Source organism: Uranotaenia lowii, chromosome 3, assembly GCF_029784155.1.
Source record: "Uranotaenia lowii strain MFRU-FL chromosome 3, ASM2978415v1, whole genome shotgun sequence".
Taxonomy (NCBI): domain Eukaryota; kingdom Metazoa; phylum Arthropoda; class Insecta; order Diptera; family Culicidae; genus Uranotaenia; species Uranotaenia lowii.
The window spans coordinates 317143786-317215874 of NC_073693.1; the positions used below are offsets into that span (position 1 = coordinate 317143786).

The 72089-nt window shown below is 31.2% G+C and overlaps 1 protein-coding gene across 1 annotated transcript; it reads left to right on the plus strand.

The window, feature by feature from the left end:
• Positions 1-18823: 18823 nt before the first annotated feature.
• LOC129756872 (gustatory and pheromone receptor 32a-like) lies at positions 18824-51709 on the plus strand. The gene is made up of 7 exons (XM_055753920.1): positions 18824-19039; positions 26930-27110; positions 27807-27913; positions 39220-39305; positions 39550-40030; positions 51428-51517; positions 51581-51709. The coding sequence occupies exons 1-7, from the start codon at positions 18824-18826 to the stop codon at positions 51707-51709; spliced, it is 1290 nt and encodes a 429-aa protein (XP_055609895.1).
• The last annotated feature ends 20380 nt before the right edge of the window (positions 51710-72089 follow it).

The following is a 72089-nucleotide window of genomic DNA, read 5'->3' on the forward strand; positions in this document are numbered from 1 at the left end:
ACTAAATTATTCAAAACAAAACAAAAATATTCAAAAATAATTTAAAATAAAACAAAATTATTTAAAATTATTCAAAAGGATTAATAATAATTTTAAATTTTTCAAAATTATTCAAAATGATTCAACAGGATTAAAAATCTTTTTAAAAAACCAAAAATCATTGAGAATTGTTCAAATTTATTATAAAATATTCAAAGTTATTCAAAGTTACTGAAAATATTCAGATTTTTTTTAAATTATTCAAAATAATTCAAAATAATTCAAAATTATTCAAAATTATTCTAAATTATTCAAAATAATCAAAATTATCCAAAATTATTCAAAATTACTTAAATTATTCAAAACTATTCAAAATTATTCAAAATGATTCAAAATTATTCAAAATTATTCAAAATTATTCAAAATTTTTCAAAATTATTCAAAATTATTCAAAATGATTCAAAATGATTCAAAATGATTCAAAATGATTCAAAATGATTCAAAATGATTCAAATTGATTCAAAATAATTCAAAATGATTCAAAATGATTCAAAATGATTCAAAATGATTCAAAATGATTCAAAATGATTCAAAATGACTCAAAGGGATTCAAAAGAATTAAAAATTATTTAAAATGATTCAAAATGATTCAAAATTAATCAAAATTATTTAAAATTATTCATAATTTTTCAAATTATTAATTGCAATACAACTTTTTTTAATATAACTCCAAGCGATTCAAAATGATTCAAAATGATTGAAAATTATTCAAATTTATATTCAAATCTTTAAATTATTCAAAGTTATCTAAAATTATTCAAAATTATTCAAAATTATTCAAATATATTCAAAATTATTAAAAATTATTAAAAATTATATTTAATTTTACAAAATAATTAAAAATGTTTCTAAATGATTCAAATTGATTCAAAATGATTCAAAATGAGATCAAAATGATTCCAAATGATTCAAAATGAATCAAAATTATTCAAAATGATTCAAAATGATTAGAAATTATTCAAAAAGATTCAAAATGAATTAAAATGATTAAAAATGATTCAAAATGATTCAGAATAATTCAAAATGATTCTTTATTCTTCAAAGTGATTCAAAACTATTTAAAATATTTTAAATTGACTCAAAATGAATTAAAATGATTAAAAAACAAATTAAAAAATTTGAATCACTTTAAATCATTTTGAATCAATTTGAATCATTTTGAATCATTTTAAATCATTTTGAATAATTTTGAATCATTTTAAATCTTTTTGAATCATTTTGAATTATTTTGAATCATTTTGAAACATTTTGAATCATTTTGAATCATTTTGAATCCTTTTGAATAATTTTTTTAAATTTTGAATCATTTTGAATCATTTTGAATCATTTTTAATCATTTTGAATCATTTCGAATCATTTTGAATCATTTTGAAACATTTTGAAACATTTTGAATCATTTTGAACCATTTTGAATTATTTTGAATCATTTTGAATCATTTTGAATCATTTTGAATAATTTTGAATCATTTCGAATCATTATGAACCATTTTGAATCGTTTGGAATCATTTTGAATCATTTTGAATCATTTTAAATCATTTTGAATTATTTCGAATCATTATGAACCATTTTGAATCGTTTGGAATCATTTTGAATCATTTTAAATCATTTTGAATCATTTTGAATAATTTTGAACATTTTGAATCATTTTGAATCATTTTGAATCATTTTGAATCATTTTGAATCATTTTGAATCATTTTGAATCATTTTGAATCATTTTAAATCATTTTGAATCATTTAGAATCGTTGTTAATCGTTTTGAAAAATTTTGAATCAAAAACATGAAGTGATTCAAAATTATTCCAAATGATTCCAAATTTTTTGCTATCCCGAAAAACTCCAAATTCTTGAAAGTTATTTAAAATAATTTAAAATAAATCGTTTTGTTCATCTGAAATTTGAATAAAATCAACACGCCCTTAATTCATTTGCAAAATTAAAATTGCCGCATTTCGATTCCATTTGCGAGGAATGTTTGCGTTCGGGCCCAATGAAGGTAGTAAGGAAGGTAAAATGTAATTTCGTTTCTCTGTTTTCCCCGAAAGCTTTCTAATACAGATTTTTATTTTACGACCACAAGGATTGCGAGGAGGCTGATTCGTTTAGGCCTCAATTTGATCCCCACTTCGGATCAAGAATTCGGATAGCAATCGAATGTCACAAAGTCAATTTGGGCTGTTTGCATTTGCGATTTGCTGATGGGATGATTTTTACTTTTCTTTGCTGTTGTTAAAAATTGCAAGAAATTTCGACAGGAATGTTGGATAATTTCAATTAATGTTGCATTCATGTTTGAGTTTGCTTTAAAGAAAAAATTGGTGTCATTGCCAGTTTTAGTATTTTCAAACGATTTGAAAGGCATTTCTTCGTTTGACAACATTCTCTTAAGAATTTCAAAACAAATTTTAATTTTATTTTTTTATGAAAAGAGTTGATTTAAGCTTCCAAAAGAAAAAAAAAGCTAATAAGAGATGTGAAAATGCAAACCGATTTAATAAAAAAAAACCTGATTTCCACAACGTAAAGTGAATATCCACAAAAAAGGCAGATCAACATTACCATATTTACATATCACATGTTCCATGTAAATAAATGCAGACTCGGAGCGACACAATTGCATTCGTCATGCCGATGATTGTTTCTAATTTTTTCTACAAATTGTTTTTTGCTCCGCCTCCGGGAGCCAATATAAAAAGTAACAACAACATTCGATTCCTATAAATTGCATTTGAATGGCTAACGCCGATTCGTGGCTCTGACCTTTCCCTCATCAAACGACATGGAAATGGTGTTTGCCAACAAGCAAATCATGTTTGTTTGTAATTTTCCCGAGCCACCTTTTCACATGCAGGACGAATTCCAAACCCCTACATACATTCAGGGGTAAACACAAAAACCGGAGGAAAAAAAGGAAATTCAAACTCATACACACACGGATACATACAAACATAAACCAATTAAACCGTTCGCCTTTCTGATCGGAATTTGCTGATTGTTAAAGCAAGTACAGTGGATTGTCTGGGTGTGGAAACCCGGGAGCAAGATTTCCTTTGCTCGGCAGGTGCCATTTTTGTGTTTGAGCAACCACACACACAAAAGAAAAGGGGGTTGAGGAAGGTGAAAATGGAATTTATTTCATAGTCAATACTAAAACCGGAGCGAAGTAAAAAGTGTTGGACTATAAATGGCACACGGTGTTATTGCTAAGCTGAGTCGAGTTGTTTATCAATTCAAAATAAACGAAAATACCAAACATGAAAAAAATTACTCAAAAATATTTGAAGAGCTAGACACTACTTTTGCTTCTGTCATGCATTCCTTTTTAAGTTTTTATAAAATTATAGATAAAAAATATGCTAGTTAAAACGCCTTTTTTTCCAAAAGTTCTACCCACCTTAACGATTTAGCTTAGTAGGTAGTTTGTTGCTGTTGGAAGCAAAGAGCATCGATGAAAGTGTAATGCATGAATGTGTTTTTTTTTTCTTCCTGCAACTTCATAGCATCACACAAATATGAAACCATTACCGATCCAATGAAAGCATGTAATCAACTGCTTACAATTGCTATGATTTATGAGCTGAAACATCAACACCGAACAACGAACCCCATCCGTTCTCAGGTTAACTCTACTTTAAAAAAAAACTACAGAAAAAAAGGGGTTACATGTACAAATGATTTAGGGATAAATGGTTCTAACTGTAACAAAAAAGAAACTCGTGATTGGAACGTACAAATTTGTTTACGTGCACTGAATGTAATCGTTTTTTCCTGATTTTAATTAGAACCGAAAATATTGTCGGTTTGATTGAAAAATATGAGTGTGGAAATGAGTTTAGCTGACTAATAATACTGTTGTTCATACCGCTTTTCATGCATTCAACCGTTCGCGTTGTGCTGAATTATTGGGTTCTGTAACATCAAATTTTGTGTGCAATTGTCCTCAGATATATTTAAATTTTTTATCAATTTGAACACTTTTCCAGAAGAAGATGAAATCATACATTATTTTTTAAATTTATGAAAAATGTTCAAAAGCATTCAGAAATTTTGTTTCAACACAAAATGCAATTGTCATCTTCTTCAATAAATTCGAAATATTTTGCCGATAAAACAAAAAAAAAATCTATACTTTGATGAACAAAATCGATTGTTCCTTCTAATAGGGCAATCTCATTTACTTCTAACGTTTTCCCGAGGTATTGGTTACCTCAGAAATACAGCTCAAGGTAATCGGATTTGCTTGCTTCGTATCATGGACGAAGACATCATCAGCAATCGTGATGTCTTTGCATACAATGATATATACTAACGTATTTGTTGCTTCTACCAAGGTGTACTTTCATGGGGCAATTTGTCTTAATAATCATCAAAACCCATTAGCATACGAACAAATCGGTTTCGTTCAAATTTCGACTTGAACATGATGCAGGGATGGGAGACATTGACTGTTAAAAAATTTACCAACTTTTAAAATGAAAAACAAAATTTTTTGCACAAACGTTGTCGTGAAAAAAGTTCATCATTTTATTTGACATTTTTGAAAAATAGCACATTTTTCACACATTCCACTAAGAATAGAAAAAAAAATCAGTACAAATATGTGTATAGTTTTGAGCAAAGAAGTCATCTTCAATATTTGTTGACAAAATTTCTTTTTCAAGCGAAGAAACGAACCCGTAAAAACGGTTTTTTTTTCAAGTGATAACGGAAATAATATGAGGTTTAAAATGTCTTTTAGCTTTTTCGACAGACTCATACCAAGTTTTGCCTTCACCATAAAACTTGGTATCATTTTTGCCGAATAAAGTTGGTTCAATGCAAAAATTTGATACAACATTCAATGATGTCTCGTTTCAACACCGTTTCTAAAAGTGTTTTGAGGGCACAATAATGCCACATTTTGGCTTCGAATGTATCCAAAATATCGAATTATTGTGCTATCAAAATTTCTTCCGAAAGGCAGCCCAAATGAGGTAGAATTAAGCATTAATTGAAATAAAAATTTGACTGGAGTATTTATGTAGTCCGCATTTTTGGTACCGTTTCATTTGACTACGGGAACACGAACGGAAGTAACGAAATTGCAAACAGGGCATGATAGCAAATTTGCTACAGGTTTAAAAGAATGATAACATGAATTTTGGTTTTTGTTTCGATAATAGTCGTTTTACCATTTTTATGGCATTCCCGACTTTAGATCTACGTTTTCGTTGACGGACAGTTTCTGAAAAACTTTACCGGTGCAACTGTGTTCGATGTTTACTTTTGGGCTCGAGCTCGCAGACTTCGGCTCATCAGAAAACTGACTAGCCAACTGAGCAATATCATATCGTGATACCTTGATGAACTTTGTTTCGATATTGCTGAAAAATCTAAAACTTATAAATGCCCGCACTATGCTGGTAACTACCAAAATAACGTTTTTTTTTCGAATCGATCAACCTTTTAATTCTTTCCTTAACTTGTTTCTAATCGCAGAAAATGAAACATCAAATCATGATATCATTTTCATCCCATTTTTTTACTCGATGGAAATGATGAAACATGATGATGCCTTGCTTTGTTATCTTTAAAAATTCAAAATCCAAATTTTTTAATTTCCTTATTTAGAAAGTGGTTTTGCATAATCTGTCAATATATTGATGCTTAAATAAAATCTAATATTGCCATCAGATAAAACTTGTAGCATAGCTAAATTATGCTATCATTTTTACATAGATAGCTCATTTTGATAACTGTTTGCTATCGATTCTGGCATCAAAGTCTGTTAGGGCTCCAAATTCTCCACTGAGTACGACACATGTAATAATTTTAAGCTAACTCAGAAGTGACAGCGTCCCTTATTGATGCTTAAGAGAATGACTTAAAAAACAGATTAGATAATATTGAGAAGTTTGAATATGTGCATACTAGTTCCTGATAGTACTATAGACATACGTAGGGTCAAGTTGGGTAATTATGAACAAGTGCCATACGCGCGGGTATGGGGGATGAACGAACACAAAAAGTTCCAAAAGTTGTAGTTTAACATCCAATTGATAGCTGTAAGCTGTGTTCGATCTGTTTTCAAATCCCAAAGATATCATTTCAGATGATTTACAAAACCATTACCCCGTGGAACGGAAATCGTTTTGGACAGTGTTCAATGTTTTGATTATCTGATCATAGGAAATCCAGCTAGAATTTTGTTTTCAACTGTTTTACATCCAGTTTATGATGCTTTGTCTGGATTTTGAAGAAATTTTGAAAAATTTTATTCGCTCTGATTCACAGATGACTGTTCATATTTACCCCATAGTTATCGTCCTATGGGGTAATTATGAACACACATTTCCTGACATTTCTTTGGCTTTTTATGGTCAAATGTTTTATTCAGAAACTTAGAGGGTCATTCACTTATTACCCAAGCATTTCCAGACCCCCTTCCCCCTTCTCCTCTTGTAAGAAATTTTCCACAAAACCACCCCACCTCCCCCTCCTTCTGTAAGATCTTAACACATTAAAGACCGTGAAAAAATCTTAGCCAGGAAACATCAACACTCGGCATTCTATATCCCAGGATCTTACTGGACCAAATTTAATAAATTTCATAATTAAATTAGGTGTGTTAAGTTTTGAATTTTTGAGAAATTGATTTTTTTTCTTCTAAAAATGAGATTCGGATTTAGAAAAAAAGCTATGCAGGTTCTTTTAAGTCTTTGAAAAAAGTTTTGATCACAATTTTATCAAAACTGAATAAAACTTTAAGAGTGAAAAAAGTTTATTAAACAGAAATTTTGAAAAAAAACTGAATCCACATTTAAACGAGTCTTAATTTTGTTTAAAAAAATAGTGATAAAAAATTGTTTTTGTTGATAGAAAAAAAGCAGTTAATTTTTTTCTTAGTGAGTGGATAGTTTTACCGGTAATACCGAAACCGAAAACCTGAAAATCCGAACACGAATCGAAAACCGAATAGTTTTCTAACACCAATTAAAGGTTTTACGTACTTCCAAAAGCAGTTTTTTGGTACTGATAAATAACAAGGTTATAAACTAGAATTGAAGAAATTTTTAATATTACTAAAAATAGAATTCATCATTTTTAACAAAAGGTTTGCTGCTCGAGCTTTTATTCATTACAGTGAGAACCCTAAGGACCCTCAATCTCTGTGGTCAACAGTAAAATATTTTTTTTTTTTTAAATATATGAAAAACCATTATAAATGAAATTAGTGAATAAGTTCGTAAAAGAAAGGTCTAAAAGATAAATTTTCCTGTATGTTTGGACAACGTGCTGCTATTCAGAGCATAAAAATTACAGCAAAGAATAATTGTTTATGAGTTACATTCGGATAACAAAGATCCAAAATCTATTTTCTTGCAGTCTTATTTTTATTCTTAGTTACTTTTTTCAATATTCATTTTTTCGAATGCATTTTTTTAAATTTAGTACAAAATGGAAATCTGTTAGTTGAAGATTTCCTCTTTCAGTTTGGTGAGGAAAACTTCAGCGGAAATATTTTTTTTTTGAGAAAATAGAGCTACTAATGTGAAATTTCGTACAAGTGATAAAAAAAATAATTAGTATAAATATTTTTCAAAACAGTCGGTCATAAGAACTGTCAAGCCTTGCTATAAATGACTGTTCACTGATCCAAAAAGATTTTAATGGGTGGTTTTGTAAAACAACCATCTTAAAAAAAATAGAATTTTCTGTACATGTATAGGTTTCAATGATATCTCGCACGTACGTGAAAAGCCAAGCACACGAAATTTAGGTGAAGACTTGATGTTTGCTGCACAGAACATTTTAAACGGATGTAAAAATTATCGAGTAGCCTAACTCGCCTAAAATTTCACACGTATGGAGAGGCCCTATCAAATAAAAATGATCTTCAACGACATAAAGAAACGAAAGAAAAAGAAACCAACCAAAGCGTAAAAGATGCAACAAAAAACTGTATTACCGAAACAAAAGATAGACAAAATCAATAAAAAAGAACGCTAGATAGCAAATTTTTTCTGTTGCTCTACCTCTAAATTTTGATAATATTTATTTATTTTATAAGTTTTATACATGAATTGAATTGAGTTTTTATAAAACAACCCATTTTCATATTAGATACTGCTAATTATTTTTATTCTTTGGTGTTGAATTGAGATTTTCTGGCACAGTATAAATCAGGTATGTCAAACTGGGGGTTCGCGGGCGCGGTTTTGATCAATGCGGCCCGCGTAGCCCCGTCTTAAATTATCACAAAATTCCCTACTACACAGAAGTAAGCTGACTTTCCTGCCACAAAATATTAAAAAGTTTTTTTTTTTTGCTACGAGAGGAAATAATATTATTTTTGGAAATAAAATATTTTTAATGCGGCCCGCACACTTAAACGAGTTTGACATGCCTGATATAAATCATATTGGACAAGTCTCGGGGTAAATATGAACAGCGTTCGGGGTAATTATGAACAGGTTTTGGGGTAATTATGAACATATTTTTTTCAGTAAAAAATCACCATACACTGCTTACTATCGGTAAATGTAACGTATAAAAATTGTTACTTTTTAAAATTTTTAAACAAAGTCCGTAATCCGTGTTCATAATTACCCCCTAGAGAGGGGGGTAAATATGAACAGACGGGGTAATTATGAACAGACGTCTCAAGGACGTGGGTTGCGATCAAAAAAAAAAGTTGCTCTACAGAATGATGAAGAGCACGATAATTTTCATTTTTGACAGCTTTTCAGAATTTATGTTCAGAAATAATCATATGGTGGCTGTAAGTGTGCCAAATGAAGAAATTTTGTTTATAATTACCCCACCTAGCCTTACATCAGAATGACAGAATGAAAAAAATCATGGTGGAGTTTTAAAAGCCGAACATATAAAAAAAATTTGTAAACTAACCCCAAAAAAACAGATCTGTGCAAAATACAGCTTAATCGGACTTGATTTCGGGGAGCTTCAATGTTTTCAAAGTTTCGATTTTTTGACCCAATTTCCACGTTTAAATATATCTGGGCAAATAAAGCTTGGCTCATACGTAGTGAATCTTTATCATGGTCGCCATAAACAGTAGTTATACTTAAGTTACTTAAGTACACCAACTGTTTGAAGTCCCTGAAATAGTTCAAGTAATAAATTGCTGTTTAAAAAACATAGAACGGATAATATATGCGCTCTTCACTCACAAGCAATATAGATGAAGCCAGCTGGAATTTTTAACATGGCTTACGGTTCATGCTCATTTCAATAATCTCAAAAAAATTCATTCGGTTTGCATAATACAAACTTTTTATCTGTAAGAAGGTAAGATGAAAAAGATTCAAAGTAAAATTGAAAAACAGATTAAGATTCCAATTTAAATCAGATCATTTAACCGTAAATTACATCGAAAAAAGAAATTTTTAATAGAAATATTTAAAAAAAAAAATGTATAGATATCTATCTTTATAAAAGGTTTGTTATGTCTGTATGTCCTCAATGGACGCAGAAACTACTGAAAAGATTGGCGTGAAAAAAGGCGGGGAGAAATTTTTAAAGCAGGAAATGCTTCCTACGAAGTTTGATGGCTCTCTTCATCCTGGAAACGGGGGCCACCATTCAAACTAGAGTAAAATAAAGTAAAACTTGGATTTTTGTGGGGGAAGTTTTACAAATTTAGTATGCATATATGCTTTGTGGAGAGGGGAAGCATTTTTGTTAAGTGAGCTATGTGGTTTCATTTTTATCAGAAGCATCATTGATGAAAAACTGTCGAAATTATAATAATTCATTATCATTTGCTGATGTAGGTATCATTAGGTGGGGATTTTTCCTCTAGGCAAGACTAGAGTTTAAATAATTATTCTAAGCTCCCTAGGGCGTATGTATGCAGCATGAGAGACCAGTTCAGTATGAATTCACGTTGAGCCCATGCTTAAAGGTCCATTTAAAAAAAAAATTCAATTATATTGATACATTCAGGGGCAAATATATTGCGTTATAGTTATCCGAGGTAAACTAGTATATTTGTTTAACACTTTGTTGTACCAATTTATGAATCTTATTAATCGAAAAATATGAATTAATGTGTCTTTATTTTAATCGACTGTGAACTCTTATTCGAACTGTTAAGTAAATGAACAAGAATGAGAAATTTCAGATCCAGTTGATTATTCTTTTCATTTTAGGTTTCCCATTCGAACCACAAAAGATTCACATTCCAGGGTCAAAAATTGAACGAAATCCTTGTTTAGGTTCAGTTGAAGCCCAATGATAACATTAAGAATCCTTGATATCACATAAAAAAATAACATAAAGAATCCTTGAAAGCACTTCACAGTTAATTATTAAAACAAAATTTCGATTTTTTGTTTGTTTTGATAATGGTCATTTTTCCACAATTATTAATGCATTCGCGATTTTATATCATAAATGGGCTATGAAGGCTACTGAAGTGCCAACTGAGCTTAATTTCAAGCCATTTTTCGAAACTAAAATTGAACAAAACTTTATAGTTTAATTTAAAATCAAACTGTTTTAAAATATAACATCAAATTGAAGTGCTTTGGAATGGATGTGTAAATAAATAAAAAAATATGTATTATGAATGAATTCCAATGGAAAACAGAGCAAAAATTATGCATATAACATCGCAGAATACACTAAAGATTTAAACAATTAAATATTATACACTAAAAGGAAATCATGAATGGTGGATTGGAAAATATCACGCTGAAAATTGTATTGATAAGAAATATTTTCCGGAAAACAGCCTTTGGGTTAAAAATTTACTTGAAATGAAATATAAAATCATGAAAGTTACGAAGTAAATTTAAAACTTTGATATAGAAATATAGAATACATTGAAAGTTATATAGAAGGTACATAGTTCATTTCCCATGCTACTGAATAAAAAACCATATTTTAAATTTTGAAACTTATCTGAAGCTTGAACCTTCAAATTTTGTTTAGCATATTTGAGCTTTTATGAATTTCTTTCAAATAATGAAGAACATAAAATGATTATATTCAATAAAAATGACAGTAATGTTTCAACTTTTTTACTGAAAAGTTCATTTCTTTTCATGTTAAGGTTTTATAATTTCCCAGCTTTTTAAATTTTTTTTAATTTAGTTGCACTTAAAAATAACACAAGGCGAAAAAAATGCGTAGTCATCCAGAAATATGACAGTTATAAATTTACTTTTGAAACATTAAATCCATACATTAGATTCTGAAGATTTTTAAAATGGATATGAAGATAATGTTATGATAATCCACGAAAAAGTAAGAAAAAAATATAACACGCTTTTTCATAACTTTACAACAATATTTCGTGCAATCAAAATATTTAGTGACCTACACCATCTGTTATCTATTTCCACCCCTTTATTTCCCAATACTTTTCGACTGAGAAAAATTTGGAGCACTCAGCTGCTTCGAAACTGGACTTGTTTATTCTTGTGCCACTGATATACGTTTTCCCTGAGAAGTCAGCTGTCAATTCGCAATTCGCAGTAAATTCGCTTTGTAAAAGCTTAGTTCTTTGAGAAATGGGACAGTCACGATCGCATGTATCTCGAATGCATTCGTATGATCGAAATACTTTCTATGATGAAAATGAGGGTAATCTTATGATAGTTCATGAGAAAATCATGAAAAATCATCGATTTTTGTAAGTTTTTTTTTAATGTATCCTAAGAACCTCCTGTCAACCGGCGCTCTTTTTATCATGCTGATACTTCGTCTTATCTGTATTTTCAGTGGCTGCCTTCTCCTTCTTCCCTTTTTTTTTGCTTTTGATCCAATACTTCTCTTAAAAAAAAACTCAGGGCAATTTAGTGGAAACAGCTGTTTAAAAATTAACAATACTTAGTTATTTTTGAGCCCCTTTAAAGCGTTTTAAATAGAATTCATGCTGGCATGAGATTGAATTTAAAATATATTTGGTTAGGATAGATCGTAGGTTGCGAATGGTACATACAAGATTACTATATTTTGGCTTTTAAATACAGTGAAAACCAAAGTTTTCGATTTGAATTTTTTTCCACTGAAGCGGATTCTTAGCAAATCATCATTTTTTCACACAAAACAACCAGCAAATACATACAGTTATATGCTAGGGACTTTTCCACGAGTAGACATGGTATAGGGTTTAAACGCTGTAATTTTTTTGAAATAGGGTTTTTATAAGTTTTGTCGTTCATCAGAAATCATCTGCCACATAGCCTCGATTCAGGCTTAACAGTTTACAAGCCCTGGAACAAGCAGTAATTTTTCGTTTGAAGTAGGTTTGAATAACTTGGAGAAGCAAGCGTTGGTGGCAACGCACGCGTTTTTTTTTTCGCTCGTGAAAATTTCATTTTCTTAATCAGTGGTGAAATTGTCGATTATTTTTTACAAAAAGAAGTTATCGGATAGTTTGAGAAGAATCGTACCGGTTGGGGAATAAAAAAAAAAGGCCAGGTCTTTTAAATCTGTTTTGTTCGGATCCATCTGTGAAAGCTTGAACGGTTGTTGGAACTGTTGTGGAGTTATTTTAAAGGATGCAGAAACTGTTTAAATCAATCAATGGAAATGTAACATTTAGTACCGAATTTATAAGCGACTATCTGAGGTTTGAGATTTGAAGAAGTTTCTGGTTTAGTTCTTAGTGAAAATACTTTTACAATTTTGAAGAAAGTTCAGTTTGTGTGCCAATTGGGTGGAAAAGTATTTGAGAAATTGTGACCTTTCTGTTACAGGAATAATAAGTTTTTATCGACATGGGTAGAAATTTTGATGTATTGCTATGATTGCTACGATTAATGGAAAAAGTATTCCAGCAGCAAAAAAAAGTCAAGGTGTTTAAAATGTTATTTAGAACAAAATTGTGATTTTCATTGAAACGTGATGGCGAAGGAAGCTTTCACTTGTTGGGGATACGAGTCCTCTTCAGACCCTTATCTAGAACATACAAATAATCAAGGTTGCTGCGATGTGTGTCGGGCAGAATGGCCGCTGAAGTTCCGCATTCGGTGTGTTATCGAGATGACGGAAGTGAAGTATTCCAGAAAATAGAATATTTTGAAAAATTTCGGAAGAAGATAACCAACGATCATCAGGAGCCATCCGGAAAATAATCTTATTAGAAGTCAAGAAATCGAAGATGAACAAACTTTAACCTTTGTTGGCGCGGCTCTCATGCTGTTGAATTTGGTGAGCACGTTCCTTATTTTTCGTATTGTTTTGAGATTTTTATATTACCATTCTTTTCTGAATTTCAAACTTCCTTATTTCAATAGAAAATAGCTTAACTCCATTTTTGGGGTTTAGTGGGGGGTAGGACAGGGCATCAAACGAACGGAAAACTGATATACAATGGATTGTGGGTTCAAGCCAGCCGGAGTATCTCGGCAAATTTGGAATCTCGAGTAAGTTACTCAGGTACCCTTGCAGGATTCCTTATTTGTTTCGAACAGTTTGAAGGTAGAGAGATGAGTCAAACCTGTCCCAAGCCAGTGGTAACGGACCCCTTGGTAGTGCTGCAATTATTGTTAATGAGTTAAGGATGAACAATATTTGAATGCGCGATCGAGACTTCCCGTACCGACTCGGGTCGAAAGACCTACCAGCCACTGGTGGGTCAAACATACATACATGAAGTAGGTTTGAATAACTCATAACTAGTTGACACTTTTAGTTTATCGTAGAAATTTTTTCCGCTTATTCAAAATTAAACAAGCTGGTATTAGGCTTGACTTCCCTGATGACCCTTAACCGAATTTGCCGATCATGTGCTCCACTGTAATGCTTGATTTGAACTTTGTGGACAATTTTGACAGTGTTTGAATACTTTTCCACCACTCAAACGGTGAAATTCTTTGAATATTCACCGGTTATGTCAGCTATCAATTTGATAATGACGGATTTTGAAGGAAACTGTGCAAAATAATTGTTTGCTTTTTCTCTTACATCGTGAATATCTCAAAAACGTGTAAATTTTATATTTTGAAAATAAAAAATAGGTATAAAAGTGCTTTCCACAGGCAGCCAAATGCTGTCAAAATTTTCAATTGCCGATTACTAGTCAATGAGCTATTAGCAAATGAAAGTGTCCCATTTCTAAAAGAACTAAGCTTTAAGACTACAGAAAACAACTGAGAGTACCTTCCAGTTTTAGGCTTTCGAAACCAGTGAACACGAGAATTTTTGTCACAAAAACTCTAACTTAACGATCAAATAAGCATATTTCTGCCAATAAAATACAAAATTTATATTGACATTTTCAACAGTAACTCCATACTTTTTCAGCACTTTTTTACTATGGCAATTTATTTTGTGTTTTATATCTGACACCATTAATATTTCGAGAACGCGTTAGTTAGAAATTGGGAAAAAACGGATGAAATATTCTCAATTGAACAAACCCATCTCTGCCAATACTGTGCATGTTCGATCATAATTGCAACAAAAGATAAAGTTTCATTTCTAAATGTTTTGTGTTTTTTTTTTGTAAGAAATAACTAATTGAAAAACTGTATCTCAGACGATATGTTTGAATAAAATATCGTATTGAAAAGTATGGAAAATCTTTGAAAATAATAAAAGAAAAAATGTGTTTGCAAAAATTTTAAATAAAAAATAAACAAATGAGTAACTAAAGATAAGAGTGAGGAGACAAAATCTCGTAACTTAAATCCCTAGAAAATATCTTATTTGCATTCGCATTTGAAGGAACATAATTACTACTTTTTTCCTTTTGAGATTGTGTTACACTTCCTGACTAATTATTCCAAAAGAAGCTAGATCTTTAAATCCGTTGCCTTGAGTAGAATATCCAATTTCTTAAAATGGAAAACCAACCCCCACAGAATGCTGAAGGTGCCCTAACCGAACCCTGTGGACTGTGTGAAGTAGAGAGGAAGGTATGTTAGTCTCTAGAAAAAATCTGATATTCGAGAAATATGTAAAAATCTATAGATTTAGAGTTATTGAACTTATGATAAAAATTTAACAATGAGTGGAAGTGGGTAGATCTTCTGTCAACATTTTAAAATGTTTCCAAAATAATTTTTTTTTTCAAAAATATTTATTCCAATATGGAAATCTATGGAATAATATATGGGACTTCATAATGTCATAATTTCAGTGCAATTGTTAATTCATGATTTTTTTTAGAAAAAAAATTTCTTAAATATTTCCTTTGAGTTCAATTGGTCATTTGAGTTTTAAAAGACATGTTTTCCAACTAATGAATCGAAATCGCAAGTCAGCATGATAAAACTATTTATCTGAAAATTAATATTCAACCAATTGAAAAGATTGATTTTTTCTGAAACCATAAATTTTCGCCTGTAAATATGCTACGCCTTCGGGGATGTTGAAAATCTTGAATTGCATGCTTTTATTATCTGTGGAAGACGGCAAGTTGTAAAATTTTTCAAAACAGATATGATGGAATCAAGAAAACAGGAACAAATCTTTCCATTCTCTGGAATGTGGAAATAAATCTGCTTATTTGAGTGTTCCAGTTGAAGTCGATATCATACCGGAATTAATTCGTGTGCTGATAAAGTAATTCCGTTGACTTTAAATACATAATGCTTAACGAATTTCAATAATTAAGGATAATTCGACAAAAAAGTGTATGCTACATTAGAGCTTATTCAAATAATTCTAAATATCTTTTGAAAATCAATTTTCAAGGAAGTCAATCGAAAATTATCGAAATATCCATTTCATCATGCACCGTTTCTCGCAGTCTTAAAGCCAATCAATATAATAAAGACCCGAGTCAAACAGTCCATCAAATCACAGTTTCTTACACTTCCAAAAATAAATTTACCCGAAAATTGGTTTCACCTCAATTGAACAGTCCTCTTAGTTGGGTCATCATCATCATCAACAACCAATCAATTGTCCATTCAACCAACGCAAAGCAAAGTCCCCAAATTACCCAACAAACACATCAGGTTGATGCAATTTATTAGACCGGGGTAGCCTAACGATAGCAATCGAATTCTAAACAGCCATCCCTGCCGAAAGCTGCCAGTCTTTGGCTAGTTTTTGTACCGGGACGACGATTTGCTACGGTTTCAGCTATTGCTGGTTCACAAAATTTTCAGGCCACAAAGTGACATCCCCCCAAAAGAGCACTGCTGGTGCGGTTTTGTTTAAAATTCCCCCCAAAAGTTTGGCACTCTCTGGAGCCCCCGACAAGTGTCTCTCTGGAGCCACCAGCCACTTCTCTATTGAGGTCACCAAGTTCGAGCGTGCTTTTGCTTCTCTAAAAGAAAAAGATAACTATACTTGTTAACAAAACAAAAACAGAACATCAACGAATCGGAACGAGCAGCGCTCCCCCATTGAGTGAATTGTGTCTGGTTTTCAATTAAACTTGAAAACCTGAACGCGTTCGAATAAGGTGCCGGTGCTGATAGGTAGGACTCATCCCCTCCGTTCGTTCGTTGTTATTTCGAGGCTAAGAGCAATAAAAATAGGGAAAAAACCGGGCAGCCTAGTGAAGTGAAAAGTTTTCTAACACTCTCCATCCTTACTCACTCAGAACTTTTCCGACAGGAAACAGTAGCAAAGTGCCGAGGGTGGTGCCGAAAAAAAAGTTTCCAAACTGAACATTTTTTGAGGAGAAGTGACCGGAACTTTTTTGTAACTAGCCATTGAAGAAATTGTGAAAGATTGTAGGGTGTTACTGGTATAATCAATGTTTATTCAAAACAAATTGATAATAAAATTACAAGAAAAATTTAAAAATATTGACAAAAATGACAAAAATGACAAAAATGCCAAAAATGCCAAAAATGACAAAAATGACAAAAATGACAAAAATGACAAAAATGGCAAAAATGACAAAAATGACAAAAATGACAAAAATGACAAAAATGACAAAAATGACAAAAATGACAAAAATGACAAAAATGATGACAAAAATGACAAAAATGACAAAAATGACAAAAATGACAAAAATGACAAAAATGACAAAAATGACAAAAATGACAAAAATGACAAAAATGACAAAAATGACAAAAATGACAAAAATGACAAAAATGACAAAAATGACAAAAATGACAAAAATGACAAAAATGACAAAAATGACAAAAATGACAAAAATGACAAAAATGACAAAAATGACAAAAATGACAAAAATGACAAAAATTACAAAAATGACAAAAATAACATAAATTACAAAAATTACAAAAATTACAAAAATTACAAAAATTACAAAAATTACAAAAATTACGAAAGTTACAAAAATTTCAAAAATAACAAAAATTACAAAAATAACAAAAATGATGACAAAAATGACAAAAATGACAAAAATGACAAAAATGACAAAAATGACAAAAATGACAAAAATGACAAAAATGACAAAAATGACAAAAATGACAAAAATGACAAAAATGACAAAAATGACAAAAATGACAAAAATGACAAAAATGACAAAAATGACAAAAATGACAAAAATGACAAAAATGACAAAAATGACAAAAATGACAAAAATGACAAAAATGACAAAAATGACAAAAATGACAAAAATGACAAAAATGACAAAAATGACAAAAATGACAAAAATGACAAAAATGACAAAAATGACAAAAATGACAAAAATGACAAAAATGACAAAAATGACAAAAATGACAAAAATGACAAAAATGACAAAAATGACAAAAATGACAAAAATGACAAAAATGACAAAAATGACAAAAATAACAAAAATGACAAAAATGACAAAAATGACAAAAATGACAAAAATGACAAAAATGACAAAAATGACAAAAATGACAAAAATGACAAAAATGACAAAAATGACAAAAATGACAAAATTGACAAAAATGACAAAAATGACAAAAATGGCAAAAATGACAAAAATGACAAAAATGACAAAAATGACAAAAATGACAAAAATGACAAAAATGACAAAAATGACAAAAATGACAAAAATGACAAAAATGACAAAAATGACAAAAATGACAAAAATGACAAAAATGACAAAAATGACAAAAATGACAAAAATGACAAAAATGACAAAAATGACAAAAATGACAAAAATGACAAAAATGACAAAAATGACAAAAATGACAAAAATGACAAAAATGACAAAAATGACAAAAATGACAAAAATGACAAAAATGACAAAAATGACAAAAATGACAAAAATGACAAAAATGACAAAAATGACAAAATGACAAAAATGACAAAAATGACAAAAATGACAAAAATGACAAAAATGAGAAAAATGATAAAAATGACAAAAATGACAAATATGACAAAAATGACTAAATTTACTAAAATGACAAAAATGACAACAATTACAGAAAAATGGTGAAAATCACAAAAATAAAAAAAAATTATAAAATTCAATGAAATGGCATTACTGAAAAACATTAAAAAAGGCAGTCAAAATTTTTTTTTCTTGAATTACAGCATAAGTTTTGTATTTTATATTTTTTTATATTTATTTAAAAAAAGGAAACACCCTACAACTCAAACGAACCAAAACTTTTTGGAAACAAGTTTAAACGTTTTTTTTTCCCGGCAGAATCCAAATCAGCTGTATCGATTGCTCTCGCCCAATTCGATAACCGCAAACCCGCAACCACAGTTCAATCGGATGAAAACTTGCCGGAAGCCAGTTAGAGTTTTCTCCACTCACTAGCCAAAGCAACTGCTCCTATAAAACGCCCTTTTCCCTCGATTTTCCACCCTGCCCATTTCCGGTCGTTAAAGTGTGTGTGTGTTTTTCAGATTGAAATTCAAACCAAAAACCCCAAAAGAGAGAACCTTCGTCGACGAAAAAAGCCGGAGCTTTCAATTCCAAAATGCAGCCCATAAAATCGTTTTACTATTTTGCGAAACTGTTCGGCCTTTGTCCGTACCCTCTGGATGGGACAATTCCGGTCGGGTCTCGGTTCCACTACATCCGGTATCTGCTGCCGACCTATGTGGCCATGCTGTTCTACACCTTCTGTCTGGTGAGCATCTTCTGGCAGAGTGGCAACACCTCGGACATTTCGAATGCCGCCAATTGGATTCAGGTAAGCTGGCGACCGACGATTGGGAGATTTTTCGGAATTACTACTCAGACACTGAAAAGTTGGTAATTTTTTCGAATGCTACGAACAGCATCTGTGAATGGTTGAACTAATGGATCAGACATTAGAAAGGAAATGTTTGTTTATCCATAAGTATATTTGAACTGAAATTTCATAGAATATTAAAGAAAAAATAATTCACTCCATTTGAACTCTAAAGCTTTACAGCTAGAAACGATAAGTTTAGTTAATTTTGCCAATCTAATTTAACTATGAAAAACCTATGAAGGATAAGGATTAGATGTGGCCCTTTTAAATTTCGAATATTTCTAAGTACTTCAAAGGCAATTTTCTATCCATTGAACATTATCAGATTTCTGAATGGACATTAATGTAAATTTTTTTCAAAGGTTGAGGAAGGTTGGATTAATCAATATTTATGAGCTTTCTCTAAAAAAAATACATAAGGTAAAAATGCTATGTGAATCAAGATAAGAGGAAAAGGACAATTGAATGACAAAAACAATTATATGTAAATTTAAAAAAAGAACTTACTAGTCCAATTATCCTCATGGCTCAATTTCCTTAACTTTCACCCTTTTTAAAACAAATTTATCCATTTGTAATTTTCAGTACCATCATTAACCCTTTTGAACTTAGCATTTTTATTAAACAATACCAATTGAAATTATATTTTTGTGACGGTGTGTGTATAATATTAATATCAACAGAAATGTTACACTGTTATCAACGAATTTGAATGCTTAAGTTTAAATGTGAATTATTTAAATAGATGATTTTATTTGTACATAAAATTGAAAAAAACAAAAATTTGAAAACTGCTCCATATTAGATCATTTTATTTCTCAAGTTCTTAATATTTAAAGTTTCCTTTTAGTGTTGTGGGAAAAAGATTCCATTTTTTTAAATAATATGAAAATAAACCTAACAGTATTTGCTTTTTAAATTCGGTAGATTATTTTCTCAGACCTTCGGATTTTTTTAATCAAATATTATAAAATTTTCTTAGTTAAATTTAAAAAAGAGCTTTTTTTAAAAAAAAAATCACATTCTGAAATGATAGGTGTGGATTCAAAAAATGTTTTATGAAAAATGTTCATGAAAATTTTATGTAAATGATTTGAAATCCTATAAACCTCACAATATGGATCGTAGGTGAAAAGGCTTAGCTAAGAGAAATCAAATTTCGTTTAATCTTAAAATCTAAGAAGGAAGTTTTCACGCAAGTTTAAAATACTGTCAATCACTGAAGATCGCACGAAATACCAATACAATATTGGTATTGGGTGAAAAAGCTACATTAAAAAAATTGAATCTCGCTATCTGACGCCATCTTCAAATCCAAGATGGTTGCTTTACATCGGTAGATAGCCTAAAATCGGACAATCGACCGTAGTGCAAATAGTCAAAAAATCCGGCTAGACCGCACGTAATGATACAATATCTTCATTTCAAAAGTCTTTTACATTTCATACGATTTTCAGTGACTTACAGCATTTTCAAGTATAGTGGAAACCGCCATTTTAGATCTCAAGATGGCTTCACATTGCGAAATTCGACTTCTACTCGTTAAGACCTTCCACCCAATACCCATATTGTGAGGGTTTCAAGCGATTTTTAGTTATTTACAGCATTTGAAGTTGAGCAGAAGCCACCATCTTGGATTTCAAGATGGCATCAGGTACCAAAATTTGACTTCGTTCAGTTCAGCCTTTTTAATTTTAAGAGTCTCAAGCGATTACACTAGTTAACAAAATTTAAAAAAAATTGAGCGACCTATATTTTTAATGCGAAATCGGGCGCTGAATCCTAAAATGAAATTCAAAAAAATTCTCAGGAGAACGGTTTTTGAGTTATGCTCCAAATATGAAAATATGGAAAAATAAAAAAAGTACTTTTACTTAGATTAAAATATCTCGAGCTGCATAAAATTAATTTGAAATCTCTTTTTTTGCATATTTAAGGTTAATTAATTTGCTATAAATCATCTGAACTTTATTTTTGCGTAGAATCAACAGTACTGTTGATATTCGTGACTTTATGGTAGAAAAAATTATAAAAAACGCCTTTTTATAGAGAAAATTTTGTATAAGTGAAAGTTTTAGACTTGTTGTATTTTGTATGAAAATTACTTACTTAAAATAAATGCTTTAAGGTGCCTGGAACCACTTTCATTGTATTTTAAGGACTTTAAAATAGATATTGATAGTGAAAAGAGTATGGGGAAATGCGGGGATTTTTTTTGCAAGGCTTTAAAGTTTTTGACTTTTGAAAAAAAAAATTATTTACTCATTTTTATCATAGATCAATTTAGTGTGTAAAAATTTTGAATGGTTCAAATGATAGCTTTTAATGTAAGCTGTCATATGGTGTACTTTGAATTTAAGAAAAAAATATTTTCCATAGAAATATTTGTGATTTAAATTTTTTTCTTCATCATATAATTGTTTTTAATTTTTCACAGTCTGATGTCTGTGGTGCGGTCCGTATTCAAGATAATGAGTTGAAACTGGGAATATCTTAGTTAAATATTAAATTATTAACTTGTAAAAATTAAAAAGCGATCCGATAAAGTTCAGTTTTTGACTTTTTGCCGCCTCAAACCCCATAGTGCCATGGGGAGGGGATGCTTGAGTCTCAAACGTGAATTTCTTTAAAAGGTATTATGCTCGGAAGGAACAAAAAATACTGGTTTTTCATTAATAACTTTTTTCTTTACATGCCGATTGTTTTTATGATTACTTTTATTAAAGCCTATGTTAAGATAAATATTTCACCCGAAGACTGCAATATGATTGGACGGATGACCTTAAGCAGCTTACTTAGTTAAAAAAATGCTGTAAACTAGTGTTATAAGTAAAATACAGCTTTGAAATGAAAAGTGGAACCCGTTAGATTAATAGTGGCCTCATGCAACAATTTTTTTTCTACCAGTTAGGCCCTTTCACTCGATACTCATAAATATTGCAGAGATATTCAAAGCACTTCCGGTGATTTGAAGTATTAAAAAAATTTTGTTTTTATTTAACTCAAAAATAACACACATGCCTTATCAAAAATGTGTAAACTTGGAAATCCCAATTCAAATGTGAAAAATCTAGCCTGTGCGTGTCCTGATTTGACATCTTGATTGAGAACTGTCACCTAATTTTATTGTGGTTTTAAAATCAAACAGTGCATACCTTTTTTAAACATACAAAAAAAGCTGGGAACAAACTTTTTAGTTTATATTTTATTGGAGTAAAAAAGCGCTCAGAACTAAACAGTATATTTTAGTGAATGTTTTACTAGCGTCTTCACCTCTAACTGTAAACAAATGGTTATATAAAACAATCTAAGTATTTTCCAAGGCCACAGTAAAATAGTTATAAAACAGTTTCATATAAAATGCCATTATAAAACCATAATAAATCTTTGCAGTGCTAGTTGGCATCATCTGTGTTCTTGGGATTTAAACAGTCTCTATTAAAAGCAAATTTTTGGGCTTGTGATATAGCTCAGTTGGCAAGTCTGTTGTCTTCTGAGCCGATGTCCACGAGTTCGAGCCCAAGAGTAAACATCGAACACAGTTGTACCGGATAAGTTTTTCAATAACGATCCGCCAACTGTAACGTTGATAAAGTCGCGAATGCCATAAAGATGGTAAAACGACTTTAATCGAAACAAAAAAAAATTAAAAGTGAATGTCTGAATGCGGGTGGAACCGTTTTAACAGGAAGATCTGACATTGAAATTGCCAAGTTCGAAATTGAAAATCCTTTGATTTTTTGATAGTTCACTTCATTTCACACGAATTTGAAAATACCAATTAAATGTCTCTGCACATTTTCTACTTACACAGGCATATGAAATGTTGTTCATAAGTGGCATACCTGAGGAGAGAAAAAAAAATTTGATTAGTTAAATTCAATTCATGAGAATATTAATGTAAAAAAAGGTGATATATGTAAATTGAAATTGCTCCGAATATCTCGAGAGGTTTCCTAGCAAAAGGTAGTCTCAATTTTAAGGTTGCTAGATTGCGCGGTTTTATGCGAGTTCACCAGGATACTTAAAACAAAATTTGAGAACAGTCCAGCCCGGATTAAATTGAAAAATGCCCGGATTTATTCACTTTTTTGGCAAATCAAAAAAAAAAAAAAAATTGTGCATTAAAATTGTTCCATGTTTGCCCAACAAACGTAGTTTTTTCAGCTAGTTTCATAAAAATAATTATGAATGGCTTTTTTGAAGCCTTAAATAAGATTTTGACGAAATTTTTTTTTCTTGACTCACACAAAGTTTGGGATCACCTACTAAAAACATGCAAATTTTGATCGTTTATATCTCAGCCGTCTTAGCGCATATTGCAAATTTCCTGATCTTAATTGAAAGATAATGAGCAATAGCTATTTTGGAGGTATTTTGTCTAGAAATAATGTTTTAGTTTTGCGCCTTAAACTTAACCTAACGTTAAAACATTTTCAAAAGATCTCAGTCAATTTTCAAAGACGATCATCTCGGGATAGGGTGGACCAAATTTCAAAATTTGTGTTGCATTAGAATCCTAATTCTTTACTTCTCAACATACAATAAAAACATTATGTGCCAAAATTTAAGAATGTACTTTTAATTAATAAAATAGACACCGGAGGATCGGCGCGGGATCATTAAATAAAATAAAAAAACACTTAAGTAATGGTCCAAAAGTTTGGGATCACCACTTAGTATGGTGTATCGGTCAGAAGTTTGGGACCATTCTTTCAAAAACATGCAAACTTTTCTCTTTCATATCTTTCTCATCTTACATCGTATTGCAGATCAGAAGGGTTCATTTGGAAGCTTAGGAATTGTTGTTTTTTAATAAATTCATTCAAAAATTATATTTCAAAGTGATAACCATAAAAAATTCAGAATCATAAGTGTGAACATTCAAAAAACAATTAATTTTAGGTGTATTTTTATGGTTATCACTTTGAAATATAATTTTTGAATGAATTTATGAAAACCAACAAGTTCTAAGCTTCCAAATGATCCCTCCCGATCTGCAATACGATTTAAGATGAGAAAAATATGAATGAAATAAGTTGCCCGGTTTTAGGTCGTCAATTTTGAAATCAAATGGCTTGATTATGCGAGATTTTCATATCAAATTGCTTGGATTAATCCGGCCCGGATACGAACTGAAAAAAAACTGTAAACCTTACTCTACGTTCTGTTGAGAGGATTCGTTTTAATATATTAATTTCTCACGAGAGGTTTCGAAAGCAGCGTTAATACAACTAACCTGTTTTGACAAGTTTAAAAATCTTTTTAGCTGAAGAAAATGATTTTTAAAAATCTTCAAACAACTAAATCCGATTGAAAATACAGTAGTTTCTCGATTTTATCACTATTCGATTTTATCAATACTCGCCAAATTCACGCTCGATTTTATCACGGTTATTGTTTCGAATTTATCGCGATTTTTAAGAAATCATTCAGAAACCATTACCAGGTCCTTAATTTTCATTCAAAAGCATAGAGCGTCTTTGTTTATGATATTTTTTATGGTTTATGTTGAAGTATATAGGTATCCAATAATATGAAAATGCCATTGAACTGCATATTTTATTTGTATAGTGTTTAAAATCGTCATTTGGATTTTAAAAACGCTTGTAATAATCGACACAAGTATTTTAACGTCACGCTGATGCAAGTGTTATTACTTGAGTTGGTTAGTCGCTTTAAAAAATTTAATTTTTTTTTTCGAATCATATAAAAATGGGGGTTATGCGAATCATATAAAAATGGGGGTGAATTTAAGCGTTTTTGAAAAGAGATAAGTGTCTCAGATTTCTTTGTTGAACTTGTTTATTTTAAAGGGTGGCGTGCGTAATCCTTATTGGATAGCCTTTAGTATTGTCTGAATGGATAATTTTGGAAGAATAAAATGAAATTCTGCTAGCTTTGTCTGAAAATATGACTAAGATTTCTGTTTTTCTACATATAAAGACAAAAGATTATCTGCCCATAAAGCAAATTTCGAGAAACACACTGGAAAAGTCTAAGTTGAGCAAATTTTAAAATATTTTTCGAATAAATATACCTTTTTAGTTCATCAAAGATGTTAAGATTAAAATATTAAAATTTGAAATAAGCAGAAACAAATTTTTTGATGCTAATTTTTTTGAACTTTTTTTCAAAATCGAAATAAGAGATTACGATTGTTAAATTTCCATCAAAACAAAATAATTCACTTTAATTAGATGTAGACTATCAAATGGATATACAACATGGTTTTATTTCAAGAAAAAGCCTAAAAATTTGCTTTAGAGAAGAAAAATTAGATCTGAAAACGATCCTTTTTGTTTTGTAATCTTTGATAATTACGCCTTATAATCGAAATTTATTGATACAAAACGTTTCCACTATTGAAAATATTATAAATTTTTGATTAAAGACAGTAAAAATACTTTTTTCTACTTTAATTTTTAGTTTCGCCAAATTCACGGTTTCGCCATATTCACGGTGAAATTTTTTTTGACCGTGATAAAATCGAAAAACTACTGTAGCGTGGAAAAGAGAATCCAGCCACGCCTGTAAGAGGAACTATTAATTTTAACTCCAACTGAAAGCTGTCATAATCCTTCGTTAAGCATTATTTTGGTTCAATTTTCTGATGAAATTATTTCCAAGCCTATAAAGTGTCCCATGCTGTCTAAACACTATCATGATTCAACCCAGCTCGTTCCGGGAGACGTTCAAACAGCTAATTTCCATTATGTGTTATTGTTTACAGTTGAAATTTAAAGTCGATGTATAGTAAGCTCCTGTTTTCAAAATTTTTTGCTTAAATTAGAAGCATTTCCCCGGAAAAGCGAAAACATATCGTGAACAAATGATTTTTCTCCACAACATTTCGCTGAGTCAGATAGCGAAAATAGAAGAAGTAAGCAATGCAGCGGTTCGAAATGCGATATGAAAGTAAAGAAAATAATTTGGGCAAAAACCGGACAAAACTTTAGACCGGAAAGTAATGCGTGCTAACGCCAGTAAGAAGACTGCCTCAGTTAAGGATGTGATCAAAAAGTGGGACCTCCTATCAAGACCGTCCATCGTGCCAAGGTGAAATTGGATCAAGAGATATGTAAAAGGCAGAAGAAGCCGAAGCAGAGTCAAAATCAAGCTGCTTCCGTCAAACAAAGAGATCGTATCAATTGCTGTGTACAAAATCGGTTTGCGTAGCCATTGACTACGAAACCTATTGCAAGTTTGATTTCAACACACTTCCGGGTGACCAGTATAACACTGTTAGGGATGGTCTCAGTGTTCACGAGACAAAACATCAATTTTTACCGAAAAAATCGGTGAAAAGGCCATGGTTATTAAGCCAAGCCAAATGTAAGTCAAGTCATTGTCCTCAAGAAAGATCGATTGAAACTTTTTGAACCCTTACCAAATCTTATTTGAATTTGCCCCTAAATTGTGACCAAACTGTTCATTTTAAATGGTGGTTAGACACAATGGAACACCTTTTACCACTTTTGCTAAGCAATCGCAGATAAATATTTGTTTAAAAACGAAATACACTGGATTTTATAAAGAAAGTACATAAATTTTAATTATAAAAGTTGTGAAGAAATAACTGCACTTTGATTTGTGTACCAGAAATATTTTACAAAAAATTCGGCAAAACTAAGATGACTTTGTCTAAACATGCAAATTATCTGTCTCACAGTAAACGATTTAAAAAATTTTCACAATAAGAAAAATGGTGATTGTAATTGGCAACGATATAACTTTAAGGTTTACGTAATCTCGAATCATATGTATTGGAATAAGGATATGAATATTCTCTTGAAACTGTTAAACACATTCAAAACATCAAATTCAATTTTATTTCCATTTCAGTTTGTACCAAATTCGTTCGCCTATTTGTTTGCCCTGGTGTTCGCCATCCGGAACCGTACAACCTCCAGCGAAATACTAGCAACACTGACGATGTGCGACGAAAAACTACGCACTCTATTTGGGATATCGTACACGATGCCAAACATCAAGATGAAACGTGTCTCCATATTGGTTTGCATTGGTAAGATGTTATGCATACGGTAAGATAGTTGGTGTAAACATTTTCTAATCATTCGAGCTAAAAGAAACTTGATGACACGTGCAGAGCTAGCCAATTGAAGTCAAATTGTGATAATTTTCTGCTGTTATCTGCTTCCGAAGAAATCCTGAATGGCGAACCGGTTTCATCTCTATCGATGTATAAAATAATACAATCCACCGTACCATTTTGTCCATGCGATCAATTTTAATATTCAGTAAGACCAATAGAGAGCAGAAGAGGAAAAAAAGTGAATCGAAATCCCCCTTCCAAACCATTTGACAGAGTGATTTATGATAGTGTTTTTCCGGTCGATTTCGAAGCAGCCACAGCACACGGGTATCATTTTCTCGATTGGGAATTTCAATTTGCTGCTCTCTCTCGAAACGAGATACCGGATAAACGGTGTGCTGCAAATTGAAATGCTTTTTAACCACTAACAAACCACCATAATAATAGGAGCAGCAACAGCAGCACATCGATTGCAACATCGCCACTCAATAATTTTCTTCCGAATTTTCCATTTTCCTATTTTGCCTCTCCGGACCATCTCTCTTCTTCGTTGGCATCGACTGAACAATGGCTGCTTTCGATTTGAAATTGGAATTTTCACCATCATCAACATCGGCACCACCACGATTGGCATCCAAAAACAACAAAAAATACCATCGTCAATAGTCACCATCACCTGTGGAGGAGCAATGAGTGGCTTGAATTATATGATTGGCGTTAATTTGAGTCGCATTTGGACGCTCTTTTATTGGCTGTCGTTCTGCATGCCCAAGGTAGGTGGGAGTTTTCAGTGCTTTTGATTAAACACCTAAATTTATACTTTTATTTTAAACCTAATGGGTGCTTTTGAATGGTTCTTTGCTTTACTACAAGAAACCCACAAAAAAAAACAGTAAAAAACTCTAAAAGCAAATATAACTATGATATTTTTAAAGGCATCAAATTAATATACAGTGAGCGAAATAAGAATAGCACCACTATGTGTTTTGCTTGTTAAAATATGAATGATTGAAAATTACGAAAATTTTCTTCCACAGATTGTTCTGAATTGCTTAACGGATAAATCAAGCATAAGTTTACTTTTTTTGGACGTAGCAATTGGCGTTGAGGACCAAAAATGTGGAAAAGGGGTGCGAAATAAGAATAGAACCACTTGAGTTTTTCTAACAAAAACAAGATTATTTTTAAAAATTTACTGTGTGAAAGTGAATAATAATGCTTCAACGAGTTATTTGAATAGATAACTGCATTTTAGGAGTTTTCCAGAATTCCAAAGGATTTCAAAGGTTTTAAAATGGGGGTTTTAAGAGATGCTCCTCTAGCGTTAAGGAATTAGATATAAAGCTTTATCAAACTGCATGATTTCTTCATTAAAATTCATAAGTATGATGCAAAATGATGAAACATAGATTTGAGGCTGAGTTTGAATCCAAAAAGCAGGTTGGAATTCAAAAATACTAATGTTATTTAATAATCAAACACTATTTCTCTAGTTTTAAGTCATAGATGGCAGCACTATCTTGCCATTAAACCAAATTCAAGCCCATTTTCGAATATCTGGGATTAATTAGGGAGTGCTGGACGATTTTGGTCAAGAAATAAATACATGTACCGTGTGAACGCTTTGGAACTTCTAAGATCATTAAATCCAAAACAAAAATATAATTGCATCAAGGTCACTAAAAGTGAATTTTTTGGACCGATTATTAGAATAAAGTAATACTTTGGGATGCAGCTTGATGGACCAGACGACTAGCAGTATTATTGGTATGATTTGCAATTGAATTGGAAGTTTAGATGAGCAGGAATTTTGGCGGTTGTACATTTTTGTGCTGGTGATTCTTTTGCAAATCCGGGAAAGCTTTCTGCAGCGTGAACTTCCACGAAACTGTAATGGGAAAATACCTCAAAATGATGAATGTGAGCCTAAATAAACCTGAAAAATCAATATTGAGACAAAATTTGGTGTTAACAGCAAGATAGTGCTGCCATCTACGACTTGAAACTGGAAAAAAGTGTGGTTTACTGAACAAAATCAAAGTTTTTGATTTCAAACCTATTTTTTCTGATTTAAAATTAATCCCGAATGATTGTTTCATCATTTCACGTCATTTTAATGAAGAAAGTAAGTAATTTGATAAAGAATTACAGCTCAAATATTTAATTCGGTACGCTAGAGGAGCATCTCTTAAAACCCCCATTTTAAAACCTTTGAAATCCTTTGGAATTCTGGAAAACTCCTAAAATGCAGTTATCTATTCAAATAACTCGTAGAAGCATTATTATTCACTTTCACACAGTAAATTTTTAAAAATAATCTTGTTTTTGTTAGAAAAACTCAAGTGGTTCTATTCTTATTTCGCACCCCTTTTCCACATTTTTGGTCCTCAACGCCAATTGCTACGTCCAAAAAAAGTAAACTTATGCTTGATTTATCCGTTAAGCAATTCAGAACAATCTGTGGAAGAAAATTTTCGTAATTTTCAATCATTCATATTTTAACAAGCAAAACACATGGTGGTGCTATTCTTATTTCGCTCACTGTATATCAAATAAATTGCAAAAGACTCTTTTAACAAGGTCGGTAATGCGTTGGCCTAGAAAGCCGAAAATTGTGGTTTTAAATCCTATACAGTGCCATCAGTAATTTTTTTTTCGACATTTTTTAAATAAACCTTTTCCTTTTCATTTTCTTCATATTTTCTGTCAATCTAACCTACCTGATGAACTCATTTCAAATTTAAAAAAATCAGGAGATAAGGGCATAATAGGCATCTTAACCATACAAATGCTAACCTTCCAGAACTGAGATTTTTTAGAGACTTAGTATCTTCAATGAAAATCATAAGGAAATCTAAAAAAAAAACCCTATTTTGGTTTTGGAAACCGGTTCATGGAAAATGCGATACAGCGAAGTAAAGCAAATATTGAATGTCTTTTTAAAAATAGGATTTTTCTCTACCGAAAGATCTGTGATAGCGGTAAAAACTTTCATTGGACTCCAAAATATTTTAACATTTTTAAAAAAATTGTTGAAAATAATGTATTCTTGATCTAAAAAATCATCAAAACACTTGAATATAACAATTCTGTCAGAAGTTATTCAATTTTATAATTAAAAATGGAATTTTTGGACTTTTTTCATTCAGAACCGATTTCTTATAAAATGACAAAACATATCGACTTCATTTTGCAATACAGACCCCGTTTGATTTTGGCAACACGCCCGTACATTTTGTGTTGCCAAAATCGAATGTTGCTAAAATCGAACGGTTTTTTTTTTCTCAACATTTTTTCAGTTATTTTTACAAAACAACTGTTATTATTATAAAACACGTTATTTTTGATTAATTTTCGACCATTTGAAGTATTTTTTTAATTTTTTTCATCATGTTTTTGAAGCATTTTAAACTTTTCTTGTTTTGTTTATAATGAAGTTTTGAAAAAAAAAATTAATTTCAAAAAATAAAAATTATAACCGAGATTTAAAATTTTTCTTTTTGAAAATTGAATTTCATACAAAAGAATTTAATTTCAAACAATTTTACAGAATAAAATGAAATTTAATAAGGATGCGTCGTTTTGAAAAAAAAAATGTCAATTTTCCGATGTCTGTTTTTACTTTCAAATTTGTGGATTTAAATTTTTAATGAATGGCACGAATTCATAAAGCACTTTCGAAACAATTTTTCAAATAATTCAAATCAAAGCATCATCACGATTGTGTAGAACGTTCTTATTAACGTGTACTCAATTTTAACAAATTTAACATAACACATTATAGAAAATAACACTGATAATATGCCTGAAAATAAATCAGCTCATAGGAAAAAAAAATGATAACATAAAAAACAAACTTTGATTTTTTAAATTCCAATGAAAGCATAAATAATTCCTATGTGGTAATTTAAGTTGCATTACTTTTTGATGAAGAATTTCAATCAATTATCAATAATTTTTAATTGGATTTAGATTTCTTTTTTTTTTCAAACATGTTACAAAGTCATGCGTCCTACTTATTGCCTTTCTTTTGATTAAAAGATGTCCTTCTTTTTGCTTATTTTTCATACCAAAAGTCCTACTTTAATAAAATTTATTCTGGTAAGCCTAGCTGTAAGCAATAAGGTGGTTCAATAATAAGCTTGTAAGATTACCTGGTTTAATCTGGGTTCACCTGGAAATATTATTCAAAATTCGGGAAAAATCCGGACTGGCCCGGATACTCGGATTTCATTATAAAAAAGCCCGGATTTTATCCGGATTTATTCACCTTATTTGCTGAATCGGACAAAACCCAGTCGAAAAAAATAACCAATCGGACAAAAACCAACCAATAATCATGAAAGGTTTAACAATCGATAATCTAAAGAAAAATTTTGATGAAAAATAAATTGTTTCAAGTTAGATTTTTGTTGAATATTTCCTTGTTTCGACCAAATTTACCTGGATTAATCTTTTATAATTTTTTTTTATATTTTAAGTATTTCTATGTTTATTTTTTTGTTGTAAAGAATTGATTTAATTAAAAAAAAATCCAATACGAATCTTCATAAAACGATGAATCTAAGTTTAATTTAAGATTCCATGGAAGCTGAATTTTGGCGTCTTATGATCGGATTATCTTATAACAAAATTTTTCAGGCTTCATTGTCAAGATGGTTATTTTATCTTCAAAATCTCCAAACTTATTAACAATAACGTATTTACAAGTGAATGAAAGCTGAAAATTGGAAACTGATAATGCTTATTAAAAAAAAATAAAAAAATCCCTTCACCAATCATTTGTGTAAAAAAAATAATAATAATTTAAATCCAAAAAGGAAGACCCTGACATACTTTTGAAAATACTTCATTTTTCTTTCAGGAAAAAATGTGGGAAATTTGACACAAATTAAACGACAATTTAAAAAACAAATGCCATTACATTTTAAAAGTTCGATGAATAATGGAGAAGAAATGAATGCATAAAAAGTTTTTTTATTGAATATAATTTCTACATGAATTGTTTTAAAGAAAACTTTTAAACATTAAAACACTTTCCAATCGTTTAGCTCTGTGAAATAAAATTTATTGTTAGTTGAAGCTAAACATTCTGAGAGCGTTTTTTCGTAATCCAAATTTAGCTTAGAATTTTAATAATACCAAAAATAAGCAATAAATAAGGAAATTGATTTCCTACATATATTTTTTTTCATCAAGAATCGTCACACAAACTCAAAAAAAAATGTCAAAATGATGTTTCTTATTCAGGACTAGAAATTTGCTTCAAAATAATTTTGAAACAGTCTGTTTTTCAAATGTGAAATAAATATTTAAAAAAACAAATTTAGAAAAAAAAAAATTAAATTCTTACATAAATGTCAGATTGGGTTAGAAAACTAACCAAGGATTGATTGAAATATTCCGCTATAGTGTTTTTAATTGACAAAAAAAATTTCGCGATTGGAAATGCGAATTTTTATTAAGAAAAAAATTCAAGATATAAGTTTGAGAGCACCAACAATTTAGAATTTAAAAACATAGATAAACCTATCAAAAATATATTAAAATAAAATATAAACATTGGAAAGACAAGTTTCCTATAATTTTAGAAGTATTTTTTTTCTCAATAAACAGGTCTTTTCATTTTAAAAGTATTTTTTTTGAATTTAAAAATCAACTCAATGAGAAGCGTTTTGGTGCATATGCTGGTGTTAAATGCTCTTTTTTTTTAAATATGTCTTTATTTGTATCAATTCATCATCACATTTATATTACATTATTACATTCTATCAGGTGTTCAGTTCAATAATGAACTGTCCAGAGCCCTATAGTGAACTAGATAATAAAAATTTATTTATAAGATTTAAATTTGCTGAGCGCAATCAAGTATTTAATGTAGGAGAACATCCTGTAATGGCAAAAATTTTTTTTTTAAACTTAAAACTAAACACTATACTAAAATAAAACTAATTATAAAGAGAACGAATCTCTGCGATGGAAGACTGCATCGATTTGCCTCTGAAGTTGGAGATGATGTTGTTGGCCATCTCTTCGATAGATTCAATGCTCGCAATCCGATGAAGATCTTCGGTGCTGTGCCAAGGTGGAAGCCGCAAAATCATTTTCAGAACCTTGTTCTGAATCCTCTGGATGGCTTTCTTCCTCGTCGCGCAGCAACTAGACCAAATCGGAACTGCATACATTATCGCTGGTCGGAACACCTGTTTGAAGATTAGCATCTTATTTCTCTGGTTCAGTCGGGATTTCCTGTTGATGAGAGAATAAAGAGATTTAGTGTATTTATTACATTTAGATTGAATATCTTCAATGTGATTTTTAAAAGTAAGATTCCGATCAAGTGTAAGTCCCAAGTACTTCACGTGATCAGACCATTCTAATGAAACCCCATTAAAAGTTATGGAATGATTTTCATTAGGTTTTAAAAATTGAGCTCTTGGCTTATGGGGAAATGAAATAAGTTGAGTTTTGGAAGCGTTAGGAGAAATTTTCCACATTTTCAAGTAATTCAAAAAGGAATTTAAATTTTGTTGCAATCTACTGCGTACCACCCGTAAATTTCGACCTTTGGCTGAAAGCAAAGTATCATCAGCAAATAATCTTCTACCTTTTCCTTCTGGCACATCAGGAAGATCAGAAGTAAAAATATTGTATAAAATTGGCCCAAGTATACTACCCTGAGGGACCCCAGCTCTAATGGGTGTCCTTTCAGAGCATGAATTTTGATAGCTAACTTGTAAGGTTCGGCTAGTCAAATAATTTTGAATAATTTTGGTGAGATATTCAGGAAAATCAAATCGAGCTAACTTAGCTACTAAACCTTTGTGCCAAACACTGTCAAAAGCTTTTTCAATATCAAGAAGAGCAACACCAGTTGAATAACCTTCAGATTTGCTAGCGTTAATCATATTAGTTACACTCAAAAGTTGATGTGTAGTAGAATGTCCATGACGAAAATCAAATTGTTCATCAGGGAAAATAGAATTCTGATTAATGTGGATTCAAAATAACTCTCTCAAATAGTTTACTTAAAGAAGGAAGCAAACTAATTGGTCGATAACTTGAAGGCTCTGAAGCACTTTTTCCAGGTTTCAAAATTGGAGTTACTTTGGCATTTTTCCATTTATTTGGAAAATAAGCCAAGTGAAACCATTTATTGAAGATTTTAACTAAAAAAATTAAAGTGCTTTCAGGCAACTTTTTAATAAGAATATAGAAAATCCCATCTTTCCCCGGAGCTTTCATATTTTTAAATTTTTTGCAAATCAATTTAAGTTCATCAATATTTGTCTCACAAGAACTTTCAAATACATTTTGTTTAGAAAGAATATCATCAAATTCAAGGGAAATTAGAGCATCAATTGGACTTACAACGTTTAAATTAAAATCATGAGCAGACTCAAATTGTTGGGCTAATTTTTGAGCTTTTTCTGAATTAGTTAAAAGAAGTTTATCCCCATCTTTCAAAGTAGGAATTGGCTTCTGAGGCTTTTTCAGAATTTTAGTTAATTTCCAAAATGGCTTTGAGTAGGGTTTTATGTCCTCTACTGCTTTAGCAAAATTTTCATTACGGATGAAATTTAAACGACGTTTGATCTCTTTTTGAAGGTCGCAATAAATTAATTTCAAATAAGGATCCCTAGTTCGTTGAAATTGGCGTCGACGAATGTTTTTCAGTCGTATCAAAAACTGAAGATCATCATCAATTAAAGGTTGATTAAGTTTATGTTTAACTTTGGGTATTGAAGCGGCTTTAGCATTGACTATTGAAGTTGTCAAATTTTCTACAGCCAAATCAATATCTTCTATTGAATTAAGTGGAACGTTTACATCCAAATTACGTTCAATAAAATTCCTATATCGCTCCCAGTCAGCTTTTTGAAAGTTAAAATTTGATTTTCAAGGGTTTTCAATGGGACTTTGGGATAAAGAAAAAGTTACTGGAAGGTGGTCTGAATCGAGGTCCGCATGAGTAACTAATTGACTACAATGCTCGCCTAAATCCGTTAGAACCAAATCAATTGTGGAAGGATTTCTAATCGAAGAGAAACAAGTATGCCCATTAGGATATTCAACAGTGTAATAACCTGCAGAGCAGTCATTAAATAAAATATTCCCATTTGAATTTGATGAAATATTATTCCAAGATCGGTGTTTTGCATTAAAGTCACCAATAATAAAAAATTAAGATTTGTTTCTGGTGAGTTTTTGTAAATCTCCCTTCAAAAAATTTTTCTGTTCACCGCTACATTGAAAAGGCAAATATGCGGCAATAATTATAATTTTCCCCATAGAAGTTTCTAATTCAATTCCAATTGTTTCTAAGACTTTTGTATTGAAAGAAGGAAGAAGTCTAAATTTGAGACGACAATTGATGACAATAGCTACACCCCCACCTTGTCGATCAAGTCGATCATTTCGCAAAATTTTAAAGAAAGCATTGCTTTTCAAGTTATTGTCTGGCTTTAAAAAAGTTTCAGTGATGGCAGCAATATGTATGTTTTGAGTTTTCAAAAATAAAAAGAACTCGTCTTGGTTAGCCAGCAAAGATCTAGCGTTCCAATTCATAATATTTAAACATCTATTTGGATCCATGAGGGAATCGTAAAGTCATAATAATTTTGTTAGCATAATTAAAAGAAGTTTGGAAAGCTTCAAACATTGAATTTGCTTTCAACATAAGTTGCATCATTTCCATCAAATTTTGATGCAAAAATTTTAATTTTTCCTCAGTAATCTCACCCAAATCAACAAAATTGTAAGGATCAGAAAATGAAGGAGAAGAACAAGTATTTGAATTTCGGGGATTTTCCCAAGCCTTCGCATGAACGTTGAGACTTGGTTTTTCCCCATTTTTATTAGTTATGCCTGGAGAGGGCAACCCATTTTCAACCACCTCTGAGAACGATAAACAACGAGTCTGGGGCGCAGAATCAGCACAGGTAACATTAGAAACACTTCGGGTATTACCCAGCCGTGATTCCAATGTAGGCCGGGGCTGACCGCGAACAGGCAGGTTGTTTGCCGGCCTGACGTGTGAAGACGAAAAAGAGGAAGGAGGAGAAGAAACTTTTCTGGAAACTTTGGGATTTTTCCTAGAAGCAATAATTTTTGCCCTGATGGGACAGTCTAGCGAATTCGAGGAATGATTACCTGCGCAATTTGCACACTTGAAAAATTCTGTTTGTGGCTTATCACCACCAAAAAGGCATTTAGATTTTTCATGATCGAATGAGCCGCAAAGCATGCATCTGGCATTCATTCTACAATTTTTAGTGCCGTGACAAAAAGCTTGACAACGACGACATTGCGTAATATTTTGAAGGAAATTGGTTGAAGATTTTCGAAAAGGTTCGAATTTGACTCGACAATGAAACATAAGACGAGCCTTTTCAAGAATTTGCAAATTATTAACTTGATCCTTTTTAAAATGGATCAAATAAAGCTCAGGAGCAAAACCAACACTACTGATATTATTCGTGTTGGTTCTTTTCCTCATTTGAATTACTTGAATCGGAGAGAAACCTAACCAAGAATTTAATTCAGTTGTGATCTCATCCGGTGTCTGATCGCCGGTGAGACCACGAAGTACAACTTTAAAAGGACGATCACTTCTAGTATCGTACGTAAAAGATTGGTGTTTTTTATTATTCAAATAATTTAATATTTTTTGAAAATCATGAAAAAATTCCGCCAAAATACGAGCAGTTCCCCTTCGACCGATCTGAAAAGAAATCTTCACATCCTTGACGGAAGTGACGATTTCTTTTCGAAAGGCATTGAAGTCAGGAATCGTGACCGTAATTGGTGGAACCTTTTCGTTTTTAAGAGTATAAGAAGAAGAAGGTTTCTTAGTACTCTTATCAGAATTAAATATGAATATTTCCTCATCACCGATGTTATGAAGGACATCGAATGAATTGGAAATTTCAACTTTTTTGGGCGATGGACCTGAATTAGGTTCGGCAATCCGTTTTCTTCCGGCCCTTGAACCGGCCGATGACTTCCCCATGCTGGAAAGAAAAGAGAAAAATATGAATAAAAGAAAATAAAAATAATTTTAGCACTGAAAAGTGCTGATTGAAAAACAGGTAAGGAAAAAATAAATAATGTAAAAATGTTCCTGCAGGTACACAGCAACGATACGATGCTCCGGCGTACGTGTTGACAGCTCAACGGTACAGATGGAAGTGATGTTAAATGCTCTAATTTTTTATATTGTCGTCTTGAGCTCGAATCATTTGTCGAATTTGGACTATCACAATAAGGTTTTGTGCTATGGAGTTTCAAATCGTGTCAATTTTAAGTTGAATCAATCATTGATAACTGATAAACTATCAAACCAACCTTTAAGAAAGAAAAATCTGATTCTGATTTTTATTATTACATTTTATTCAATAAAGGAATAATATTTTTGGTACCGATGATGATGCATGATTGTTCCAATGTTTGTTTTTAAACTTATTTTAAAATCATTGAATGAGGGAAAAGAAAAAAGAAAACTCCAAATTTTTTTCACATCATTCAAAATTACTTAAAGTCTAGAAGAAATTTAATGTTAAGAGTTTTAAAGTTTTTTTTTTAAAACAAAAAGAGCAGAACTTTCTTTAATAATAAAAATCTACTTTCAAAAGATATTTCAATAAAGAAAAGCTGATAGAAACAATGTATATTTAGTTTTAGAGCACCAAAGCTGGTTGAAATTACTTTTCAAAATCAATGCACCAAGGAAAAATGTAAATTGGGTGCCTTGGGTCATTTATCAAAACTTTTTTAAGTGTGATTTGGAGCATTGAGAAGGACATGGAAAATTTTAAGCTGATATTTATTTCATAAGGAATTTTTCATATCAAAATAACATTCGTAATAACATAAACGTTTTTTTTAATCAAATTTTTCAGTGATTACGTAGAAGATATAAGATTTTACGTTTGTTTTGCTAGTTCTGTGGATAATCTTGAGGTATACAACTAATCGATGTAGAAAATAAGTATTCGATAAAATAAATTTTTATTTAGTTCTTGAAAAAACCATTCCTAAGTCGAAGGTAGAGTAATGAAATATCAAGTTAAGAGTTTAAGTATAAAATGAGTTATCGAAGACTATATTCCGTCGATGGAATATAGTCAAATTTAAGAAGATGGGAGTTATTTTCCCTTTTGTTTTCTTGAAAAATTACTTGATTTATATGTTTTGTGCAACGATATAGAATGCAATTTTGTTGCATACAAGCTTCCGTGCAATGTATTCCAATTTATTTGTTTTTCGCATTGTTTCGCATTTCGCATTATTTACCCTCAACCCTCAACGAATTCCAAAAATCCTGAATTTCGTATCTTTACTTTTTCCATGGACGCACTCTGAAAGACTACGAAACAAAAATCTCCATAACTAGACTTTTATCTTTCTTGTTTCTCAACCGTTTTTTACACAATTTATATTTTTGTTAACCTCGTATTGAAATTCGAATATAATTTCCAGACATAATTCAATTACTGCACTTCAGTTTTCTGTTGTTCAAAGTCTAAAAAGAAATCTGGAGAAACATGCTTCGAAAAACAAACGTTTTATCAGCTACAAAATGCTATAAAAAATAGCACCTGGTGTCCGAGTAAGCTGAAGTTAGAAGCTATTCGTTGCACCCAAAGATATACCAATTTCATACCGATTCTAGCGGTGAAATTAAAACATTCCCGAAATTTTGTAATTTAAAAATTGCACCAGAAACGTGGCCACGATTCTGAGGGAGGAGGCAAAACACCAAGACGTCTGACTCCTCCCAGGATCCATCTATCCTACAGGATTTTTCTCGTTATCCCAGACAATGTTTCGTATTTGGCGCTCGGTTCTTCCACATGACTTCACCAGTTGCGCCAGCCAGCCAACCAGCCAGGAAGTTGGTTGAAACAAACGAATCTTTTTGGCTGGTTGGTGGAAAGGAATGAATGAAGGCAAACCGGTGAAGGGTGAGGGCGGGTGGTTTAATTTCTTCCAATGACTCTGTTTATTTTTGGTGGTTGTTTGCGCTTTCGCTCGCTCATATATTTGTTTTTCTTTTCGATTTTTCTCGCCCGAACAGTTTGGTTTGCTGCTGTTGAATTTCCAGTTCGCTGGCTGCATAATGTTCCTGTCCGATCGATCGGTGTTGCTACTCAAGGGGATGAAGTAAATTGATGTTGTGCTTGTTTCGCTTTTGTGTTTGTGTTTGCTGGTGAGATCGTTCCGTTTTTTTTTTTTTTTTTTTTGAGGGGAAGCCAGACTCTAGAAAGCGGAGTAAAAATCCCTTCATTTTGCTGTAATTCAAAATTATGTTTTCCCTGTATTGATTTAATTTATTCGTGTATGAATTTTGTTTTAATTGAAAAATCTGAACAACCAATTTACCGATTCTATTTGTTTTTCGAATCAGCAACTTTCCACTGGGATCGGAACAGAAGCAGTTTAAATCGATGAATCTTACGAGGATGGACACCCAGAGTAATTTGCACGATAATAAGTTGAATCGAGTGACAACGCTGGCCAATATTAAAATACGACCAATTAGCCCGATCGAGTCCATTCATAACGTTCGAGAGGTGGTTGAGCTGTTGCAGGACCTTGCAACAAAAATCAATGATTGTTATGGCAAACAGGCCATCTTCTCGCTGCTTTCGGGCTTCATCTGCGTGACCGTACAACTGTACTATATCCTAAACCACATCAAGAATGGATTCAGTCAACCGAGAGCCGAAATCTACGCCCTGGCAGCTTGCAGTGTGCTCTTCTTGCATGGAGTCGAGTTTTGGTCCCTTTTTACCAGCGGAGAGAATGTCCAACTCAAATGGAAACGAGTCATCAACTATCTGTACTTTATGAAATCGAAATCCAGCGATGACGAGTATCGAGCTAAGGTGAGTTGAAGAATTAGACACATATAGGTAATTTAGTGGGTTTCTTTCTAAATTTTTTTATGTTTCCAATGATCCACATTGGTAATTGTTGAAAACGCAGGTTTCAGTGGTGGAATAGAGTTATTTTTATTTAGGTTTGTCCGTCAAATCCTTAATCAATTATCAATTACATGAGCGATAGCTATTTTTCGCTTTCCTCTTCCCAGGGCTTGTGATATAGCTCAGTTGGCAAGTCTGTTGTCTCCTGAGCAGATGTCCGCGAGTTCGAGCCCAGGAGTAAATATCGAACACAGTTGTTCCGGATAAGTTTTTCAATAACGATCCGCCAACTGCAACGTTGATAAAGTCGCGAATGCCATGATGATGGTAAAACGACTATAATCGAAACAAAAAAAAAACTTTTCTCTTCTCATATCCTTTAAACGGGAAAGTACTCATTTCTCAATGAGTATTTTGATACTCTTACCTAGGAATATATGGCAACACTTGTGTTACCACGAACTTAATTTGAGTAGTCTCGCTTAACCATGTGATGATGTAAACATTTATAATGTCATCATCATCATTGAGAATATTAAGCCTAGTCCACACTCGGCAACTTGAACTGCGATTTCGGTTGCTGAGACTTATTTACATTTTGAACTAGACGAAGAGATGCATGTCTCAAGTCTCCCGACAATTATGGGAGACTTCCAGCAACCAAAATGTAAACATGAACGAGTCTCAACAACCGAAATTGCACTTCAAGTTCCCGAGTGCTGACGCTGACGATGCTTTAGACGATAGATGGCTAGTAAATTATTATCATGAGCTCCCAAGAAAAGTTAAGCTTTCGAGGACTCTAATCACAGAGATCAGACGTACAAGATAGCCCTCGAAACTTGTGTAAAAATTCCAACGCTTTTTTGAACCAATTTTTGTCTTTTGGCTGGGACATCAGATGTTTCCAAATACACCAAAGAGAACTGTCAAAACTAAATTTCAGTCTGTTTTAAACAGGTCTGAGCTACTTGGCCTAATTCACAAAAATCGCTGTTGGAGTTTCGTAACACATTCGTCATGTCACTTTAAAAATGTATCTTAAAATTTATCCGCCATTTTCTTCTAACTTGCAAGAAGTACTAAATTTTAAACAATGGGATGCAAATTTGATACGTGAGTAAAACCCATTCCAAGATGCCTAGAATCAGTACTGCTGGATGAGAATGATCGTCCAATATGTTCTTTTTTTACTAGACATACCAATGCTTCCTCTGAATTCGATAATCGCTCAGGAAGTGCGAAAGCTTGATCCAAAATTTGTCAGTTATTCTATGCCGCAGCAGAAATATAATAAAAAAGTAAAATTTTGCAAAGTTAAAAGAAACTCTTATTGCATTTGGGGATTTTTTTTTATTATCTGACGGGTTTGCGCCGGGGGTTTTCAGATTTTCCCCAAAATTGAAAATTTGGTTCATTTTTGCGACTTAAAAACACATGTATTTTTTCAGATTTCTAACATTTTTATTTTTTGAGTTAGCTTCGGTTAGATTTTTTTGTAAATAAAAAATAACCATTTTTCAAAGCTACATAACTCTGTTGTTTCTCAACGGAAATTATAAAATAGCACATCAAAATGCATTGAAATTTTAACAGCTTTCCAAATAGAATAGTTGAAAAAAATTAAATAATGACCTTCAACATGAAAAGTTGTAAATAAACTTTAAATGGCGTCTAAAAGTACCGTCTGCACCACCGAATATTTTGCAAAAAATACCATTGTATAGCTCGATTCATGATGCAACTTTCATCTGAAGACACCAAAGTGGGCCATTAACACCTTGAAGAGTTATGAAAGAAATAATGACAATAAATCTCTTTTTTTGCATCGAAAACAAACAATGGTGGAACAACTGCACTCACATATGGAGATAGCAAGCACTTCTAACAACATGAAAACAAAAGAACTTATCAAAGCTGGTAAAAAACACTATTTTTTCGTCCTTTTAAGACTGCCTCTACTCGCATAACAGTGCCATATGAATTTTCGTCATTTTAGGTCAACATAAGGCTTCAACATAAAAGACTAAAAAAAGAGGTTTTGTTCTAGAAATTTCGAAAAAAATATCAATTCGTGGCTATCCTATATGAAATATACCTGAATAACAATCCCATATTTGGAATACCACGGATTTGGTTACTTTTCAATGTTTCTTTCGGCGATATAGTCTTTGGTTTATTGCTTCGAATCATTTAAACATTTTTTTAACTCACTTGATGTCGAATGATGCACACTAGTTTTCGAAGGCAGGTCTGACTTTCTTAGGAATGACTTCCTGAGCGAAAAACTATCGGATGCAATCAAAAATCGTAAAAAGATTCAACTTACAATGTGGAATTCATGATATTTTTTTTGCAAAAGTATGTTTCTTTTTCTGACAATTGCATTTAGAAGTTCAAAAATGATCAAATTTAAGTCTTAGAAAGTAGCTTGGTGAGAAAAATATATTTTGTATGGGATTGTTATGTCAGTAGATTCGAAAAAGGTTTCAAATATGGTTGATTAACAGTCCCATTATGAATAAAAATAGTGCTCTAGACCTTACCAATAGCCCAATTCCGAAAATTTCAGGTCTAACGATTTATTATGACAACCTAGAAACGATTTTCGTTTATGCTGAAAGTGGTGGTCACAATTTAAAAATATATTCCAAAACAGAAAAAGCTGATTGTCTCGCTTCCTTATTTTTGTATATGGGACTGTTATGAAAGAAGGGGCGGTAGATTGTTGCAGCTTAACTGACTTCATGTTATATCCAAAAATCTAATAACGTATTCGTTTATACCCAGTTTTGCACCAGATCACAACAAGTTATGCACATTTTACTGTCATTTTTAGAAGTTTATGCGTTAAGATTTGCATCCGTAATTCCCCAGATTTGATTTAAAATAGACGGTGGAACACTGAAGATTCGTGCGTGAGCGATCGAGGTAGCAAAACACTGACGACAAATTATGTTCGTTCTAGTATGGTAAACCTCAAAACTGGGCGAATCTAGAAAACGAAGTAACATATTTTCATCATTTTACAGCCTGGGCTGGCCACACTGAGCTCTTTGATTATTTCTTCAACATTTGTGCCACTTTTTCATACTTTTTTGATCAATGGGAAAGGTTTTTGGTGTCCAGTGCTTAGCTCCCGATATAAAACCTATGTAAAGCACGTCTATATTTCATCTTTTTAATCACATTTTTGTGATCCCAAACACAGGGACTGAACCTTCTACTATTGGCATTGATTATGCTTCACAATGATCTTTGATCGAAAAATTAATAAGTTATATAGTATATGACCAGGTTGTAAAAGCAACATTCCCATTATTAAACAAAACGATACTCAGAATTTTGGTTAAAATTTAAAGTCATTTTTGCTGCAAACACTCTACAAAGCACAAAAAAGTAGTGTTTTTTTACCTGCTTTGGTAAGTTCTTTTGTTTCCATGTTGTTAGAAGTGCTTGCTATCTCCATATGTGAGTGCAGTTGTTCGACCATTGTTTGTTTTCGATGCAAAAATAGAGATTTATTGTCATTATTTCTTTCATAACTCTTCAAGGTGTTAATGGCCCACTTTGGTGTCTTCAGATGAAAGTTGCATCATGAATCGAGCTATACAATGGTATTTTTTGCAAAATATTCGGTGGTGCAGACGGTACTTTTAGACGCCATTTAAAGTTTATTTACAACTTTTCATGTTGAAGGTCATTATTTAATTTTTTTCAACTATTCTATTTGGAAAGCTGTTAAAATTTCAATGCATTTTGATGTGGTATTTTATAATTTCCGTTGAGAAACAACAGAGTTATGTAGCTTTGAAAAATGGTTATTTTTTATTTACAAAAAAATCTAACCGAAGCTAACTCAAAAAATAAAAATGTTAGAAATCTGAAAAAATACATGTGTTTTTAAGTCGCAAAAATGAATCAAATTTTCAATTTTGGGGAAAATCTGAAGACCCCCGGCGCAAATTGTCAGATAATAAAAAAAAATCCCCATTTATCAATTTTATGGGCTTGTGATATTGCTCAGTTGGCAAGTCTGTTGTCTCCTGAGCCGATGTCCGCGGGTTCGAGCCCAAGAGTAAACATCGAACACAGTTGCACCGGATAAGTTTTTCAATAACGATCCGCCAACTGCTACGTTTATAAAGTCGCGAATGCCATAAAGATGGTAAAACGACTATAATCAAAACAAAAAAAAAAATTATCAATTATATACTGATACGCCGATTCAAAAACTGAGCCCTCTCAAAGTTGATTTGTAACTTTTGAACAGCGCAACAGATGGCACTTTTTCCAGTCAATTTTTAACGTATTTTCAATGATGGCTTTAAAATTGTTATTGACTTTCCTGAAGATTCTTTGTTCGAGCTTGTGAGTTTGTTTTTTGGGCTCCTACCTTATTGAATGATTTTAATGATGCATCATTCCTTTTATGAAAGCTTTTTTTATTTGATGCGTAAATGGCTGTAGCTCAACTACGTGCTTTCGAGTACAAAATGATGCATCATAAAGTTGAATCTTAGAGCTATAAAATGCTCCTAGACTAAGATCAGTAAGCATTTCAAATAGTCACAAAAAAGTTTTAGTATCAAAGATTGAAAGATCCACTTTTTTCCTAATTTTAATAAATCACATAGGATACTTTTTTCATAAAACAAGAAAGAAATGAGCTACAAGAATATGATTTTTATTCTCATCCATCCCAGAAACACATAATTTTCCACAAACTTTCAAAGTTAACTAATTTTGAACTTTCTGTCAATTTGCGGTTTCTTAGATTCGCTTACACCTTATTTCAGGTTTGCACTGGATTTTACTGAAAATGTTAAATCAATTATTCATATCGAAATTCCTTCAATGCATGCAAATTTATGCCAAAGAATTTATCAAAAATAGGACCCACTAGAAATCACTTTAGATAACATTTGACAGAACTTCAGCATTCCAAAGCTTGATGATGTACAACTTTAAGTTATGTTGACAGATAAGAATAGAAAAATGGTTATTTCTCTATGCAAAATTCTAGAGAAAACTACCAAATTGGAGGAAAGTTTTGAAAAACCCGGACACATTCCAGGCTGACAAAAAGCGCAAAAATAGATACAGTTGTTTTTCGATTTTATCACTTTTCGATTTTATCAATACTCGCCAAATTTACGCTCGATTTTATCACGGTTATTGTTTCGATTTTATCACGGTTTTTCAGAAATCATTCAGAAACCATTTCCAAGACCTTCATTTTCATTCAAAAGCATAGAGTAACTTTGTTTATGATATTTTTTATGGTTCATGTTATGGTATATACACTGCCGGCCAAAAGTTTGGGATCACCCGCTATAAAACTTGCAAATTTTGATTGTTCAGCCGTCTTAGGACATATAGCAAATCTTCTGATGTCATTTGATAAATTTATGAAAAAATAACAATTCCTAAGCTTTCAAATGCACCCTTTAGATCTGCAATACGATGTTAGATGAGAAAGATATGAATGAGATAAATTTGCATGTTTTTAAAAGAATGATCCCAAACTTTTGGCCGATACACCATACTGAGGGGTGATCCCAAACTTTTGGACGATAACTTAAGTGTCTATTTTATTAATTAAAAGTACATTCTTAAATTTTTGCACAAAATTTTTTGATTGTGTTTTGTGAAGTATAGAATACGGATTCTAATGCAACTCAAATTTTGAAATTTTGTTCACCCTATCGCGAGATGATTGGCTTTGAATATTGAGTGCGATTTTTTGAAAATGTTCTAACTTTAGGTTAAGTTTTAGGTGCAAATCTAAAACATTATTTCTGGGCAAAATACCTCCGAAATAGCTATTCCTCATTATCTTTCAAATGAGATCAGAAGATTTGCAATATGCCTTAAGACTGCTGAGATATGAACGATCAAAATTTGCATGTTTTTTAGAGGGTAATCCCGAACTTTTGGCCGGCAGTGTATGGTATTCCATAATATGAAAATGCCATTGAACTGCTTATTTTAGCGGTATAATGTTTGAAATCGTCATTTGGAATTAAAAAAACACTTGTAATAATCGACATAAGTAATATGAAGTTCAAATGCTAGTGTTGTTATTTTTGCTTGGTTAACCGCACTAAAAAGTAAATTGTTTTGGTTATGCGAATTATATAAAGATGTGGATGAATCGAAGCGTTTTTGAAAAGGGATAAGTGTGTCTGATTTCTATTTTTAATTTGTTTCTTTGAAAGGGTGGCGTGCGCAATCCTCATTGGACAGCCTTTAATATTATCTGAATAGCTCATTTTGGAAGATCAAAATGCATTCTTCTAACTTTGCCTTAAAACATGTATGTACTAAAACTAAAATATATATTTTCTACATATGAAAAAACAAAGGATTATTTGCCCATAAAGTAAACTTCGAGAAACTTTAAATGTCTAGGTTAAGCCAATTTCAAAAGATTTTTCGAAAAGGTAAACTTTTTATTTAATCAAAGGTGTTAAAATAAAAATATTGAAATTTGAAATTTGCAGAGGAAATTTTTTATGCATTTTACTTTGAACTCTTTTTCAAAATCGAAATATGAGAAAACGACTGTTACATTTCTATTTAAACTCAATAATTTACTAAAATTAAATGTAGAATATCAAGTGGATATTCTACATGGTTTTATTTAAAAAAACATCATAAATTTGCTGTAGAGAAGAATAATTTGAACTGAAGATGATCCTTCGAGTTTAGTAATCTGTGATAATTCCATCTTTTAATCAAATTTTTTTTGATACAAAACGTTTCCACTACTGAAAACATTATAAATTATTGATTAAAGGCAATAAAAATACTTTTTTCCCACTTTAATTTTTAGTTTCGCAAAATTCACGGTTTCGCCATATTCACGGTGAATTTTTTTTTGACCGTGATAAAATCGAAAAACTACTGTACCATCACAACATCGACAGAAATACATGCTTTGCATTTTTTGTAATCAAATAATGCCAAATGTGTAAAGCTTGAGTGTGGATTGAAGCCTATCCCACAAAGTGTAAATTATCTTTGGATACATATGGTACAATGATAGATTCCGTATATCTTAATCATATGATAAAAATTAATGAAAAATCCAAACCAATACATATAAAAACACCCAGCACGTTTTTTTGGGGGGAAAGAAAACTGGTATTTAAAGAGTTCATTTAAACAGTTTTATAATGTCAATGAAATACATGTGTAGACGGTGTCGTGGTAGCGCTTGGAACTCTCGCGCTGCTGTCCGAGATTCGAATCTTGCTATTATTTTTTGTGTTTTTTACAACTAGTTCTTTTAAACTAACTACAATATTGATTGCTAGCGGTCGGTGGCGAGTAGCCTAAGATAATACCTTTTAAGATTTTAACCTGGTTAAAGAATGGTCCAGAATAAGAGGATAGTGATATGATTAACTACTCATTGATTTGATTCCAAATTTGAAATCTTAATCTGATTGGACCTTAATTCAAACCGAACGTTAACAGTGTGACCATAGTGATACGGAACAAAACATTTTCATCCCATCCGTTGAATTATACGAGCAGCAATCAATGGACTCCTAGCCGTTGGACTAAAACGAAATCGACAAAAACAACAGACAGCAAATTCCCTTAAAAAAAAAAGTTCTCGAAACGTTGGGTATTTCAAAAACCACCGTTGTTTGATCTACATTTAAGGCCAAAAAGCCAAAATAAAACTACCATATTTTCAAAACTATATAATAAATTAACTAAAATCCATTAAACAATAAAAAAAACACCACCTTACACACAACACAGAACAAGCTGAAATTTAGAAACAACAAAAACAAAAGGTGATAAGTGAAAACTGTGCCAAAGTTTCGATGATGAGGAAAATTTATCCCAAAATCCCCGGACAACTGGATTTTATCCGAGAAACACTTAACATAGTAAGTCAATCACTACAACGTATTGTCATAAAACATGAGTTTATTCGGAACATAAAAAAAAAACCGATAAACAGACAGCTTTACAAGACCAGCCGAGTCGACAACAACAAAAAAACGACACTTTTTAAGTTAACATCCCACAACAAATATTTTGTAATCGACCAAAAATTACATTAAAAATACAATTTTTTAGTCCCTGAAGAAGATCCAAAACGGATCAAAACGTTGGATACATAAATCAAAAAATCGTGTTTGCTCTTAAATAGACTGCATGTCAGAATTTCCCAGGAAGAACATAAGTTCTATAATTGAATAATGAATCTGTCTTCTTAATATGAAGCTGAATATTAATCTATGATTGGGTTTAAGAGGGTTAATATGTCTTCTCAAGCTTAATTCTAAATCTGAATCTAAATTCATATTTATTCTTCTGGATGTTGAATGTTTAACTAATTTCGGGATCCTGATCTCAACTCTGCACAGAAATTCAAAATCTTGACAGAGAGTCTAGACAAACTCAACCTGAATCTCACATCTTATCTAAATTTATAATTTGATGTCTGAATTTGAATTTCAGAGCTTTCTTCTAATCTGAATTCTGAAGGTCAATGCAGAACTAAATGTGGATTCCGATTTGAATTCTGAATCTGAATCCATAATCTGTATTTGAATTCTTTTTTTTCTAAATTAAAAAAAACTAAACTTGACTCTAAACTCGTAAGCTTCCATCAACTTTGTAATTTTATAAAATCGATTTTTCAGTTTCGAATCTTCAATGCAAATAGAAGTTCTGCTGAAAAAGTCATGTCATATTGTGCGTTAAGATAAAAATTTTATAAACGTCGTTGGTGAACTGACATCATGGCTGACTTCCGATCAAAACATATTGAGTCGTTTTATTTAAGCGTGCGCCACGAAATTTTCTGTTTTCAAATTTACATGAAATCAACGTTGCCACAAATTCATTTGAATCGTTTGTGTATCTCATTCTTGTCCGTAAGAGTGTAATGTATGTATAAAGATACTTTGGTGGATACAGATTTATGTGTGGCAACGTTGCATATAATACACTGTTATTTTTTCAAACACAACTGTCAAAAGTTCGGAAGTAAGTTCGGGACCGGAAGTCCGGACTTCCGAAGTAAAATTTAGTGCTGGCGCTATAATAAAAAAAAAACTGGAAAAAGTCTGAATCTGCAATTTAAACCTAAATTTCGAAACTTAAAACTAAGAGACGATAAAAAAATCAGAATGTATTTTTTTTTTCGACACAAAGTTTGGCCTCCACCGCGCTCATGGCTGACCTAACTTATCAATCTAAGTTCTGAAAAGAATGGTGAGTTCTACCCAGCAAAAATTATTTCCTGAAAAATTACGCAAATGTCCTGTAACAAAAAGGAGCAGGACATTTACCGTTATTTTACAGGTCGAAAAACAAATAACGTGACATTTAATTTTCAGTGTGCAACTTTTTTACAGGACATTTGCTTTAATAATAAATGAATCTTCAAAGAAAACAACTTAAAATTACAGGTTTTGTTAATAACAGGTTGATTTATTTTAAAAGTTGCAGTTTCAGTGGCACGTAATAGTCAAAAATTTTTTCTGTGTAAATTCGATCTTTGAATTTGAATTCCAAATATGCATTCCAAAATGTATTCTAATTATAAAATTCAGAATTTAAATTTTTAATCTGAGTTCTGAATTTCAATTAAAAATTCTTGTTCTGAACTCTATCGAACCCATTTTTTTCTGATAAGTACACAGAAGTTGCTAAGGAACAATGTTTAACTTTTTTTTCCAAAAATTAATATCCAAAGAGGCTGAAGAACTTAATTATTAGTCATACTTTTTTGGCTGCTTCTATTCTCAGTGTAACCTCTTAATTAAAATTCCATGTCCATGTAAACTAAATTCTCATTACTTAAATCAGAATCTTAATTCTAAATCTGAGTTTATTTAAAATACAAACAACTGCGAAAAACTTTAACGCTAAGGATTTTTTAAATAACTGATTCAAAGCTTGCATAACCACAGAGGATGGAAAACCGAATTTTTTTTTCGGTTGTAGTATTCACATACTTAAACCATAGTAAATATTTAAATAATATTTTCTCCTCAATTTTTAATTTACTTTGAATGTATTTTATAATGTTTCAAATTGGGCAATTTAATTTCTTGAATGAACAATTTGATGTCTTCGATGCAAAGGATTTGTGATCATAAATTCCAATTGATTATTAATTTTGTTTCTTTAAGTTTGAAATCACTTACTTTCTCTCCCAAGAACAGGGAAAGCTTTCGAATAAATTTTTGAACAACGCCATTTCATCGTTTTAACTAAGAACACTGAATAATAGAAAAGCAATTTGCTAATTGAGTTGGTGCACTCACTGCATCGATTAATAATTCAGCACTCATTCTGCCACATGTCAGCTTGAGTCATTAGCAGAGAAAGTAAAAAAAAAGGTTGCACCCAAACACCGGAAAGTTCTTAACACATCCATTTTAAAGTCCAGTGGCTTAGCAGCTGTCGGTTTATTTGATCTGAATCGTGTCGAGTGATTATTAAAGCAGATAATTAAAACAAGGTTTAAATTTCAATAATTTATCTATTTTCTCCAAACGATATATTTAAAAAAAAATAAAATTCACCAGGCAGAAGATTTGATCACCTTTATGACGTTTAATCCGTTGGAGTTCGATGCGTACGGGTTGTTTCCAATCGATCTGTCCGTTATTTCCAGTGTAAGTTTAAAATTGACTTAGGAAACGTGGATGGATCACGATATGATTTTCATCGTTTATATTTCTGACAGATGGCCTCATCAATCACCACCTATCTGATTGTGCTGATTCAGTTCAAAATGTCCGAGGATTCGGAGAATGGTGACGAGATGGAACCGGATGACGACATGCAGGACAAGATTCAGTTTGCTGTTAGTTAAAAGATGAACATTGAAGAAGCTTGTTTTCATATAGTTGAGTGGAAAAAATGCTTTGATCATTGTTGAAGTACTCAAATGAAAAAAATATAGATTTGCAAAATTGCTATGGAGTTTGTAGTGTTCTGTGAAATAAATTGTGTTCACTCTGAAAAGCTTGTTTTATTTGAAACACACATAGCGTAGAAACAATCGAAAACTAAGTATATCATAATAAGTTGTGAAATTTTTTTTGGTTGATTTCAAAATTCAAAACACCTTTTCCGCATCAGAGCTCATAAATTTTGCAACAACTTTCTGGAGTTTATAGAGTCCATGAACAATAATAAAATTTCGCAGGGGAATTGTTGTTCTGTTTCTATCTTCTTAGTTACATCACTTGTGCGAAATTCACCTTAAAAGCATAAGTCTTATCTTATAATAGTCGTTTTGAAAAAAAAATATCAACCAAGTTATAAAATCTTTTATTTTATTTCATATTAAAATACTTTTATTCCTTCCAGGCGGATGATTTGATTGCGTTTATGTCCTACAACCCTTTGGAGTTTGAAGCGTATGGTTTGTTCCCGATCGATTTATCCGTTATATCAGGAGTAAGTTCTGAAAAATGTTAAAAATAGTTAAATTTTATTTTATTTTTTTTTATTTATTTCTAGATTGCATCGTCGATTACCACCTATCTGATTGTATTGATTCAGTTCAAGATATCCGAAGATCAAGCCAATGGAGATGATGGAAATCCCTATGATTCGGAATCTGGCATGTTGCAATATTCAGCCAGTTAAACACAGAATGAAGAAACACTTTGAAAGTGGTTGAAATTATATTTTATGAAATTTTCAAGCCTTATAATGTGAAGATGTAAAAAGCACATTTGCTATTGAATAAATACGTAAAAAATTTAAACTAACTGGAATGTAGAATCTTTTCATTATTTTCCGAAATAACATTTAAGTGATGTAGAAGGACATTGGGTTAATCTTCAACTTCTGTTTTGGTAGTTCCACGAATATTTTATTCAGTTTTTTTAATTTATCTTGTAAAACACTAATCAAAATAATGGTTAGTAATATTTCGTTTCAAAGTTTTATTGCTCTATTTACAGTATTATTTATGTTTTAAAATATTTGGATAATTGAAGAACGTGCTTCAAAATTATTGATTCCTCGCGTTGTCATTTAAGAAGTTGCTCATTTTCAAATTTGTTCACTTTTTTTTTAATTTTGAGTCTTAGCAAAGAACTCTTGCGATATACAGTGAGCGAAATTAGAAAAGTACCACTATGTGTTTTGCTTGTTAAAATATGAATGATTGAAAATCACCAAAATTTTCTTCTACAATTCGTTTTGAATTGTTTAACGGATGATGCAAGCATAAGTTTACTTTGTTTGGACATTGCAATTGGCGTTGGGGATCAAAAATATGAAAAAAAAAAAACGGGCCGAAATAAGAATAGTACATTTGTGTTTTTCAACAAAAACAAGATTATTTCTAGAAATTTACTGTGTGAAAGTGAATCAAATTGCTTCTACGAATTTTTTGAATAGATGACTGCATTTTTAGGAGTTTTTTAGAATTCCAAAGGTTTTCAAAGGTTTTAAAAAGGGGTTTAAAGAGATGCTCTTCTAGAACTAAAGAATTTGATATTTCAGCTGTAATTATTTACCAAACTACTTAATTTCTTCATTGAAATGTCGTGAAATGATGAAACAAACATTCTGGGATTATTTTGAATCAGAAAAAACAGGTTGGACTTAAAAAACTTAGATTTTTTTCACACTTTTTCCAGTTTCGATTCATATAAGGCAGCACTATCTTGCAGTTAAAACCAAATTTAGTCTGAATATTGATTTTCCAGGTTTATTTAGGTTCATATTCATCATTTCGATGCAGTTTCCAAACACAGTTTTGTTCAAGTTCACGCTACAGAAAGCTTTTCTGGATTTGCAAAAATCAATTTAAAATCATACCAATAATACTGCTAGTCGTCTGGTCCACCAAGCTCCATCGGAAAGTACAAAACTATTCTGACTATCGGTCCAAGAAATTCACTTTTAAGTGAGTTTCATGCAATTCTAATTTTTTGATTTTGTGATCTTGAAATTTCCAAGTACTTATTTCTTGGGCATCAACTCGGTTTAATTGCAAGATAGTGCTGCCATTTATGATTTAAAATTAGGCAAATAGTGTTTGACTATTACAAAAACATTAGTATTTTTGAATTGGAGACTGTTTTTATTATTCAAATTCAGCCTCAAATCTATGTTTCGTCATTTTGCATCATACTAATGAAACATTCATTATAAAGAAATCAAGCAGTTTAATAAAGTATTAAAGCTAAAATTTCAAGTTCCAAAACGCTTGAAGAGCATCTCTTAGAACCCCCTTTCAAAAACTTTGAAATTCTAGAAAACTCCTTTAAATGCAGTTATCTATTCAAATAATTCATAGAAGCATTATTATTCACTGGTACACAGTAAATTTCTAGAAATAATCTTGTTTTTGTTGAACAACACAAGTGTTACTATTCTTATTTCGCACCCTTTTTTATATTTTTGGTCCTTAACGCCAATTGCTACGTTTAAATAAAGTAAACACGAAAGTTAAAGTGTATCGAATAAAACCCTATAAAAATAACAAATTCAACAGTTTAGTAATTCTAAAAACGTAGAAGCGTTTATAGAATTACTATAAAACAAATTGATTAGCATATATAGAGTTGCATATCAATTCTGGCAATCAAATCTCGTCATTCAAATTCAAATTGAGTTGGATAAAAGTTCAGAAAAAGTATTTTGACTCAAGTTCCAATCAAAAATTTAAATTAAGAATAAGCAAGACTAAAAATATGAAAATTGATTTTCAATTCAGAATAAGAAGAAGCATTCTAAAAAGATTTTGTTAAAAGTTCTTTTTTTATTATTTTAGAATTTTAGAATGAAGAGAAGAATTGGTTTTCATATTTCAAATAAGGTTAATTGTTAGATTAGAATTGCAAAAAATAATAATTTTAAGATAAAATCTTGAACGAGTCAGAGACTTTACTGTTGTTATCTCGATCAAGTAATACCGGATACCTTGGTGAGAATAACAATTTATTTATTGAGCGTCATTTTTTTTTTTTTTTTGAATACATAAGTACATCTAACATTTAATCGAAATTGCTTTGTAAGCTGTATTTTTTTTTGCAATTCCCAAGAATTCGTAAAACAATTCATTCAAAATTAAGATGTCTTAAATTTAAAAACTTTCAAAAAATTAAAAATACATAAAAAAAATTTTACAAGCAAGAATTGAAAAAAAATGAGAAAATTTAGAATAATTATTGACTTTTCTTAAAACAATTGAAGTTAACCAAGTAGACCGCTGAAAGTATTGTATAGAAAATTCAAAATTTATTTATTTTTACACCTCCCGTAGCTTTTTTGTTATTTTTATTGCCTGTAAAAGCATTCAAAATTTTGGAAGCGATCTTTTCAGTTCTGACTTAGCGCAACTCATTTTAATTTTGTATGGAAATTTGTATGGGATACCAAAATTTTTCGCTAAAAACCATCGGAGATATTACTGTAAGTGTAGAAAAATAAAATTTTGGGCTTTGAATATTTCTTCATTTTTTCCCTTTTTTTCATGTGAACAAATCACAAACATTACTTGTATCTCAGAAAATATAATTAATTTTCAACCAAATATATGTTGTAGAAAAATATTTTTGTTTTTTTTTAAGCATTTTTTACTGCTTATTTGAAAGCTTTTCAACCATAGGATGAAAATAATATAGGGAAGAATATGGATACTTGATCCCCTTTTCATATTTATATTATACATTTTTGAAAAGAAAATAAGCAGCTCGCCGTGCTTTGCAATTTGTGACAGCGTGTTATTTCATGTTTATATGCTCCAAAAGTAAGAACAATCATCAACCTATAGATGAACTAAAAACTTTCTCGTGAGACGAAAAAAAACAATGTGATATTTTTGAGGTAAACCCTTCGTTTCATAAAATAACCAATTTGCAAAACTTGATCCAAACATAAAAGGTTCGTTCACAATTTTTGGCCATTAGTTCTCATTTCAAAGTTTGTAATTGTCATACAAAGAGAACTATAAAAGTTTGTCTTCTACCCTAATGTTATTGCATACTTAAAAGCGGAATTTTCTGAAATAAAAATAGTTTTTTGAGTCCTTTTATATCAGTTAATTACTGGATGGATGAATGAATGAATGAATGAATGAATTCACTGGACAAAAAATGCAAATTTAGAATATTTAAACCATCAAAAGTGTAGTGTTCAATTTTGTAGAGTTTCATGATTAATTTTAAATCGTTTGAGTTTGTTTCGAACTGTCTTAGCAATTGATAAACTAGGTTTAGAAAATATTATGAAGGTGTTTTGAATCCTTCTGATCAAGAAAACTCGTTAAAGCCGTGAAAATAGAGACTGATCAATGTTACTCCAAAACATCAAATTCCAAACAGAGACGCAATCGATTTTGAAATCAAATTTTTAGTAGTCCAAAAAATTTCTGCAACCATGTTTAACGTTCAGTTCCAGTTCTGGTTTAAATAACATGAAATATGCCACATTCCCCTTAGCAAAAAAAATAATCGAAAAAATTGAGAAAAGTAATCAATTTAACCCTGGATAACGGTTTGCAGAATTTTTGAGAAAATAAAATAAATAGAATCATAGTTGTTACATCCATGAAGAAAGTCTTTGATATTAAAGATTTTAATTAATTTTTTATTCATATACATATACAAGACTACAAAATGATTTGACTTATGATTTAAAAGTTATCTTTCAATTTTGCCTAAAACTTCTTTAAAACTTAGTCCAAAATCCCGTTTTCTGCAGAATTGTTGAAACAAAAAAATATCACCAATGAAACTTTTTTAATTTTTTTTCACAACAGTCAAAATTACTCGTTGTCTTCGAAAAGTTTGCCATTGAGTTATATTATTCAGTTCTCAAACAACCTTTGAAATAATTTTCAGTTTTGTCAAAAAAATTACAAATTGATTTGTCGTGCTTTTACATATTTTCCGAAGATATCTTTAAAAAAAGAGCCGTTAGAAAAAAAAACAAATTTTATGTTTGGACTCAGCGACCCCAAATAAGTGAAAATAAGCTCTTAAGTTCTTAGCACTTCAGAAAAATCTAAATTTTATTGCCTTGTGCAATCTTTCATTTAATCAAGGATTCAAATCTTTCCTTGATATTCTTGTTTCAGAGTTTCAGAGATACAAAGCATTAGAACAATTCAACAATTTTTCGAAATTCTAGTAGAATCGATAAAAACTATTTGAAATATCATTCAAGAATGGCATGGAATATTTCAACTCATTAAACAACTTTGTTGGAGGCTGCAAAACGGTTTGACTAATGGTTATAAAAATATCTGAAATTTCATTTAAAATTTCATCAAAATGTCCTTTTTTGCAGATTGGAAAGAAATGTACAAAAAAAAAACTTTAATAGTTTTTTTCTTAGAACTCAAAACTACTAGAAGTCTTTAGGAAAAATGAGTTAAGTTCTTTTTTTTCAGTTTATGATTTAGAAAACTCTTTGCTTATTCAAAAAAGTGAAGAGTTTTTATCTTGTTTCGGAAGCTATCTTGAAAAAAGAGCTGTTAGAAATGAAATCTTTGTTGATAATTGAAATCAGCGCCCCAAAATAAGTCAAAACTAGCTATTATATTCTTTGCAACTCGGAAAAATGTGAATTTTGTTGCCGTGTGTAATCGTTCTAAATTTTAGCATTTGATAAAATTATAATATCGGGCGTTATATTGCAGAAATAATCTATACTGCTTGCCAAATTTACTAAACACCAATCTTTGAGCTCCATAACTAAATTTTTAAGTTCTTTTTATCATGTACTAAAAATTTGAAAGAAATGACAATATATTGGAAAAGTAAAACTATGTAGTAAAAAATCAGTTATATCATTTTTATGGTTATAAATTAGGGCACAAAGTAAGTTTTGATTTGAACACAGCTTTGAAAGTATTTCAAAGACTTTTTTTAATCAAGTTTATATTTTATAAACATATTTTTTCACTTTTATCACTTTTGAACATCTCTTTTGACCTTTATCCACTCTTGAATGTCAGTTTGACATTATTGGAAGTTTGGCGGCTTGTTTATTTATTTGGGTGCATCCAAAAATAAAATCATTTTCTATGGACGCACCCTGAAAACCAAGGAAAAAACTTCCTTATCACCCCTCCTAGCTCAAAACCACTTTATCTCTCTTGTTTCTTAACCAATTTTTACAAAATTTATAGTTTCGGAAACCTCATATTGTTATTCAAATATGTTTCTCACACATTTTCACCTTAAACACTTCTTTTTCTCATCTTCTACACTTCTGTTTCCTGTTATTCAGTATGGAGTATAAGAAAAAAAAATCGAAAAAACATGTTTTAGAAAGTGACTGTAGATCAGCTGCGAAATTAAAAAAAAAAAAACTTTCACTCAGCGTTCAAGGAAACCGAAATACGAAGCTATACCTAACGTACAAGATTATATATTTTTTTAATTTTTTAAGATCATGACCACAAAAAATGTATAAAAGTGGTGTAAAAACCATACTATTCAATTAATAAACCATCAAAATTGTTGAAGTGACATCAGATAAAATTTGAAAAGAGGACTGAAAAAGTTTACGTAATTTGGCACATTTTAACATCTTTTGTTTTTTTCAAAATACGTTATATAAAATTTTTGAGGAATATTCAATAGTAGATGTTTTTTTGAATTTTTTGTCTACTTTCAACTTCTCAAATTTTCTTGCACTTAAATTAAACTGTTCTCTGTATTTTGAGTTTATAAAAGCAAAAGTTTTGCAACTTAAATTTGAAACATAAGCCAATGTTGTTTCGAATTTTTGTTTCGTTAATAGATACAGTTTTTTTTTGCCAAACACTTCACCGGTGGTCTCGATTGATCATTTGAATGAATTCCAATTGGTATACTCTGGGCCAGAAAAAAAGGGCTCGATCCGATTTTCGTTTTGCTTTTGATCACAGTGACATCGTTATCAGTGATCAAAATCACTTAGAGATATTTTTAGTTTTACAAATTTTTATCGATTTATGCTGTTAAAAAAATAGTATTTTCTTTTTGAAATCATAGTTTTGAATTGGAACAAAAAGGGCAAATTCTGTATGTTAATTTATATTAACATAAATTATTGCTATAAAACTTCAAAAGTCAAAAGACTTGATTTCGTTGACTGTAAGCTAGAAGTCTTCAGTTGATTGAGTTGTAAGACTACTATCGATAGATAAACTCACTAGGACTTAGCACAGTGATAAATCGACAATGACTTTGAATGATTACAGTAACCTGATAGTTGTTCCACTCTTCTGGGACAAGAAGCCACTTCAGCCACTTTCTACGCACGCACTAGACAGAATTCTATCGAGTCATCCATTCTAACTAGAGAGGGTGCCTGGTCGATTTGAGTGGGGGCGCCTAATGATCTGAACTAAGTTAGTGTGTCATCATAAATTATCCTAAATTATGGGACAACATAAACACACCGGGGCGAGCGATGATTTACGTGCCTCATTAGTCTCTGATTACCATTGACAAACATTGTGTGATTTGGGCGGAGGATTTCGATAGGCACAGCAAGTGATGGCACCAATTGAAACTTGATTCGTTAGTTTGAAGAATGGATCCGAAGTTTTTTGGTGTCCTGAAATTTAATCTCTTACTATACGTTTTCATCAGCTTAGAAACATTTCTTAACATAAATACGATTCCAAACAGAAAATTATATCCAGGCTAGCAGTAGTTTAAAAACATACTTTAGGGGTTATTCAAATCGAGTCAACCTCCGATCCAACGAATGGTAATGTTAACTCCGCTTATCAAATCTGTTCCCCGAATTCAACCTGTAATATTAGGTAAATTATTCATGAACTTTCCCATTCCCAAACTTAGACTTGAGCAAATTGCTAGCGAATTCTTGGTAGCATTCCATTCCGATAGCAAATCAAACCTCTGCAAAGGAGAGCTAGAAATTTTCCAATCTTTCCCTCGAAAAGCCCCGGAATAAAACTTTCCGATTAGATTTTCATGTTTATCAGATTGCTCAACCTAGGCCGACAAAATCTGAAGCAGCCCCACACCGGAAACAGCGAGAAAAGAAGCTGGAATTGTCCTTTGGTGGAACGTTGGACCTATTGGACCTGGGCTGGGTGGCCTTTAGTTTCCCGCATCTTAAACCAGTGGTTTGTAGACACATTTTGTATTTTGGTGTTTTTTTCTCTCTGCAAAAAAACAACAAACAACGCCACCCTCAATAATAGCGGTTGTGCCATTTGGGATTCTGGAGAATCTATTTTCAATTTGTTCCTCTGTCGGCCACAGTGACATTGGGCTTGAGAGTTTCGCGGAAAAAAAGTTTCGCCTTTTCAAGGAAGTGCGTTTGTTAAACGCGTTTTATTCAAAATTTATCCAATTATAGTGAACAGCATTTGAATATGTAAGTAAATTTTATCTTTTTAGTTTCTTTTTGACGTGTTTGAAATTTGATTTTTAAATGCTTTTAATAAAACAGTTTTATGAAATTGAATAAATATATAACTTTTATTTGTTTCTTTGTTAGGTAAGATTCATGTTTTCGACCGGAAAGATGTTTTTAACTTTTTTTTTTAATTCACGTACGTACGAGTCATGATATTTTGAGCGGTTGCTTCGTTTGGAGTGAAGACGCCCAGCAAACATGAAATCGTATCAGAAATGATTACTTGAGTCGTTTACAATGGTGCTGCGAATCGCAATTTCAACTGCATAGCTAGAGGATCGTATAAAATTTCGTCTGAAGTCAGTTTCAATCGGATATGATAGAAAGTCCACCATGTTTGTAAATTTTGAAATGAAATTGCCCCCGCGCGGGTTTCAAGTGAGAAAATCATCGCCATGTTCTCTCTGCCATCAGCAGTGCATCCAGATGGGTAAAAACTAGATGGGAATTGATATATTGATATTAAAAATTAAAAATAATATATCTGGCAACGATTTGGAGGCTATGAGAGTAAAATTAAGCGCTCTCTTGCATTTTTCCAAAAGGTACGAATAAGGTGTCGGATAACACCCAATTGGTGTAGTTTTTGTCGCTTAAGAAAGAAATGAAATTTATATATGTATGTATGCCTCCACTTTGATAGGTAAATGCTGTTGTTTTCAACGATCATTCAATATTGTATATCGAACGTTCATCGAGACAGCATAATAATATAGGTAAAAAATTTATTGCTGGGAGCCTCCTGTTTTTGTAAAACCTGGATTAAAAGAAAATTCTGAAGTTTACATGGCCATTTTGAAGAACGATGTGCTTCCGTGGATTCGGACAAACTGAGCTACACCCGAGAATGTCGTTTTTCAACATGATGAAACCCATGTCATACCTCAAAATGGACCTAGATCTGGCTTGAGGAGAATATGAAGTTTCAACCAAATTATATTTTGCCGGATTTGAACCCCTTCGAATTTTTTGATATGGGTGTATGTTCAAGCGAAGGCCTTTGGATCCTTTCTCTCAAGTATCGATTTTCTGGAGACTTCCATCTCAAAGGCGTGGGTTTCAATATCAGAGGCTTATAATTTAAAGGTATGCTGCCTTATCTGTTCATGCTTGAAGAGAGTTTCTTTATATGTTTATCTACATGCCTGAAAGAATTAAGTTTTAAATCATGTTGACATCGAGAAAAGTTGTTTTTGAACCTTGGTGAGAAATTGCCGTAATTTTAAATGGGTTCAACTGTACTTGGGGTTCTGAATGAATTCAGATTTTTAACAACAAGTTTCATATACAAGTTTTATCAATACTTGAAAATATTCTTTAAAATCCAGCAAAATCAAAATAGTGCCAAAAAGTTGCACTTTTCAACACTGCTTAAAAAAACCCTTTCGAAAAATATACATCAAACTCAGAATAGCTGATTTGGCCAGTTCAAGCAACTTCAAATAGTAGTGGTTCGATTTTTCCAAAATTAATTTTCGGAAAAGGGTTTAGAGTGTTTAAACTAACGCAAATATTTTTTTGTTTAAAAAAATTTGAATTCAAATGCCTACATTTTGTCAAGTTTTGAAAAAATGTGCTGATTTGCTCAGCCAACCAAAAATACGGGAATAACTCTGAAATTCTTTCTGAAGGGCGTCCACTTAGCTTCTTTAATAGTGAAACTTTTCGACATATTTTTTCGAAGGATGCCCATACCTAATTTTTTATCGTGTTTCAATTTAGTATTTCTGTTTTAATTTTTTTTCCTAGATTTATAGAACTCAAAGCAATGTGATAAGAGTAATATTTAATTAGTTTTTCCCTTGGAGCCCCCTCCCTGAGCTGAGCATTGCCCCCCGCCATCTTATTACAATCTAGCCAAGAACGTAAGATAACATTTTTCAAATCCCTATTTGAATGTAGGTAAGTTTTTACGTTCTTTTGAGTCAATAAAATATAACAACGACTACTAAATTAAATTTAAATCACTTAGTCCTAAAACAAATATAATTAAAAGACTTAAAATGATTCAAGCAGTTTCTACGACTTTCCATCGAATGGTGGAACGTTGAAAATCGTTTTTTTTAAATCACTTGAAAAAAATCACTGTTAATTACCGATTCCAAAAATATATATAAATTGGAATCCAAAGTTATTGGTGACATTTTATTTCAATAGTTCTGAAAAAAATGTTCAATATTTTAAAAGCTGGAACGTGGATTTTGTATCGAAACAAATTTCATGAATTTCGAAATTTGTCTTTGATTTGGCCAATCTTGGCGGGTAGTTGTTTGGTTGAATCGATTCTCCATTTTTGTGCACCGCACTTGTTTTGTGAAGGTTTTTTTTTAAATTACAGAAATTTTCTCGTCAATCTGTGAACATTTTCGATTGTAATTTTTTATTTAAGATTATTGTTAAGAATAAAATTAATTCAAAATGATAATTTACACATTTGTTATTATTGCATAGCAAGAATTAGAATGCATACTCAATAATAATGATTTAGATATTGTGGTATCCTGACAAACGGAGTAAACTGCCAGAGTATAACAGAGTATAAAAAGAAAGCATATTCGAGAGCAGTGCTCAGTCTCGACAGGATCAGCAAGCTGTTCAAATGGGAATATCACATTGGCGATCCGCCAGACCACTACCCCCTCGAAGAAAGAGAAGTCTGGACTTGATTTGCTGTGAGGGAGGGGTAGTGTTTGGATCTGATGGTGCGAGCAATTTAAAAGGCGCTCCAAAATGAGCTGCGAGGAGCTCGGAAGGCGCCTCGCAAGAGGTACGGGTACGAAAGGCGTCACCGAAGGAGCTGCGAGAAGCTTGGGAGGCGTTGCGAGAGACGCTGCAAAAGGTGCTGCCAAAGCTGCAAAAAGTGAAACTGAGAGGGTTCTGCGATATGAGAGGGTATGCGATTTAAGAGGCGTTTGTGACGCGGTTATGAAAACAGCAATAGATCTGTGCGAAAAGTGATGCGCAAAATGTGGCGTGCAAAGTTCTGCAGTGATTTTGAAAAGGAAAAATTAAAACACTAGTCTGGGTTAGGCCCAAGGCAGTGTTATTATTTGCAGTCAGGGTTAGCCCAAGGCGCAAATAAATGAAACAAAAACACTAGTCCGAGAAAAGCTCAAGGCAGTGTTGATATTTGCAGTTTGGATTGGCCCAAGGCGCAAATGAAAGAAACGAAATACTAGTCCGAGAAAAGCTCAAGGCAGTGTTCAATTTTGCAGTCGGGTTTAGCCCAAGGCGCTAGTGAGGAAGAAAGACGTATAGAAAGATGGTTGGAAGGAAGATAATGAAAAAGGATATAATGGGTAAAGGAAGAAGGAGAGAGGAATGATAATGGAAAGAGAAAGGCAATTTGGAGAGAAGGATAATCGAAGAGATAGATGGTGGAAAGAAAGTTGATAAGAAGAGAAAGATATTGGAGAAAAAAAATATTTAGAATATGGAAGGAAAAAATAACGTATATAACAATGTGGAAATTGTTGTAGTGAAAAAAAAATTATAATCATTAAGCTACACTTGAAAAGGAGGAAAACATTCAATAATAACAACTCTTGAGAAAAAGGAGAATTGCAGATGTGAGAATATCTCAGAAATGAAAAACTATTTATATTATGAATATAACGAAAAACAGATGAATAGATTAAGCGGAGACAAAAAGATCTAATTCAAGAGGATACTTGCTAGATAAAGATATAACAAATGCCTCAATGCAATGTAGCAGCATTTTGTGCAAGCGGAGGATGTGGTATCCTGACAAACGGAGTAAACTGCCAGAGTATAACAGAGTATAAAAAGAAAGCATATTCGAGAGCAGTGCTCAGTCTCGACAGGATCAGCAAGCTGTTCAAATGGGAATATCACAGATATCAGATTTATATTGAGCACAGCTTCAGATTTCGTACGTTCAATTTGATTATTTTAATTAAATAATGTTCATTAATTTATTAGCCTAATCGGTGAAAAGTGATGTTCTTCTTTATGTGAAATGTGAATTTTTTAAAAATGTAAAGAAAGTTAGAAAAGTGAAAGATTGTGAAAATGTTGGGTAGAATTCATTGATTTTCATAATTTTAAGGTGTCCATACTTAAAAGGACATCACCTTCCCTGCTAAGGCCGATAATTCAATAAACAAACATAAATAAACAGATTAATCTCTTCATGAAACTTATAAATTAGTTAAAATGAGATTTATGATCTGTACAGTAGGGAAGAAAAACCCTGGCAGTTAAAGTCCCTTGAAAAAAAAAAAATTAATGATTTGTTATTTTAAACAAGTCACATCCAGATAAAAATGAATATCTCAATTAAAAAATTTAATTTAAACTTAGGTTTTTAAATCCTGAAAGTCCAAGATCGTGGTTTAAAGGCTTTATCGAGTAATTTCACATTTTTCAATTTAAATAAGAAATATGTTTTCATTTTTCTACGAATTAAAATAAAAAAAGAAAATCTGTTACTATACTATAAATCAGGGGTCGGGGAACTTTTTGAATCATTACCCCAAAACATTTTTTTTGAGTCGATATTACCCCATGACGAAGAGCAAAATAAAAACGTATCCGTAAACACTGAGCGAGCTTTCAAAGCGTGTTATTTGTATACTTCAGGAAGTAATATTTATTCATATGCAAAATGAAAATATACACTTTTCACTCACAAAATATTCACTGTTACCCCCAAGAATATCACTTTTACCCATTTTCGTAGATGATGGAAAGAATTAGAGAAAAATGAGCTATCAAAGAACGAAAAAACATAAGCCGTAAATATCATGAATTTTTCGAAAAAAATACAACGGCTCACCGGCAGGACTTGAACCTGCAATCTTCGCTTCAGTACAACGGCGCGCTAGCCAATTTCACCACGGTGAACGTGATGAAACCGGCGAACCCGAGCAATCGAGCTCTGCCGATCAACTGCTGGACCTTCTATCGAAAACATCATGTATATCCCGCATGTGATCTTTCCCGCTTTTCAGAGCAGCTGACAAATAACTTTTTTATTTATTTTTCTTAAAGTTCAGTAAAAACCATGCAAAATTATGTTTTTACGAATTTTCAACGTTATTTCCTTATGGAAGAATCGTTATTTTATGCAACCCGATTCTTAATAGTTTATTTTCAAAATTGGTTGGATTTTTTGGCTTGTTTTTGAAAGAAAATACCGAATTCTTTCCTCAATGGTTTTTTTTACCCTTTTTCATTACAAACGGTTTATTAATTTCTGTTATCGATATAAGTGTTCTTAATTTTTTTTAATACAATGTTTATGAAATGTATAAAACAATCGTTTAAAAAAAAGAAATCCATTTAATAGAAAAAAAAAACATAATTGGTAAAAAATTAATATCAGGTTATAAAATACAATATTTAAGTAACAGTTAGGTATCGTGAATAATATTTTAGTGTCGTTGGTGATTTTAAGGCACGATTCAAGTTGAAAAATCCGATTCCGGTGGAAAAGACAGTTTGGCTCATTTCACTTTTAGTTTTTCATTTTTCTTATTAAAATAGCTGTATCTATCTTGCTAGTGTTCGCAGTAATTTCAAAACTCAATGGCTGATGAGTTTCTAAATTGAACAAAGAAAATATATCGAATACATGAGAAGTTGCTGTCCGTCAAATTGGGAAGTATTGAGACATAGAAATATCAGAGTGTCAATGGATGTATGGGGAAAATTTCATGTTCGAATTTTGAAACCAACATAAATATTGTAGATTGACCCGAAAACTGAACCGTTCAAAATTTCAGCTGAATCAGATTTGTTTAGGAGTGCCTCGAAGAGCTCAAAGTTAACTAAAAAGGGGGTAAGGAAATCGAAAAATGCATATAACCTCGAGTGTTATCTCAAAACTTTTGTGAGAAATTGACTTGAGATTTTCAAAAATCACGTAAAAAGGGGACTTGAGAAAATCATTCAAATTGTAATTTATTAATTGAAATTAAGATTAAGATTAATCACCGTGATTTTTGTTTTGAAATTAATCCCTTATCGATGAATGTTATGATCTCATAGTAAGAACATTTCAAGTAATTTATATTTTGTTGTCAAATAACTAAGAAATCGTCTAGATCTGGCGTTTATTTAAAAAAATCGAGATAACACCTTATCTCGCCTTGTGTGGGCTTGTGATATAGCTCAGTTGGCAAGTATGTTGTCTCCTGAGCCGATGTCCGCGAGTTCGAGCCCAAGAGTAAACATCGAACACAGTTGTACCGGATAAGTTTTTCAATAACGATCCGCCAACTGCAACATTGATAAAGTCGCGAATGCCATAAAGATGGTAAAAGGACTATAATCGAAACAAAAAAACCTTATCTCGCCATTGCATGCAGTTCTTCGTCATTTGACATCAACATTAGATTTTCGATTTTCCTGATTTTCTTTTGATTTTCCGTGATTTTTGATATTCTGATGTAAATTTTCAACAATTTTTTTCTTCGAGATAACACCACATTTCGACGTTTTATGCATTTCTTGATAATTTGACATCAAAATTTATATTTACTTTTTCAAGGTTTACGTGATTTTTTAAATTTTAATGTCAATTTTGTCACCGATCGAGGCATAGAGGTTTGCGTTTATGTCTTCTAAGCCATAGTTCATTAGATCGAATCTTGATCACGGCACACATAGTACGTCTGATGGTTTTAGCATTTGGCAGATGCTAACCGTCATATCCTTGAAAGATGTACGCCTTAGAGTTAAGCAAATTAGATCTTTTCGAAGAAATATGAAGTTTTACTAAGATCCTATATGTTTGTGTTCGTTTTTTTTTTTTTTTAATTTTGACAAAAAAATTGTCATTTGTCAAATGACTTAGGCGACAAAATAAATTTTCGATTTTTTTCGATTTTCTATGGTCGCCCCTTTGGTGAATTTTGAGGGCCATAAAATCTAAATTGTGAGCGTTTGAGGCACCCGTTTATCTAGTCCGATTGAACTGAAATTTAGCACAAGCCAGTTTTTTGGGCAAATCTACAAAATGTTTTTGGTTGGTTTGCGAAATTCAACATGACGCATTTGGCTACCATTCTACTGTACCTACATACATTTTTTTCCTTGTAGAAATAATTTCAAAGTTTACTTGTCGAAATAAATCTCGGTATTATCTTGCTGTATCATTATGTAAGCTTCAAATTCAATATATTTGACATTATGGCTGTTCGAATTAAGCCTTTTCTCGAAAAAAAAGATCCTTACAACAAGACTGTCTTCTCTATAATCACAGATATCTTCAAACACGATTCCAAGTTTAAAGATCATACAATTTTAAATTTGATTGGATATCTTCTATCAGCCAAAATTTTTATATAGCCCTTTAAATTTCGTTCTCAAATGCACGATCTCCAATACTGTATGTAAATCAAAATACTTCGTTCAAGTCAAGTAGAGTGTCATCAGTGTTTTCTCATCATCTTTCTTTTATCAAGATAAATAAAAAAAGTTTTATTTGCATGTGCCTTTGAAAAAAAAAATGATCATAAATTTAAAATTAATCAAATTTTCCGAGTAATATGTTTCCACTTTTCTTATACTTATTTCACTGTGCCATTCCTTGGATATTTGCACGTGTAGATTTTACCATGGGACAAGAACCACTAGGACAAGGAAAAGTCTTCACACCTGAGGAATTTAAATGCCCACAAACAAACGTATGCGAGGGCGACATATAAAATTTGGACAAACAGCTCCCAAAACGTTCAATTTCACCTACAATATTATTCTTCTCAAAGCTCCCTTCCAAAGAACGGAAGCATTCCAAATGGAATGGAATCGTTGTTTGCTTCCATACGAAAAAAGATTTCTGCCAGGCAAATGCGCGTGATTGGACAGGATTTGGATACGGAAATCGGAGAGGGCTTCCGGAACGTTGCCAGTTTGGGGTGTGATTTCAAATGGTATTTTTTTTTGTTTCGTTCGTCTTTTCAATAAACATTCTACGCTCCGGAATGGATAATTTGTTTTTATCCTATTTTCAAATCGATTCGGGCACGATAAGCAATGAATAACAAATGGGTGTTTGGGTTTTTTGTTATTCTTGGCTTGTGTCTACACCGGGATTAATGGTGTGCAACGATTATCCCGAAAATTGGTAGCTTATTGATTTTTGAAGGATGAAGACTTTAATTCAATTATTTAAGGATTCTTAGAATGGAATCGATTTAAAGGCTGAATCAATTCCATCTATTTTCTTGATTCAAATAACGTTGTTTCAACACTTTTCGAGTAAACGAGAATTAAATTTTCAAATGTTATAAATTTTAAAAATTTAAATTCCCTCAAGATTGGCCAACTTTTTTCAAGAGTAATGGAATAATTACAACTTTACGGCCTTCCAATGTGATCAAGTGCTAAGCCAATATTCAACACGTCATTTCCAAACATTTGACCGCCCATTTGCGCCGTTTTTCCTCACTTGTGTCAAAACGGCGTTTTACTTGCCATTCTCGCCAAGAGGAAGGTGGAAAGTCCTCTGGAAACATTTTCACTTTTGTCCATTCACGTGCTTTCATTCTGCAGTAGGCAGCTCGAAGCATTCTGTGTTGTTGCAGGACACAAAGACCCGACAACAACAAAACACAACAACAAACATCAACAAACCAAAAAACGGGAGGCAGAACCCGGCTTTCTCTGGCTAGCAGAAAAAGGTGAATGAATTGTAAATTTATTTTTTACCATTCCCTGGGGCTTGTGATTCCTGTGGCCCTGGCAAAGTTAAGTTCTGGAATGAAACCTACCAAACTCTCGTATGAAGGTGTTCTCCGGTGTGGGTCATTATTATTCATGGCTTGAGAGTTGCGCGCATAATGGATTCTGATTTTTTTTCAACTCCGCCTCCACACTTGTGGTGGTTTGTGCAAATTTTGTGATTATGTCCATACTGGAGCGCAAAAATAACAACAATCCTGTAACAAAGCCGGGAGAAAAGTTTACCCTTGCAAGAAGCATTAAATTTTTGTGTGGCAAGCCAGGAAAAATCGTGACAATTTTATCGAGCACTGTTCCAATATTGACTTTCTTTGAAAAAGTTTTCTTTGGATTTTTCTGAACTTCTGAGATAAGTTATTTGAAATCATTTCTTTTTAAATGAATGTTGGTTTTGCGAAGAATTCAGCTTAACGCTCTGTCATCTTTTGTTAGCTAGAAAGTGAACAGTTTCCAAGAAATATAAACAATGCTTTTGAAACAAATTCAGATCAAATAAAAATGTTTTCCGGTGAGCAGTGTAATTGGAAAACCTCAATTTGAACTTTTTTCATGATAAGGAGAATTTCATAATATTCTCAGAAAATTCAAAAACAGAAGAGAAAAACGTTGAATGTCTGTTTGAAGTTTCGGACAAATTTAATTTTTTTTTAAATTTTTGTCATTTTTGTCAATTTTGTTATTTTTGTCATTTTTGTCATTTTTGTCATTTTTGTCATTTTTGTCATTTTTGTCATTTTTGTCATTTTTGTCATTTTTGTCATTTTTGTCATTTTTGTCATTTTTGTCATTTTTGTCATTTTTGTCATTTTTGTCATTTTTGTCATTTTTGTCATTTTTGTCATTTTTGTCATTTTTGTCATTTTTGTCATTTTTGTCATTTTTGTCATTTTTGTCATTTTTGTCATTTTTGTCATTTTTGTCATTTTTGTCATTTTTGTCATTTTTGTCATTTTTGTCATTTTTGTCATTTTTGTCATTTTTGTCATTTTTGTCATTTTTGTCATTTTTGTCATTTTTGTCATTTTTGTCATTTTTGTCATTTTTGTCATTTTTGTCATTTTTGTCATTTTTGTCATTTTTGTCATTTTTGTCATTTTTGTCATTTTTGTCATTTTTGTCATTTTTGTCATTTTTGTCATTTTTGTCATTTTTGTCATTTTTGTCATTTTTGTCATTTTTGTCATTTTTGTCATTTTTGTCATTTTTGTCATTTTTGTCATTTTTGTCATTTTTGTCATTTTTGTCATTTTTGTCATTTTTGTCATTTTTGTCATTTTTGTCATTTTTGTCATTTTTGTCATTTTTGTCATTTTTGTCATTTTTGTCATTTTTGTCATTTTTGTCATTTTTGTCATTTTTGTCATTTTTGTCATTTTTGTCATTTTTGTCATTTTTGTCATTTTTGTCATTTTTGTCATTTTTGTCATTTTTGTCATTTTTGTCATTTTTGTCATTTTTGTCATTTTTGTCATTTTTGTCATTTTTGTCATTTTTGTCATTTTTGTCATTTTTGTCATTTTTGTCATTTTTGTCATTTTTGTCATTTTTGTCATTTTTGTCATTTTTGTCATTTTTGTCATTTTTGTCATTTTTGTCATTTTTGTCATTTTTGTCATTTTTGTCATTTTTGTCATTTTTGTCATTTTTGTCATTTTTGTCATTTTTGTCATTTTTGTCATTTTTGTCATTTTTGTCATTTTTGTCATTTTTGTCATTTTTGTCATTTTTGTCATTTTTGTCATTTTTGTCATTTTTGTCATTTTTGTCATTTTTGTCATTTTTGTCATTTTTGTCATTTTTGTCATTTTTGTCATTTTTGTCATTTTTGTCATTTTTGTCATTTTTGTCATTTTTGTCATTTTTGTCATTTTTGTCATTTTTGTCATTTTTGTCATTTTTGTCATTTTTGTCATTTTTGTCATTTTTGTCATTTTTGTCATTTTTGTCATTTTTGTCATTTTTGTCATTTTTGTCATTTTTGTCATTTTTGTCATTTTTGTCATTTTTGTCATTTTTGTCATTTTTGTCATTTTTGTCATTTTTGTCATTTTTGTCATTTTTGTCATTTTTGTCATTTTTGTCATTTTTGTCATTTTTGTCATTTTTGTCATTTTTGTCATTTTTGTCATTTTTGTCATTTTTGTCATTTTTGTCATTTTTGTCATTTTTGTCATTTTTGTCATTTTTGTCATTTTTGTCATTTTTGTCATTTTTGTCATTTTTGTCATTTTTGTCATTTTTGTCATTTTTGTCATTTTTTGCCATTTTTGCCATTTTTGCCATTTTTGCCTTTTTTATTATTTTTATTATTTTTGTCATTTTTGAAATTTTTGAAATTTTTGTCATTTTTGTCATTTTTGTCATTTTTGTCATTTTTGTCATTTGTGTCATTTTTGTCATTTTTGTCATTTTTGTCATTTTTGTCATTTTTGTCATTTTTGTCATTTTTGTCATTTTTGTCATTTTTGTCATTTTTGTCATTTTTGTCATTTTTGTCATTTTTGTCATTTTTGTCATTTTTGTCATTTTTGTCATTTTTGTCATTTTTGTCATTTTTGTCATTTTTGTCATTTTTGTCATTTTTGTCATTTTTGTCATTTTTGTCATTTTTGTCATTTTTGTCATTTTTGTCATTTTTGTCATTTTTGTCATTTTTGTCATTTTTGTCATTTCTGTCATATTAGACATTTTAGTCATTTATGTCATTTTTGTCATTTTTGTCATTTTTGTCATTTTTGTCATTTTTGTCATTTTTGTCATTTTTGTCATTTTTGTCATTTTTGTCATTTTTGTCATTTTTGTCATTTTTGTCATTTTTGTCATTTTTGTCATTTTTGTCATTTTTGTCATTTTTGTCATTTTTGTCATTTTTGTCATTTTTGTCATTTTTGTCATTTTTGTCATTTTTGTCATTTTTGTCATTTTTGTCATTTTTGTCATTTTTGTCATTTTTGTCATTTTTGTCATTTTTGTCATTTTTGTCATTTTTGTCATTTTTGTCATTTTTGTCATTTTTGTCATTTTTGTCATTTTTGTCATTTTTGTCATTTTTGTCATTTTTGTCATTTTTGTCATTTTTGTCATTTTTGTCATTTTTGTCATTTTTGTCATTTTTGTCATTTTTGTCATTTTTGTCATTTTTGTCATTTTTGTCATTTTTGTCATTTTTGTCATTTTTGTCATTTTTGTCATTTTTGTCATTTTTGTCATTTTTGTCATTTTTGTCATTTTTGTCATTTTTGTCATTTTTGTCATTTTTGTCATTTTTATCATTTTTGTCATTTTTGTCATTTTTGTCATTTTTGTCATTTTTGTCATTTTTGTCATTTTTGTCATTTTTGTCATTTTTGTCATTTTTGTCATTTTTGTCATTTTTGTCATTTTTGTCATTTTTGTCATTTTTGTCATTTTTGTCATTTTTGTCATTTTTGTCATTTTTGTCATTTTTGTCATTTTTGTCATTTTTGTCATTTTTGTCATTTTTGTCATTTTTGTCATTTTTGTCATTTTTGTAATTTTTGTAATTTTTGTCATTTTTGTCATTTTTGTCATTTTTGTCATTTTTGTCATTTTTGTCATTTTTGTCATTTTTGTCATTTTTGTCATTTTTGTCATTTTTGTCATTTTTGTCATTTTTGTCATTTGTGTCATTTGTGTCATTTTTGTCATTTTTGTCATTTTTGTCATTTTTGTCATTTTTGTCATTTTTGTCATTTTTGTCATTTTTGTCATTTTTGTCATTTTTGTCATTTTTGTCATTTTTGTCATTTTTGTCATTTTTGTCATTTTTGTCATTTTTGTCATTTTTGTCATTTTTGTCATTTTTGTCATTTTTGTCATTTTTGTCATTTTTGTCATTTTTGTCATTTTTGTCATTTTTGTCATTTTTGTCATTTTTGTCATTTTTGTCATT

Coding starts and splice junctions, on each gene's coding strand:
- LOC129756872 (XM_055753920.1), top strand. CDS start 18,824: ATGCAGCCCATAAAATCGTTTTACTATTTTGCGAAACTGTTCGGCCTT. Junction 39,306..39,549: donor TTGCTACTCAAGGGGATGAA/GTAAATTGATGT, acceptor TTTTCGAATCAG/CAACTTTCCACTGGGATCGG. Junction 40,031..51,427: donor ATGACGAGTATCGAGCTAAG/GTGAGTTGAAGA, acceptor TATTCCTTCCAG/GCGGATGATTTGATTGCGTT.